General features: G+C 35.9%; 4 protein-coding genes across 6 annotated transcripts; 2 read left to right on the forward strand and 2 right to left on the reverse strand.

Moving 5' to 3' along the window:
* Window positions 1–24,441: 24,441 nt before the first annotated feature.
* On the reverse strand, window positions 24,442–28,913 carry LOC114182064 (uncharacterized). The gene is made up of 4 exons (XM_085672645.1): window positions 28,845–28,913; window positions 28,037–28,288; window positions 24,767–27,042; window positions 24,442–24,715 (listed from the first exon to the last, which is right to left on the reverse strand). Exons 1-4 carry the CDS (start codon window positions 28,911–28,913, stop codon window positions 24,442–24,444), a joined length of 2,871 nt encoding a protein of 956 aa, XP_085528771.1.
* A 4,927-nt stretch (window positions 28,914–33,840) lies between these two features.
* Window positions 33,841–37,749, reverse strand: LOC146886682 (uncharacterized). The gene is made up of 9 exons (XM_085672646.1): window positions 37,566–37,749; window positions 36,910–37,187; window positions 36,517–36,857; window positions 35,422–35,536; window positions 35,008–35,301; window positions 34,839–34,917; window positions 34,514–34,739; window positions 34,305–34,354; window positions 33,841–33,980 (listed from the first exon to the last, which is right to left on the reverse strand). Exons 1-9 carry the CDS (start codon window positions 37,747–37,749, stop codon window positions 33,841–33,843), a joined length of 1,707 nt encoding a protein of 568 aa, XP_085528772.1.
* A 1,823-nt stretch (window positions 37,750–39,572) lies between these two features.
* LOC146886683 (heat shock protein 90-1-like) lies at window positions 39,573–41,680 on the forward strand. Of its 3 annotated transcripts, none has more exons than XM_085671790.1 (4): window positions 39,573–39,714; window positions 39,795–39,930; window positions 40,007–40,206; window positions 40,275–41,680. In XM_085671790.1, exon 4 carries the CDS (start codon window positions 40,410–40,412, stop codon window positions 41,580–41,582), a length of 1,173 nt encoding a protein of 390 aa, XP_085527916.1. In that variant the 5' UTR covers window positions 39,573–39,714; window positions 39,795–39,930; window positions 40,007–40,206; window positions 40,275–40,409; the 3' UTR covers window positions 41,583–41,680. The 3 variants fall into 3 exon arrangements, with proteins under 3 accessions (XP_085527916.1, XP_085527917.1, XP_085527918.1); XM_085671791.1 differs by having other exon boundaries at window positions 41,405–41,538; XM_085671792.1 differs by having other exon boundaries at window positions 40,275–40,411.
* Window positions 41,681–44,638: 2,958 nt separating this feature from the next.
* On the forward strand, window positions 44,639–46,723 carry LOC146886684 (uncharacterized). The gene is made up of 4 exons (XM_085671835.1): window positions 44,639–44,782; window positions 44,863–44,998; window positions 45,075–45,274; window positions 45,341–46,723. The coding sequence occupies exons 1-4, from the start codon at window positions 44,660–44,662 to the stop codon at window positions 46,655–46,657; spliced, it is 1,776 nt and encodes a 591-aa protein (XP_085527961.1). The 5' UTR covers window positions 44,639–44,659; the 3' UTR covers window positions 46,658–46,723.
* The last annotated feature ends 25,366 nt before the right edge of the window (window positions 46,724–72,089 follow it).

Here is a 72,089-nt window from a genome sequence, read left to right on the forward strand (position 1 = left end):
GGCCTCTTGGTCTCCCATTCTCCTTCTTCGTTTTTGCTTTTTGAGAACCTCTCTTCCTCCATTTTTGTCCAATCTCTTCCCACTCGAAACCATGTTCCCTTTCGTCATTGTTTTCATCTCTCATTGTCACCCTCACAAACCTCGCTATCGTTGACGTTTGCATGCCTCTTCGTCACCGTTTAGAAGTTATACTCTTCCCTTTTGTCGCAATCAAAATCGCGATAAGATAGTGAACTGAACAAAAAAGTTTGAAAATAGAGTTTTGGAGTCGCCACCATAGTTTATTCCAGGAAACTATGAAAATCCATAAATATAAATACAAGGTATGTGAAACTGGATTTTGGATCCGCAAGTGAATTACACGTATGGAAGGTGATAGTACCTACAACACCTGTACTAAGATGGTACCTTTAATTAAATGTGCAAAGAGAGATATGGTTTTCAAAATATTTATTTTTCCCACAAATGAAATGAAAATAGTGTACAAAAAAGAGACAATTTTTTTTATATAATTTAGGCTCGACAATGATTAAACCTCGCTCTCACTTTTACATATCTCCTCCATTCACAACGGTGAATCAAAATTACATAGTTCTTTGAAAAAAAAAACTATTTGAAAAAGGATTTTGGAAAACTTTTCAAAAGTGAAATTGGGCCAACGGGAGTTGGACTTGAGTGAAAAGGGAGTGCCAATGAGAATGTGACTTAAGTGAATCCAACAATGACTTGTCTTGCTCTTACATATTTTCATTCATAATGAAAAATCAAAGATCACCTAATAGTTCTTAGTGAATTATTGGAACGTTGATTTTTTTTTTCTTTTCAATTTCTGAAAGTTTTCTACTTTTAATATTTTTGAAATTAGTAGAAGATGAGTATCATGCGACACGAACGACTGGACATAAAAAAAATATATAAAAGAAAACTATTTTCCTTTTCTTTACACTTTTATTATATTTAGAAAAATGGGGTTATGAAAAAGTTTTAATTACGAAAAAAAGTAAAACTGGAAAGAAAAGGATATAAAGTTTATTATTATCACTATTATTAAGAATAATAATTATAATTATTATCATTAATAAAAATTATAATTAAAAACTATAATTATTATATTATTACTATTATAATTACTATCATATTTAATTTAAAAAATTAATATTCTAAAAATATTATTTATTAATCACTATAATAATAATTATTAATACTATTATTTTTATTATCCATAGTTTATTATTATTATTATAAATATAATTTTTAATTTTATTATCATAATTATTATATGATATAATTATTTTATTTTTATATTATTATTATTATTATCATCAATTATAACTATAATTATTTTTATTATTTTCAACTCTATCTATAATTATAATAATAATTATTAACTATAATTATTATTATCGTTATTATTATCAACTATAATTAGTATCATTATCATTATTATCTATAAATATTATTATCATTATTATTAACTATAATTATTTTTATTTTTATATTATTATTATTATTATTAAGAATAATAATTATTATAATAGTTATTATTATTATTATTATTATTAGATACACGTATTTTGTTTTTACTTACTATGTAGGAATCATGTTTAATTTACTTGTCTTTTTTATTTGTTTTGTTGTTCATTTATCTTTACATTTGAAAAATTATTTTAATTCAAAAAATAGTTACTAAAATTAGTAAAATAATAAAACTGAAAAATAAAATTTCTATTATAAATAAATACTTAAATTTAAAATATAATAATTAAGAAGATAAAATGGAAAAAACAAGAAAAGACACTAAAGATGTTTATCTCTTTATATATGTAGTTGCATTATTATTATTATTATTATTATTATTATTTTTATCTCTACGCGATGTTATTATAGTTTTTTGTTAGAAAATTTGCACTAGGAAGGGTATGTAGTTTTGGTCCACAAAAAATTGCATTATAAAGAGTTTGCAGTTTTGACCCATAAAAATTGTAAGAAGGTTTGCAATTTTTGCCTGAAAAATTGCACTTGAGTATTTTTTTTGAGTATTTGTGGATGAGGGTACTTTTTTAAGAATGTTTCTAATAATATATATATATATATATATATATATATATATATATATATATATATATATATATATGAGGGTACTTTTGTGAATAAAAGTTTAGCGGGTATGGGTATCCATTTTTAATATCCGTTTTCACAGGTACGGATACTATGATACCCGTACCTGCGGGTAGCGGGTATCCATTTTTAATATCCATTTTCTACCTGTTACGGGTTTTATCTGCGGATACCCGCGAATATGGGTTTTTTTGACATCCCTAGTGGATGTAGACCTTGAGGTACCAAGAAATTATTTTCTTAGTGCATGATTTCCCAACACGCGGGTACGAGTATGTTGTATATCATACCCGCTATACTATAATTTAAATTGAAAAAAACATGATTAAAATATTAGTACATTGATTTTGAATGAATTATTTTTCATCAATTGATTTTAAAAAAATCTCCATTTATTTATAAACTATCATTCAACATTATTTATTTAGACTTTGAATGTTATGTATTGTAATTTATTTCAATTTATGGTTAAAATATGTTGTTAAATATTTTATTTTATTTTTTAGTAATATTTGTGGATACCCGTGGTTATTTGTGGATATTAAAAAAATATGCAGATACCCCGCATAACAGATACCCGCATGGATATGGGTATGGGTACGGAGTGAATATTTATCTAACAGGTAGGCTATGGGGAACTACCATTCGTACCCTACCCATCCCATTGACATTGGTAACTTGCTAACTCTTTACATTAGAATGGAATATGCAGGGGCGATACTTGCATATGACAGAGGGGAGCCATGGCTCCCCCAAAAGTTTTAAACTTTTTTTTTATATTTAATATTTTAAAATTATATTTATATATTATTAAATTATTTATATTGTTATATATATATATATATATATATATTATTTAGGTTAAATTACACTTTTGGTCCCTCTATTTGTCATGAAATTTCATTTTGGTCCTCAAGTTTTTTGTTGTCTCAATTTGGTTCTCATTTTCTTAAAAATAACTCAATTTGGTCCTCACTGTTAACTTTGACTAGACGGTGTTAAGTCAATGCCACATGTCAATTTCTAGTTTTTTTTTTGAATTTTTTTTGAATTTTTTTTAAATTTTTTTTATTTGTGACACGTGTCACTTCACAGTTGTGCCACGTGTCAAAGTGATTCAATTTGGTCCCTATATTTGTTTTTAATTTCAATTTAGTCCCAAAGTTTGTAAAAATGAAGCAATATTGTCCTACTTAGATTGAGACTCAATTTAATATTTGTATACAATTTATGATGATATTCTTAATAAAATTGACGTTTTTATTAAATATTTGTAGAAAATTAGGGCAAATCTTCCTTCAATGTAAATACCACGTCAACACACTGTACAATTATAATTTGAAACACCCATCTATTATCATTTGACACGTATTCCTTATCCACTGCCACCTCACCACATTCTAAATGCTGTTTGGGAACATTTAACGGTATGGATTCAATTGATGCACTTAAACTAATTTGGGTACGCAATTGACACTTTTTTTAAACCAGGTACCAATTTGACACACTAGTCCCAAACTGGGTACTATACGAGTAATTATATCTATTTTATTTGACTAACTCTTTTTGCATAGATTTTATAAGAACTAATTTGTTAAAAATCAATTCCGTGTTCGTTGAGAGACGACTTTGGGTTACTTTAACCTTTCTATTTTGTTGACTACTTTCTTAATAATACTGAAATTGTTATAGATAAGTAGTATTAATTTGATCGCGTCAACGACAATGTTATCAAATTTGGCGCCGTTGCCGGGGAATACGGTTAGAATTTTTATCATTTTAGTTCTTATTTTATTTTATTGTTTTTATTTTTGTTTATCACTAATATTTTTTTGCTTTATTTTTGTTTCTAACATTTATCTTCTTTCTTTAAGCAAAGTTTTTGTTTGAGGAATTTTGTTGGAAAATTTGTGAAACTAGTTGGGGAACACTTTGGCTAAGGAAAGATAAGGTACTTAAGTTATCCATTGAGACACACCTCTCTTTCCTGGAAGTCTACTCAATAAGCTTTCAATTATTATCCATAACAACCATATGATCCCATACGATTATCAATAGCAAATTGTTACACCTACTTCTACATCTGATTTAAGGAGGTTAACTATATGTCAACTGAATGATCTATATCCTAGATAATATTTTTTGGGATATGAGCAACAACCACCATACCATGAGCAACAACCATATTCTGAGTGTCCACCTCAGCCATCATATGTTCCATTTGGTTCTCAATAACAACAACATACACCATCAAAACAAGTTGCAGCAATCAATGGACCATCCTATAACGAAGTTGTGTTATTAATGGATGGATTGAGAGAGAAATTAGACACCATAGATGAAAGGTTGCGATCTGATCAACGATGCAAAGATATTGAGCAAAAATGGTATGGAAATGATAAAGTATTGTACGACATGATGGAGGATGCAAGTAACAACTTTGTAGAATTACTTTGTACTGTTAATACCACCCTCCAATGCCATCCGAGATTTCCTGAAACCCTGGAATTTAGAGCACTTCGTCATGAAATAGAAGATATGCTTCTAAAGTTGGCCATTAGAGCTGAAAAAATGTTAGAAGATTTAAGTCAATTAATGAATGACAAAGCTATGGAGGCCACCTTAGAAAAACTTATGAAGACGATAGTTGAGCAAATGGATGAAATGATAATGTTAAGGAGTGTAAATCAAAGGATGGAACAATTAAGCACTGATGTGAACGGGTACACGATTCAAATGTTAGATCAACCTACACCAGAATCACATCACACTGATATATCTACTGATAGATATGATGATGCTCATAGTAATATGTCTACTGATGGACATATCAATTTTGCTAAAGATGTTGTTGATGAAGAAATTGAAGATTCTCACACATACATATCTACTGATGGATATGTTGATGCTCAATGTGAATATAAAGTTTTATCTATTGATGGTGATGTGAGTATAGATGATCTTTTTGAGGAGCAAAGTTGTGAGAACAATACAATGGAGGAACCAAGTACAGTTGAAGGGCCAACGATATTTGAAGATTTAGCTGAAGCATCAACTATTGCAACTGACTTGGTTAATGAAGCAGCGGATCCAACTACTTCAAGTGCATATTTTTGCTCACAAGATGAGATTACATGGATTACTGATGATCTGATTAACGACCCGAATGCACCTAATGATGTTCAAATTGAGTTAAAGCCACACACTCCACACATCAAGTTTGTTGATGTGAATGATCAAAATAGATTTTTAGTGGTGATTTTTGTTGACTTAGCTACAGAGCAAGAGGAAAGGTTGCTTCAAAAGGAAAAAAGGTTAGACTTATATTCTTTTGAAAACATTGTTCATCAAAAATTAAAAATGCATGCATATTTGTTTTTGTTTTTAATTTTAAAAATATTAAAAAAGATTCAAAAATATGTGTTTTTGTTTTCTTTAATAAAATTGTACAAGCTGACTTGTACTTTATAAAATTAAAGAAAATAAATTTTGACTTATGGCCAGATTGAGCCAGAAGTCATAGAGTTTTCGTCTTCTCCCCAAAATAAGTCCATCAAAGACATTTTTTTGATATAAGTGTGGGGGAGACAAACTGTAGATAAGATTTTTTTTATTTTTTTTATTTTCTTCTTTCTTTTCTGTTTTTGTTTTTATTAAAAAAAAATAAAAAAATGTGATTTCTTTTTGAGAAAATTATGAAAGTATTAACTTTTTACTTAGTGAAACTTTTAAACAATATGTCTCTTAAGAAATCCACCAAAAATATTTCACAGCTTTTAATAAAACATATTGACATTGGATTCTGGGGTTTGATTCAGAAACTGGGATGATCATAATTCTAGGAAAATAAAAGTCATGTTGATATGAATGGATTGTTTCTGTGATTTGCTAATTGAGTTGATTTGAGAATTTCTTGATTAGATCTTTTGTGAAAGAGTTTTGACCTTGTGAGTCTTGAGCCTTAATGTAAAGGATGGACCACCATGTGCCATTCTTATTTTTCTTTAGTGACATACTCATCCTTTGTTTATACTCAAACATTTAACTTGATTCTTTTGTTGTGCAACTTAGGGGAATATGTATGATTTGATATGACTAAGGCATTTCTTGTTTTTAGCTACTTGGCCAAATAAGCCCACCTTGATATTAATCCATTGGTAACCCTTTTGAGCTTTAAACCTCATTTTTCTTGTTTTAAGCCCATTGTAAATCCTTAAAAAGAAAAAGACCATGTTATTCCTTATCTTAGGAAGAAAGAAAGGAGTTAGTGGATTATGATAGGATTGGTTGAGGAATAAAGTGTGTGGGTGAGTACCTCATCCACAAATTAATAAAAATGGCAAAAGGAAAAATTGTTGATGAAAAAATGTTGAAATGAAAAAAAATAATTGCTTTCTAAAAAAAGAAAAGAGAGAGCAACAAGCAATAAACGAAAAGAGTGTTGTTTTTGAAATTATGCTCCATTATTCTTCCTACATTACTATTTCAAAAACCCAAAAATCCTAAATTTTTTTCTACCTTTGCCTTGGCCCTATTGTAACCTATAAAAAGTCCTCATGATATTTGAATGCATGTTTTTTGAAAGTTTGTGAATATTAGAGTCTTGTTAAGTATTATGAGTGTTTACTTGTATGAGTATTTTGAGTGAAAACACAAGCTAAAACACTTGAGCAAATTTTGGTGAGAAAATACACATTTAACTTGAGTGCTTTCTTTCATAATTGATTGTCTTGTGAAGTCAAAAGATTAACTCATGTGTGAAAAATATAATCTTTCCGTTTGTTTATGCATGGTAACTTGATTTCTAGAATATTGATTTGTCTCAAGTACGGTTCATTCCTTTGATCCAATGTTGATGTGAAATAAAAAACCTCAGAACAAGTTTTGAAATTGCTCAATTTTGCCCAAGAGTGCAAAAGGATAAGTGTGTGGTTATGATGAATGCGTATTTTTGCTCCCATTTAATGTTTAATTCTGGGTATTTAATTGAATTTGTGTGCTTAAAGATTGATTTAATTGGGATTTCCTATAATTGCGTTTATTGAGCATGAGATACAAAAACATGTTAAAAATAGCTTTTTAGTTGCATAAATGTTCTTTGGATATTTTGAGGTGTGTTAGTGCAGCTGCATCTAAATTGAGCTCATGTAGGTGTGGAAATAAATTGCTTAAAGCTTCATGACACCTTAAAGATAAATCCAAGAATAAGAAATTAGCAAAATCACAAAAATCCAAGTCAAACAATGCATGAAGACGACAAGAAAAGCTTAAAAAAGTGAAGAAGTTTGGCTAAGCCAAGAAGAGGGAATGGGCAACAAAAGTTAGACCTTGCGATTTTCTTTATCTTTATGATAGAAGATAATTTGGGAAAAATATATCTTTAGATATTTTATTTGATATTTTTAAATAATTATCTTATTTAATTATATCATAAAATATTAAAAGATAATAACTACCAAATCTTTTTAAATATGATAAGATCTTCTTGAATCTTTTTAGATCCATAGCAAACAAATATATCTTGAAGATATTGGATTCTTTAGAAGATAATTTGAGGAGATTGCAAAGGGTTGATTTGGAAAATTAATACTAATATTAATTGGTGATGATTTATCATATATCTTTAATTAATTAATTAATTTAAATTAGATATTGATATTATCAACCAACTATATTTGTTAAATAGTCTATATCTCTCCAAATATTTTAAAATATATTTGAGAGGTTTTAGCAACCGAAAAGCCGAGTCCAAGTCCTATATAAAGAGACCAAGCGAGAAGCAGAAAAAGAAAAGCTCGGCACTTCGGAATTTAGGAACCCTTAGGGGGGCCTAATTTCTTTCTCTCTCCTTTCTTCTTCTATTTTTATTTTATTTTTGTGTTTCATGGAGTGCCAAACTTCTTGGGTTGATTCTATTGTAATTTCATTATGGATTCTGAGGTTAGAATGAAATAATTTCTTTGTTCTTTTTATTATTATTGAGGTTTTCATTCATCTATGTCTTTTATCTTTGAATCACGTAAAAAGCAATGATTTTAAATCTATATGCATGTTGATCATATGAGTTCAATAGTTTTTAAATTTAATTGAGACTTTACTTTGATTTTATTTAGAAACTTTCATGTGATTAAATGAGTTTTTACCAATAATTGAGACTTTACTTTGGTTAAAGGTATTTACTCTAATGAAAATTAATCGAGACTTTACTTTGATTAATTAAGCTTTTTATTTGGTGAGGAGATAAAAGAATAGACATGATTAGGCATAGTAAAATTTGATTGAGACTGTACTTTAGTTGAATTTACTGTGGATAATCTAAAAGTTCTCACTTTTAATTGAGACTGTACTTTGGTTAAAAGTGAGAATGTCAACAAATTAATTGAGACTTTACATTGATTAATTTGCAAATCTACAACAATAATTAATTGAGCAAAAATCTTTAGATAATTGATGATGAATCTATTTTGAAAATGCAATGAAGTCAATCTATTTTCTTTAATATCGTTTTTATTTCTTTTTATCTTTTCTATTTCTTTCTTGTTTATCTTAATCCTCCTATGTTTTTATTATTTTATTTGACTAACTCTTTTGTATAATTTTATAAGAACTAATTTGTTAGAAATCAATTTCGTGTTCGTTGGGAGACGACTTTGGGTTATTTTACCCCTTTTATTTTGTTGACTACTTAACAATATTGAAATTGTTATAACTTTGTAGTATTAATTTGATTTCCAGGGCCCTATATTCTGATTTTGAAGAAGGTCTAGATACAATGCTTTGCTTCTTTGATTTCCAGGAAATCAAAGATGTGCCTAGGAAGATACAATAGCCTGTTACACTGCGTGTTGTGTCTAGACAGGCAGCCTAGTCAGAGTCGTTGAAGGCCTTAATCTGGAATTTATTGGAGGCACCAAAGAAAAGTCCATTAGCAAGACTTGTCTTGATATATCTCAGGATGTGTTGAGCTGTTTGATGATGATGAACAGTGGGGGCCCGCACAAATTGGCTAAGTAAGTGAACAAAATAACAAATGTCAGGTCTAGAATTGGTTAGTATAACAACTTCTCAATTAGTCTTCTGTATGAGTTGGGATTTTTGATAGGTTCAGCCTTCTCAAAGAGAATTTTTGTGTTGTTCATGAGGGGACTTTTGCTAGGCTTACAATCCAGCATCCCTATTTCGGACAAAATGTCTAGAGCATATTTTCGTTGGCATCAATGTATTCCTTTGCTGGATCTAGCCACTTCAAAACCCAAGAAGTATTTCAAAGATCCCAAGTCTTTACTTCTAAAGGCTTTGTGTAAAGAAGTCTTTATTTTCTCAATCTCTATTATAAAGTTTCCTGCCAAAATTACATCATCCACATAGACAAGAAGGGCTATAAAAGAACTTAGGCTATTTTTAGTAAAAAGGGAGTGGTCAGATTGGGATTGTATAAAACCAATAGAAGTAAGAAAAGAGGACAATTTAGCAAACCATTGGCGACTGGCCTGCTTTAGACCATAAAGGGATTTGGTTAACCTGCATACTTGACCTGGTTTGGGGATTTTGAGTCCTGGAGGAGGATCCATGTATACCTCTTCATTAAGATTTCCATGTAGAAATGCATTATCAATATCATGTTGGTGTAAATACAATTCTTTGTGGCTGCAATGGTTAACAAAAGTCTAACAATTGTGAGTTTAGCAACAGGAGAAAGTGTCAATAAAATCGATTCCTTCCAGCTAAGTGTAGCCTTTGGATACATGTCTAACTTTATGTCTTTCAATAGTGCCATCATAATTGTATTTTATCTTAAAAATCCATTTACACCCTATTGGTTTCTTTCCTTTAGGAAGATCTGAAAACTGCCAAGTTTCATTACTTTCTAGAGCTTTTATTTCTTTGTTAATAACATCAACCCATTTGCTATCTTTACAAGCTTCTATATAAGATTGAGGTTCATGATGAGTGGAAACAACAAGAGTGTATATTAGGTGTTCTTTAGATAGAGAATTATATGAAAGAACAAAACTAATGGGATAATTGGATTATAAACAGATTTGTTATTCACAAAATGTTTAGGGTCATGGAATGGTTCACCTGGTGTATATATTCCTTGAGATATGAAGGAGTCTTTCTTTGCCTTGTTGATCTTCGTATGCCTGTATCTCTTGGGTCTTGATCATTGTCAATAGACTGGGTATTATCTTCACTTTCGGTGGAAATGCCGCTAATAGTGTCAAGAATGGACTCTGTCTCAATGTTATCATTAGCAGCTTCTTTAGGAGTGACCTGGTTGGAATTATTATTACTATAAGGAGAATGACCTCCTTCCTTTAGTAAGAAATCTGAGTCATGATGATCACCACTGGTTTGAATACATTGTTCCACATCCTTATAAGGAAAGACATTTTCATAAAAAACCACATTCCTATTAATAAAGATTTCTCTACTAAAGGTGTTAAGGAGGACATATCCTTTAATTCAAATTTTAAAACCTAAAAACACATATTTTCTAGCCCTTGGGTCAAGCTTGGTTCAGTTATTATCTAGATTACTAGCAAAGCATCAGGCTCCAAAAACTCTAAGATTCACTACAAGAAAATTGTGTATTACCGATGTCGTTATCCGTCGGTAACTGCTAATTTCTGACGGATTTTCAACGGCCAAAAATCCATGGATAACAAGCTTGTTTGTAATCATTACCAACAGATCCTTCATCTGTTGGTAATTATCGACAAATGCCGTATCCGTCATTATGAGGACTACGACTACTACCTACGGATACATCCATCGGTAGTGCTGTCGATAAATATTCATCAGACTATAAAGTCTGTTCTGCATGTTTGCTAAAACCACACATAATTAACCAGACCTGCAAATCACAAACATTTAGAAACAGACTTGGCAATTATAACATCTGATCCATTCTAAACAAATACATATCTAGTTCAACTCCAACATTAAACGTAAACATATATCACAACATTAATTAAACATAGTGAAAGTATCAAATGTTTACTACTCAATCAAACTAAAAACTAGAACTCAGTAATACTACAAGAAGTCATCTGAATCACATAAGTGAAAGTATTAAATGTTTATTATCAATCAAACTAAGAAACTCAATCAAACTAAAAACTATAGTCCTCAGTAACTCTGACATCTGGTCCTAATAGACTAAATAGTCATCCAAATTAGAGTCCTCAAGAATTGGATTGGGCTGCACTGGTGCGGGTTGGACTGATGCAGGCTGGACTGTTGCAGGTTGGACTGTGCTGGGCTGGACTACTGCGGGCTGCTGCTGGGATGGTGTTAGGTTAAATTGAGGTTGTTGAAGGGCACGATGGTCAGCAGGCAACAATGTTAAAACCAAATTGTGTAAGTTTTGAAACTAGCCTTTCAATTCCTCATAAGCCTCATCACAAGCTGCTAGTCTTTGTTTGAGGTACATAACGTCCTCAACACTAGAAGAGGAAGAAGATGGTTGGTTCCTGAGGCTACCGCTTGCACCTGAGTTGCAGCAAGTTTGCATGCCCCATATACTCTTCATTTATTCTTTTCACCAACAACCTCAACCCAACACCTTGTCCTAATTGTGTCTTTCGTTGTAGGATCAGCATTAGGATTTGATGGACCACCACAAGAGCCTTGCTCAGATCTGACCTGTGAAAGTCTATTTTCAAATTCTTCCTGTTAAGTAAACAAGAAGGTATTAGTGAAATAGAGCCAACCTTATACTTTTATGGGAAAGAAATGAAAGTGTTGCTTACATGGGTCCTCTAAGATCTTTCATCAACATACTCGCTGGATCCTTTACGAATATGGGTTTCTTGAAATACCTCATCAATGTGCACATGTCGTCCAAGCTCCTATGCCTGTAAAATAAAATATGGTGTTACTTTTTAAGCAGAAATTATTAAAATTCTAAGTGATGAATTACTTAAGAGAGAAGTTTCTTACCATACGAATGGCATGCTCATAAGTAGTAATGGAACCTCCTGTGTGTAGGATCTCACCCTTGGGGGAAGCTCTGTTCCTTTAGGCTGTAACACATTTATTACGATAGGCTGGAGAATTCCAATGTGTTAGTAATTGATTCCACACATCATCCCCAAGCCAATAAGGGCGCTGTCTTGCATTCCTAGCCTCTCTAAACATCTCAAAGAGCCTATGTGAAGCTCTATAGTTAAAATTTGTGTGAATTTGAACTTCATGCTCAGGTTTCCATTGAACCTTCCTCTTCGACAATGAATCAAGTACAAATCATCAATTGCATTGCACTATTAACATACACAGTTATTAAATCTTTAAAAAGATTGATGATATGTTTACCTTAAAACATTGCGAAAATACATCTCTATCTGCTGGAGGTATTGCTCCCCATGTCGGCCAAGCAGTTAAATATTGTTTCTTAATAGACCTTATGATGGCCTGAGAAGCAACTCTAGAAGGATAAACCATGCACACGATTTAAGAAAATTAATGCACAAAAGGGCAAGGTAAAATAAGTCATGTAAAAGAAAATAGTTTTTAAGATGGGAGGAGTTATTATTACCCTTTCCCATAAGGTTCAATCATGGGTCGTTCATGGGGAGGAGGGTCAACAACAATAGGATCTGCATTAGTGGGACCAGAAGAGGTAGGAGTACTAGGTGAAGGGACTGATGATGGAGAAGGTATAGCAGCAACAGGGGGTATGGGCATCATCACAGGAGGTGGTGTGGGTACCAAAGGAGGGTGTGGTGTGGGTACCACAATAGGAGGTGGTGTGGGTACCAAAGGAGGGCGTGGTGTGGGTACCATAACAGGAGGTGGTGTAACGTCCTAGCCAGAAATTACATATTTAAAAAAAAATCAAGAATATTATATATATATATATATATATATATATATATATATATATATATATATATATATATATATATATATATATATATATAACCTCATTTATTAATAACTTCTTTCCCTAAACGCGGGAAAATTTAATTCCAAAAAATCAACGCGCCAATAATAAATAAAACTGCTATGTTTAATTATTACAAAATCAAACCGTCCATAAAAGTACTAAAACTCCCATAGTTGTTCCCCACTCCATCACTAACCATCCACATACTCACCTACATCAACATCTGCTCCCATGTAACAAGTTACATGATCATCGTCAAACACACACAGATAGGGTGAGCTCATTTAAATAAATAACTAAAATATGACAATCATTAAAACCTCTCAAAATTATAACACGTGTTAGCATTTTCCCTTTCCTTAGTTCCTCAACTTTCAACCATTAATTTAGACGCCTATTATTTATATACCCTTTGGGTGAGATCAATGATCGATCTTTGCTGCACGAGTGTCTACTCGCCCCTCCGACTATAGGCCACCATCTGATAGTCCACATGTGGGAATAACTTTGCCACGACCTCTCACCGCGATACTAAGTGGAGTTCCCCAAAACGAACATAAGTTCGTAGTTATTTCCAGACAACCAAAAATCTATCAAATGCACTAAAGAAGGCACTCATCCGAAACCTCGCTGTACGAGCCACGATCTCGAACACTCCACTGGATTTCCTAAGCCACCAGGCTACAACCTAGAGTGGTCACACGTTACCCCAATACAAGATACACTCGTAACTGGCCCCCCAACCAAAGCATCGCATCATGAACATCACCTAAAGTTGTGTATAAATCCTTCCTCGCGCACCAAATCTGCACCAAAACCACCTGGCGCGCCTCTCGCGTCGCTAGGCGGAACCTGGTGCCCGCCAGGCGCCAAGCGCCAAGCGCCAAACAGAAGTCTCGCTGTTCTGTCATCGCCTGGCGGATTCCACCCTACCGCCAGGCGCCTCGCGTAGACAGTGGCCACTGCCACTGTTTTGGAACTCTGTCGCCTAACGGCTCGCCCCGCGCTGCCAGGCGCCATATTAGTAGCACAATTCTACTGGTTTTGGCATTTTCTTCAGGTCCTAAAGGACCCCCAATCATTCAATACACACAATTATAGCACCAGTAGAGCACTCCAGTCATAGTTCTATCACTAGATCACAATGCATACAATGGATCATGCCAATAAATCAATCCTTATCATGCCCACCTACTCTCTTTCATTTACCACTTTACAGGCCATACTTCAATCAACAGGTTCCAAATCATATAATCATACAGTTCAATATTTATGTACCTAATGCCATCACAATTTGACCAATGTTACACATATACTGGAATCACAAAACCACATGCTTGTCTTCTATGTAATATGCAATTTCCACCATATTATTATCATACCAAGTAAAACATAATTCATTCATTCCAAAACCAATATTCACAGTGGCTCCTCATGGCAGCAAATATCAGACAATAAACCTTATCACAGGAAAACAACACAACATGGCTTTTACATGCGCACAATCCCTACTTATAATTCTTCACACCTTAAATTAGATATGTTACATTACGATAATTCTTTTCCATGTATTATACTCAATTACCCTATATCAAGCACCACAATTTCAAGTAACTACCCCTAAAACCCAACTCAACACAAAATCGATATGTTTGCCTACCCTAATGTGTCGCTTGGCGATATCCCTGTGGCGCTAGGCGGTGCATAGAAATTCTGGGTTCTGCCCAGATTTTTCTTGCACCATTGCGAAGCCCAAAACCCAATTATCACATTTTGGCATACCTTTCTACACCCTGATAGGTTCCTTAAACTCGTATGGTTCCCGCTTGCTCAATTTAATTATTATGTTCGTAAAACAGAACCCAGATCATGTGCAAAATTCGTAGTTTTCCATCCCCAATCCCAACATGAACCCTAATTCCCCAATCACGCAAGGATTCATATGTTTATCATCATTCATAATATCTCAAACATTTACACATACCACAATTTCATAATTTTGAAAGAAATACTCCATCCACGCATCATCGACATCGCAAAACACACTAATCCAAAATCAACTGGGCAAGCCAGTCTGCATCGCCTGGCAGACAACATACAACCACCAGGAAGTTTAAGGAAGAAGCCCAGAAAATGGGTTCTGGAGCACGTGTCGCCTGACGGGTTACACATAACCGCCAAGCGGTTTCTGGAATTTCCAGAAACATGAACAGATTTCAGGATTTTAACCCGATGCAAGGATCACAGTCATGATGTTCAATCGAGAAACATGCAGTTCAAATAAAAACACATAAGATAGCTCCCCTAACCTGGATTCTCAGCTCAATTTGCCAAAAACTTGAATCCTCCCTTGATCCACACTAACCCCTTTGTTCTTCCACCTTGCAACACTTCTTTCTCCCTTTTTACAACCTCGTTAGGCCATGCGGGTTCTCCATAATAATTATGACCCATTCCCTTAGCCAATTTAGCTCTTAATACAGGATCATTCAAGTGAGGTTTTTTTGTTATTGTGATAGGTGAATTCTTATAGATCCATCCTCCAAAAGAACCAGATATGATAATTTTTCATCATCCGGCTCGAGCACTAATCAAATTTTTCTTCAACTGTATCTATAGAATAAACTAGAAAAAAATGTATGTATTATCCACACATATATGAAGATTCTAAATAATAAAAGAAACTTGATTCTATTCTCTTTTTCCAAAGTTACCATTTTTTATTGAAAAAAAAATTAAGTTTTTTTTAAGTAAATTTTAGTAAAGAGTAAACTTTTCAAGTTGATAATGCTTTATTTTAATGAAAACTCATTTGAAAAGGGATTTAAGGCTGCTAATGATTCACCTATCTGTCTCCTAATTAGCTAGGTTTTTAGGCTCTTCACATTCACACCCTAACTTAATTTTAGCAAGAAAAGAAAATTATTTTGCTTAAGCCAAGGTTTGAACCCACTACCACACAATTGTAATTCAAGTGCACTACCAACTCAACCAAATGATATTTCATGATAACATTTATAAATCTAGCAATTTATCCTCTCTTATCACATCCAAACATATCAAAAGAAAATACTAAATTTAGTAACACACAAATGGCATACTTAGGACTCGAACCCAAGTCCTCTCACACAATAAAGTACTCTCAACCATTTGAGCTAGTACTTTTCCACGTCATAAAGGTTAGGATTTAATGTCATAAAGACTTTCACTACTCGCATTTATTAAATAATTATTTATTTAATTATTTAAATTCCTCAGGTCTTACAAGTGGTGTGGGTATGATAACAATAGGTGGTGTGGGTACCATAACAGGAGGTGGTGTGGCCTCTACAATAGGAGTGAATGGGGATGATAATGGTGTGGATGCAACACCTACGGAGGTTGACTGTAACGATGCACTATGTGTGTCAACAACAATGGATGGAGTGGATATGGATGGTCTTGCAGGAGGAACTTTTATCAAGTAGCATGGCATTTTTGGTGCCCTTTTTGCTTTAGGTTTTGCTACCTCTTTCCCCTTACCAGGATTAGGTGGACCCCCGAATGACATTGTAAACTATTTTCAATTAATAGTATTAGAATAAATAAATGATGAATATTAATGTCAAATTATACGTACAAATATTACAAAGAAAAATGTCATATTACAACTACACAACAACAATGACACATAATACAAATTATAAATATTAAAAATTAATCATCATCATTGTCATCATTCATGACTTCATAATTCTCATCATCATCATCATCATCGTTGTCTTCTTCTTCTTCTTCTTCTTCTTCTTCTTCTTCACCACCAAGGTCATGCAATGTAGAGACACCTTCAACTTCAATTATCTCATGGGCATGTGACATTTCATCAACTTGATAGGGAATATCCTCTTCCACCTCATTTGACTCAACACGACCCCTAGGCTTAATTTGTATTGCAACACACCAACCACGTTTGTTGATATTCCGAAATGCTGGATATGAGACATAATAAACTTGTCTAACATTATTTGCTAGAATGAACAGATCAAATGGTTGGTATCTTAAATTGATTTGAAGTTTGACAGTATTATACCTAGGATGTACTCTTGTACCATTTGTAGAAGGATCAAACCATTCACAATAAAAAAGAACTACTTTCTTTGGAGAAGTAGAAGTGTTAAAATACTCTGTTGGTCCTCGTTTTTATACCAAAATCTCAATTTGGTCCTACTATTTTTATTAGTCTCAATTAGGTCCACATTTTTGTAAATCAGTAACAATTAGGTCCTTTCTGTTAGTTTGGAACTAACACCGTTAAGTAGGTTCCACTTGTCAACTCCTTATTTTTTGATTTTTTTTAAATTTAGACCAAATTATACTTTTACATAATGTTATGATTATTTTTATTAAAATTGATATGTTTATTAAATATTTTATGTTAAAATACTCCATTGGTCCATATTTTTGTTCAAAAATCTCAATTAGGTCCATATTTTTGAAAATGTGTAACAATTAGGTTCATTCCGTTAGTATGGTAGTAACGGTGTTAAGGATGTGCCACATGCCAGCTCCTCATTTTCTTGATTTTTTTTTAAATTTTCCTTTTGAAAATTATTCATGCCAGGTGTCAAGTCAGTCAAGGTGACACGTGTCAAGTATATAAACCAAATTGAGATTTAGACAATGACTTGACACGTGTCACCTTACTGATTTGACACGTGGCACAATATTGATGTGATATGTGACATGAATAATTTAAAAAAAACAAAAATTAAAAAAATTAAAAAAAACAGGTGGCACATCCTTAACACCATTACCACCATACTAACGGAATGGACCTAATTGTTACGCATTTTCAAAAATACAGACCTAATTGAAACTAAGAAAAATCTTAGGACCTAATTGAGATTTTTGAACAAAAACATGGACCAATGGAGTATTTTAACCAATATTTTAATAATATTAAGTGTATTTAATATTAAAATTTTAAATATATTTATTTTAATTTGTTATAAAATTGTTTTAAATTTTACATTATTTTTAAGCCAACTCTAAAAAATTGTTGATGTTTAATGTTATATAAATATTTCGAATATAAATTTATAAATCTATATATTTATAATTTTAAAATAAAGTTTAAATAAAGTTTAATGTAAAATATAAATTTAATATTGTTTAAAATATGTAATAGAAATATAACTTGTAATAAAAGTATCATCATAACATCTATATAAAAATTAAATTTGGTCGAAATTTGTAGCACAAGAAATTAAAATTTTTTAAACTGAAATAAAATCAAATTAACAAATATGAGGACCAAATTGAGATTCATACAATAATTTGACACGTGTCACCATATCAGATTGACATGTGGAACACTATAGACGTAACATGGCATAACTATTTTTTTTAAAATAAATAAAAAAGAATAAATTTTTTAAAAAATAAAATAAAAAAGTTCAAAAAAACGAAGAGCTGACATGTGACACTTACTTAACGGTGTTAGTTTCATACTAACGGAAATGACCTAATTGTTACTGATTTACACAAATGTGGACCTAATTGAGACCAATAAAAATATGAGGACCAAATTGAGATTTTGGTACAAAAACGAGGACCAACGGAGCATTTTAACCTATATTTTATGAATTATCTCAGAAAAATCATCATAACCTCCCTCTATGAGGCCCTTCACGTACACAACACAATTAATTGTCTTCTTCCCGTTCGACCAGGCATTAGCGTGGAACTTGTACCCATTGACAAAGTATGTGTGCCACTCCTTCACGCATCTCATGGGTGGGTTTGCCAAATCCCTTAAGTCTTGATTTCTAACACATAATGGCTCATTGTAAACCTAAAAATTGTGTAAAAATTGAAAGTTTAATCAACTTTAGGAACAAAGGTTTCTTGAACTAAGAAAACTTACAATGAGGAAAATTTGAGTATATGTTGGGAGAAAACGTTGGTTGAGGATTTTGCTCAACTACAAGGAATGAGTTGTTAAGAGAAGATTAACAATACGGTGAATACAAGTTGCTTAAAAGGAATTTACCGTTTAGGTTGTAGACAATGGGATTATAACTTACTCAAGATACGATTTAACTTCAGTGCAATTGATTAACACATGCATATGAGCAAAGTTGAATTCAACATCAGTTAACCAAGGAGTGCACTCCTTGCTTGCGTGATGACCGACTTGTTTAAACACATATAATGTTGACTCAGATGTTTGACTTTGCCATTGTGTTTCATTCCTATGATTTCTCGGTTACAACGTGAAGTTTTGGAAATAGAGAGCAAAAGTATATGGTCTCACGATGCAAGTAAGTTGCACAAATGGATCCTTCTACTCTGGCTTTGTTTTTGATATAACGCTTTGATTCCCCCATATATCTTTAGAAATAAAAAAAGTGCATATTAGGATTGAACATGAGAATAAGAGTTCAAAGTTCAAAAATTTAGTAATATTATCACCTTTCAAATGGATACATCCACCTATATTGTACTGGTCCACCAAGCCATGCTTCATGTGGAAGATGAATAAGGAGATGCTCCATTGAATCAAAGAATCCTGGAGGAAATATTCTTTCCAATTTGCAAGTCTTTGAAGAAGTGACTAATTTATATAATGAATCCTCCTTCAGTGTCGTTGAGCACAAGTCTTTGAAGAAGTGACTAATTTCTATTAGAGGATTTAACACATGCATTGGCAACGAGTTGAAAGCAATAGAGAGTAATGTCTCCATGAATACATGACAATCATGACTCTTCATACCATGAATACTATCCTTTTCAATATCAGCACATCTTGCCAAGTTTGAAGAATAACCATCTGGCATCCTAAGCTCCTTTACCCAACGACAAACTATATTTTAACTTCATCTTTTGTCATGGTATAATTTGGTTTTGGCTTGAGCCACTTCCCATTGCCATGTGACTTCAACTGCAAGTCTTTGTGCCGACAATATAAATCAACATCTCTTCTTGCTTTGTCATTATCTTTTGTCTTCCCACTAACATTCATCATTGTGTTGAAGATGTTGTCAAAAAAATTCTTTTCTATATGCATGACATCAAGATTATGTCTCATCAAGTTATCTTTCCAATATGGAAGATCCCAAAAGATACTTTTTTTAGTCCAAGTATGCCACTCTCCATACCCATCGATCCTTGTGACACCACTTTCAGTCACTTTTGGAAAATGTTTGACTCTTCTCCAAAGTTGTGATGGAGTCAACCTTAGAGGTGGCCCATCCGTTTCAACTTCCCCTTTGCGAAATGCCCTAGTGTTTCTCCTAAATGGATGGTCACTTGGCAAGAATCGATGATGACAATCAAACCAATAACTTTTTCCACAATAATTCAATGTGAATGACTTAGTATACTCCATACAATGCGGACAGGCTAATCTACCATGTATGCTCCAACCAGATAATATCCCATATGCAGGGAAGTCATGAATAGTCCACATCAAAGCTACCCTCATTAAGAAATTTTGCTTCCTTGAAACATCATACGTTCAAATACCACTCCATAGCTTATTCTAATCATCAATCAAAGGCTTTAGATAAACATCTATCGATGCCTTTGGATTAGATGGACCTGATATTATACACATAAAAAACATATAAGGCTTAGTCATACACATCTCAGGTGGAAGATTGTAAGGAGTAACAATCACATGCCAACGAGAATAAGGTGATGACGATGCTTGGATGTACGGATTAAATCCATCTGAACATAGACCAAGTTGAATGTTACGGGGATCACTGGCGAAGGAAGGATGCTTTCGATCAAAGTGCTTTCAAGCTTGTTCATCGGATGAATGACGTAGCATGCCTTGTATTTTATTCTCATCATGCCATGTCATATGTTGTGCTGTTTGCATTGAAGCAAACATTCTTTGTAGTCTTGGAATTATAGGCAAGTAGTACATGAACTTCAATGGAATTGGTTTTTTTTTTTGCCTTTGGCCTGCATGGAGTGTGATATCGAGGGTGCCCACAAAATTTGCATTGGAGCAAGGATGCATCATTTTTTCCATTATCATTGTCATAGAAAAGCATACAACCGTTCATACAACAATCAATCTTCTTAACTCCAATCCCAACTTTGAAACTAATCTCTTTGCTTCATAGTAATTGTTGGGCAAAGAATTATTTGGTAGTTTTAGACTTTTGTTCTTCAAATCCAACTAGATCTAAAATGAGTTTTGCAATGTTGTCCAATGCTTGGTTGGGAATGTTCCAGTTGGATTTGAAGGACAAAAGTCTAATGCATACTGACAATTTTGACTCAGTTACCCCTTCAAAGACAGGTTCATTGGCCTCTGCTAATAAATTGTAAAATCTCTGAGTGAACTCATTTGGAGACTCTTTTAAACGAATATCGTCTGCTTCGTCAAATGAAGCATGTTGGCCAAGTCTAATGCATACTGACAATTTTGACTCAGTTACCCCTTCAAATACAGGTTCATTGGCCTCTGCTAATAAATTGTAAAATCTCCGAGTGAACTCATTTGGAGACTCTTCTAAACGACTATCGTCTGCTTCGTCAAATGAAGCATGTTGGCCAAGAGCATTATTCAACATCTCTTCAATATACATAGCTTGATTCATCTCAAAGGTATGATCAACCATGCTTGAACTAGGAAAACGTCCATCATGTTCACCCGAATAAACATAGGGCACTTCTTCACTGTGAAATGTCCAAATCCGATAATCTGGCATGAATCCTTTTTTGATAGATGAACTTTAACTTCCTCATCTTTCAAAATGTGAGTACATTCGCACTTAACGCAGGGACATCTAATCCCTCCCTCAAGAGCACTTAATATTTATATTGTTGAGCAGTTGGGATAGACTGTTCAACTCCTATCACAAAAGTTTCCTTCAAGCCTCTCCTACCACTGTAACAACGGTCATACACCCAACGACGGTAGTTGGGAACTTCGACCATGTTTTGTGAAAGGCAAACAATGACAGTGTTACTTTTGTGGTAGTTGTAAGACCATGAAAATTAATTAATTAATAAATGCGGGTAATGGGAGCCTTTATGACATTTAATTCTGACAAGTATGACGTGAAATAGTACTAGCTCAAATGGTTGAAAGTACTCAGTTATGTTGAGAGGACTTGGGTTCAAGTCCTATGTATGCCATGTATGTGTTATTTAATTGTTTATTATTTTAACAATATGCTTGATCATGTTGAGTGATAATAAAATCATATAATTATATGAATTATCAAGAAGAACACCTGCCAAGCGATGCGAGTCAGCTTGACTCGATTCTTGATGTTTTGGGGTTCTCGGAGAATTCTAATCAGGGAGAAATGACGTTCTAATTGTTATGAATGATTATACATTGTATTTCCTTGGAAATTCGTGGAATTAGGGGTTAAATTGATATGAAAATCGCATGAAGCTCATCTTAGGGTTGATGAATTGGGGATTTTTATAGTGGCACTAAATTAAGGGGAAAAGGTTAATGGAATTTCACTTATTGGAAGTTTTAGGAATGGATCATGAACCTAAATATATGAGTAGAACCTTTTGAGTCGTAAATTGAATGAAAACAGGGTAGTGGAGAGTGGTAGAGGTTCGTAGGTGTGAGGGGGATTTTTGGGTTCCTAGAACAGCAAGAACCGCTCGACGACACCCAATTGGTCGCCAGGCGCCATACCAGAGATTCGAGTGGTGTTCTGATTCACAAAAAATGCTCTTTTTCGTATTTTTGCAGATTAGGAACCGCCTAGCGCTGGTTTTTTACCGCCAGGCGCCAGGATCCTGATTTTTAGGCGCTAGGCACCACAGTTTTTCTAGTTTGTGCAGTTTTCGTAAAATTGCATTTTCCGATTCGTTAACCGTCTGATTTAGGTGAAATTTTGACAGGTGATCCATAACATGTAGTTATTCACTTTGAACGGTGGCGATTTGATTTGGAGCTTAGTAGCTAGAGATATATGTTACTCATTATTGCTAGTTTTGAAGTCTTTAAAATGCATGAATAAGCTCTTGATAATTTCAAGTAACTTCTAATGAAGCATGATTGGTTTATGTTGTAAGTCTCTATGAATTTGAATGTTCCTTCGGGTTATTTAAATGTTGAAAATTGGTTTATTGGTGAATGCATGTGTCTCAATATAAATTTGCATTGGTGCGTAGGATCATGTGCTTAAGTTCTTAGAGTGCTACTGATTTATATTTGTTTGAGCATGCATTATTCATAAGTTAGAATTGAATATTAACGTAGATTTAAAGGATGGAATATATACACATACACACATATATATATATATATATATATATATATATATATATATATATATATATATATATGTATGTATGTATATATGTATGTATATATATGTATGTATATATGTATATATATATATGTATGTATATATATGTATGTATTTATATATATATATATACATACATACATACATACATATATATATATATATATATATATATATATATATATATATATATATAAATAAATAGGGGGATTGATGCATATGATATATGGTGATACTTGTGTACGCGTATGATGAAGTCATCTAAGTTTAGATTATGCATGGGAGCCATGTTGATTTCTGGAAGCCTATATTCACTATTGTGTATATGCATAATTATAAGAGTAGGATTGATTTTACTTTGTTCTAGGTGCTTAAAAGCAATACTGCACAAGTACTGGTGTAACGCCTGGCGGTGGTGTATGACCGCCAAGCGATAGCTACAAAACCAGTAGAGTATTGAAGCGTGTGGCACTTGGCAGTAAGGGTTGTCCTGCCAAGTGATACTTGCTAAAATAATAGCATTAGTGGCGCTTGGCGCCTGGCGGCACGTGTCCTCCGCCAGGCGGTCTGGAAGCGTGGTGCGCCTGGCGACTGGTGAGTAGCGCCAGAATATGTTGCTGAGGCAAAGATGTTTGGCTTGCTTTGGATGTGCGTGGTCTACAAGGCTTTCATGATGTCTCGAAGGTTGGCTTCATTGTGTTCCTTGAGTTGTGGCTCGGAACATATCCTTTGAGTTAATGGACGCAAAGCTAATGTGGTTGCGGACGCCTTGAGTCGGAAAAGGATGCATATCTCAGCCATGATGGTGAAGGAGCTGGAGTTGATTGAGAAACTCAGGGATATGAACCTGGGTATACAACTGAGTGAGGATTCCATCAGATGCAGTGTTCTTACACTGACTAGTGATGTGTTGGGGACTATCCGTGACCAACAGAAGGATGATGCTGAGTTGCAGCAATTTGTGAGTTGGATTGGGACTAAGAAGGGGAAGGATTACAGGATCGGGACAGATGGTATCTTAAGGTTCAGAGATAGAGTCTGTGTGCCTGGAAATTGGAGGTTGAGGAAACAAATAATGGAGGAGGGGCATAAAAGCCGTCTTAGCATACACCCAGGTATGACTAAGATGTATTAAGATCTGAAACAGTCTTTTTAGTGGAATGGGATGAAAATCAACATTACCGACTTTGTGGCATCGTGCTTAGGGTAATTCTTCTCATGCACCTTTAACTGCCTAGAAGCATAGGCTACCGGCCTCTTTTCTTGCATTAGTACACAACCCAAGTCCTGGTAGGATGCATCGCAGTATACCTCAAACATTCTACTGGTATCTGGAATAATGATAATCGGAGCTGTAGTCAACCTCTTCTTCATCTCCTCGAAGCATTCTTTGCACTTATCAGTCCAGGAGAAGGGTTGATCCTTTCTAGTGAGTTAAGTTAATGGACTCACCATTTTAGAAAACCCTTCTACAAACCTCCTGTAGTACCCAGCCAACCCTAGGAAGCTTCTGACTTCTGTTACTATCTGAGGTCTTTCCCACTTCAACACCGTCTCAACCTTACTCGGGTCCACTACTATACCATGCGAAGAAATCACATGCCCCAGAAATTGCACCTCGTCCAACCAGAATTCACATTTGGACAATTTACCGTACAACTGATGTTCTCTCAACATTTCCAGCACAATTCTCAGATGGCCCGCATGCTCCTCCTTATTCCGAGAGTAGATGAGGATGTCATCTATAAATACCACCACAAATTTATCCAGGTAGGGCCTGAAAATGCGGTTCATATAATCCACGAAGACAGTTGGAGCATTGGTCACTGCAAAGGGCATCACAACATATTCGTAATGTCCATATCTCGATCTGAAGGCTGTCTTCTGGACGTCCTCTAGCTTGACTAAGATCTGATGATAGCCAGACCTTAAGTCAATTTTGGAGAATACTCCTGCCCCTCTAAGCTGATCGAGCAAATCATCAATTCTCGGCAATGGGTATTTGTTCTTTATCGTCAATTTGTTCAACTGTCGATAATCGACGCACAGCCTAGAGCTACCGTCTTTCTTCTTTACTAGTAACACCGGGGCTCCCCACGGTGAAGCACTGGGTCGGATAAATATCTTCTCTAGCAAGTCCTCTATCTGTTTCTTTAACTCTGTTACTTCGGCTGGTGTCATTCTGTACGGTGCTGCTGACACTGGGCGCGCCCCAGGGATTAGATCAATTGAGAAATCTATATCCCGGCTGGGTGGTAACTCAGGTATCTCATCCGGGAATACATCGGCGTATTCATCCACCACCGGTATTCTGCTGATCTGCTCCTCGGTACTCATCTTCTTTTCTTGGGCTACTATCACAAAGCAAGTAAATCCTTGCCTCATCTCTTTCACTGCCTCTCCTGATGTCATCAACTCTATCCCCTCAGTGTCTGGAAACACAATTCTGCACCGTCCACAATCAAGTACCACATGGTTGATAGACAACCAGTCCATTCCCAGTATGACCTCCAATCCCTCCAAGGGCAAGCAAACTAGATTCAACTTGAAGCGTCTGCCCTTTACTTCCATCAAGCATCCAATACAAACTAAATTTGTTGAAACCTGTCCAGATGCCGGTGTCAAGACTATCAACTCACATCCAAGGTCACGAGTAGACAACCCCAATCTCTCCACACAGTCATGGGATATGAAGGAGTGTGAAGCTCCTGAGTCAAATAATACCAACACACTGTTACCGAAAAGCAAACAACGGTCCAGAATCAAATTACCTGACCGGGTGGCCTCTGTGCTAGTCATGGCAAAAACCAGGTCTGCTGCTCTCGGCCTGTCAGATGAGGATGGCTGAGATCGTGATGTTGGAGCAGTCTTCCTATTAGGACATTTGTTGGCGAAGTGTCCTGGCTGATCACATGCGTAGCACTTGCGAGTGCTCATACCGCTACCTCCACTACTGGCGGGTCTAGTGCAATCCCTCCGTAAGTGTTCCCCTCCCCCACAGTTATAACATCTCAACTTTTGTGAGGACGAAGTTGGTCTACTATAGGGCTTCTTCTGTTGCCTGCCCTCAGCATTATTCTTCTGTGTGCGGTTGATCCGACTGGGTCCCATCTCCAGCTGCTCAACGCTCTTGGCTTGCTCAACCAAGATCAAGAACTCTCGCACCCTCAACGGTACGATAAAACGCCTCAGCTCATGTTTAAGGCCGCCCTCAAACTTCCTACAGCGCCACTCCTCTGTCACCGTCTGGGAATAGAACCTCAAGAGGTAGTCAAACCTCTCTACATACGCCTGCATTGATAGGTTCCCCTGCTGTAGGGTGAGAAACTCTGCCTCGCGCTTGTGTTTAGCACTGTCAGGGAAATACTTCTCCAGGAACCTCGTCCTGAAGCTGGCCCAAGCCACCTCTTCAGCTCTGTTTAGCATTTGTTGCTGCATGCTCATCCACCAATACTCTGCCTCGGTCACCAACAAGAAGGTGGCGAAATTGAGCTTCTGAGCCTCCGTGCACTCTATCACTCTGAATATCTTCTCGCATTCACGGAGCCATGCGTCAGCCTCATCTGGGGTGGCTTTCCCAGTGAATTTAGCTGGCTTGTGACGCATGAAGTCTTCCATGGTCACAGGTCTCACAGGTGGAATCATGGCTCTACGTGGTGCTGCCACAGGCTGCATCGCATCCACCATCCTGTGGATTGCGTTAGCAATCTCATCAGCGCCAGCGGTGTTTCTATGCCTCCTGTTTGCCATTACCTGTGCACGCCACATATTTCAACTGTTAAAATCAAACAGCTAAAGATTAAATTATACTCTATCAAATTTAACAATCAACACACATCAATCAATTTCACACAACAAACGTCAACTCACTTCCCAATTTTCCCAAAAGCATCAAAACGTTTGCTTTGGTACCAAATGTAACATCCCTCAGGAATATTACTAAAAAAATAAATAATAAAAGAAATAAATTATATCAAAGGACGCGTTAATAATTATCCCAACGCGGAAAAATTTAAATTTATGAAAAACACACGCCAAAACTTATAAAATAATATTTAAGTGTTGCAAGTTTCCAATATTCATGTTCATGAACAAAAACATAATGAAATACATGTGGACAAAATCCTAGCTCTAATCCCAAGCTAGCCCTCACTCCGTCGCCTGACATCCTCAGCACCACCTGTGTCAACATCTGCTCCCGTGTAACGAATCACACGATCATCGCCATACACAAACACACAAACAAGAAAGGGTGAGCTGAGAAAATAAAGTAACAGGAATATAAAACATAAGATAACTTATATTCCCATCTTATTCATTGTACATAGTTCTTGGCCAAGACCTTAACCCCAAGGCTTTATAGCCTTCAAATCACACAACTGGTTAGCCTTGAACTCGGGAATATGATGCTCACACGAACCTCCCCGCTCGTGGTCCTGCCTTTACGAACCTCCCCGCTCGTAGTCCTACTCTACGAATCTCCCCGCTCGTAGTCCTACTCTACGGACCTGCCCGCCCGTAGTCCAACACATGTGATCCACCAGCCCCGTACCTCCCCGCACGTGGCATCTCTCACCGTGAGCACGGAACATACGAACCTATCTCACTCGTATCCCCACGTGAGAGTAACTGGATATTAACCTCCCCGCTCATATCATCACATGTCAACCACCATCCATGAACCTACCCGCTCATGGCACACCATCTCCCGATCCAAGCAAAGCATCATTATCAGTTAAAACATCACACACGACTCGTAACTTGCTGCACAGCCGCCTGGCGCACCAGCCAGCACCGCCTGGCGAAACAGGCTCAGACCGCCTGGCGGTATTTGCCCGCCGCCAAGCGCCAGCGCTCTTCTAGTGCCACTATTTTTCCAACATCGCCTGGCATAGCACTCCCTTGCCGCCATGCGCCACGCAATGCAATGATCCTCCCTATTGTTCCTATCGCCTGGCGGGATCAGCGATCTGCCAGGCGCCATACCAGAAGCATTATACTGCAGGTTTTGGAACACTGTTAGGTTGACTCTATGATACAGATTACTCTATGGTACATTGTTCACTCATGAGTCAGTACCTGGTTCTGATTCCCCATCTATACAACTGGATTTGGTTTCCCTATAACCCATCACTATCATTTACCCTTTCCATTGGGGTTCACCTACACTTATGCAAATTACCTCATATCTCAGTTTAACAATAGCAGAACCAAATTCCACTCATTTCTGTTACCCCATTAAGCTTATCAGTATCAATCATATATTTACCCAATGATTCGAGCACTCGTCCATTACCCAATAACTCCTCCAAATTTCCATTTGTGCATGCCATTGAAATTCATAATTCCAACTTATCTATCATTCCTGTCTAACACTATCGATCAATACTATCAACCTTTCTAACATCAGATTAAGAATTTACCATCATTTTTATTACCTGTTAGACCACTTTGCACCCCATTTGCACGTACACCAATACCTTACCCGAGATACAGACATGATCTCCTTCTATTCCTCTATATTACCACCATTCAAGCTAACTTCTCTCCGAAACCATTTCGCCCATAATTCCTCTCACCGCCACTGTACCAAACTTCCCAGTGTGAAGCTTTCCAGTGGCCATCGCCTAGCGGCCAATAGGATGCCGCCAGGCGACACGTCAGTGTCTGGGAGAATCCCAGATTCCTTGCTCCTACGAACTCACTTCTATTCTACTGTTCAATCCATCACCACTCATTACTCTCGCGAAACCCGATCATTTTATACCACCAAACCACTTCATAATCCCATACCAATCAAATAAATACATCATTGATATCAAACTTTTGATAACTCAGAACCTTTCACACCCTTACTTGAACCCCTAGGTCTCGCAATCGCAACCTAAATTCTAACCACTCGTAGAGACATCGTAGCAGTAAAATCAATCATCAAATAAGGCAAACATATCAAATGGAACCTCAACACATGATGAAATTCCCGACATCACAGCAAAAGGTCAATAAACCTAGTACACTGCCCGACGGGATTCAACTCACCGCCAGGCAACTCGAAACAAAAACCCAGAACTGGACTATACTGATGTGCCGCCTGGCGGCACCTTCATCCCCGCCAGGCAGTTTCTGGGCGAGAACCCAGAAATGTTAAACAGATCGCATAATCAGGCAAAGAAACTCATCCAATTCGATTCATTCAATCACAATACAGTTAACACGAGACAAAACAAATAAAAACAACTCCCCTTACCTGGATTTCCCGCTCTCAAACCCGAATTGGTGAGTGTGTCTCGAAGCAAACCTCCTCTTCACTTATTTGCACTCGTCACACTATTTCTCCCTTCCAACTCCTCTCTGCAGTATGCCCACACCAGAATCCTTCTGCCAAAGTTCCTCCTCAGTTTCCAGGTATCTCTCTCTTTCCAATTACACGTACTCTCTCACTCACTCCTCTCTTAAGTGCTCTTTACACTCCACACGAAAATTACAATAAAAAGTGGCTTAAAGGGTATTCATTACCTATTTACTGAATATTTTCAGCCTTCTGGATTGGCACTCTTGACTACTAGGTTTTCCAAACCTTTTCACATTCATGCCAAAGGAAAAATTGGCAAAAAGAAAATATTTAGTTCTCAACAAGGTTCGAACCCACACCCATGCACATACCAAACCAAGTCCAAACCATTCAATCAATCCAGATTTCATGATAACTCCTACAATTCTAGGCATCTATCATCACCCCACGCATTCAGTATATATAAACACATAAAACGCATAATTTAAATAACACCCAAGTGGCACACATAGGACTCAAACCCAAGTCCTCACACACAATAAAGTACTCTCAACCACTTGAGCTAGTACTTTTCCACGTCATTGTTCCTCACATTAATTGTTTTAAATGTTTCTATTACTCGTCATAATTAAATAATTATTTAAATAACTATTTAATTTTCTCGGGTCTTACAAGTATAACCTAAAAACTGATTCCAAACCAAAATGCTAAAAATCACTACTCAAACCTTACAAAGTGCACTAGAATGACATACAATTTGTAGCCATACTAAAATAACCTAAGAAACTGGAAAGAAGCTATCCCAAACAGTTTAAAATGATAAAATCTAGCTAAGAAAAACCTCAACTTACAAAAAAAACCAAAGACTCAAAATATGGCAACCTATGCCTATAATTAGTGACTAGAATAGGCCAAAATTGTAAAATATGAAAACTGCACTATTCTACTTATTTTAATTACTTAACCACTATGTAGACAACTTTTGAATTGTACAAGAAAGATATTAATGAAGTCAAAATTCGAAATTAACAAGAAAATTATAATTTCACTACTTAGAACCTAAAACTAGCACCTAAAACTAAAATTAGTGCTAATATTATAAATTTGAGAATAAAATTGTAATACAAGTATATAAGTAGGTTTTAAATGATAGAGGACTATAAAAATAGAGACAAGATAGGTTGTAAGGGCTGGTGGAGGGCAGGGTGTTAGTGATTCACGCATCCCTCCTCCTAAAACCTTAACTAGTTTGTAGCAAAGTTGGGTTTAAGAGGTGGTTTTGTGATTTTTGAGTTTTGAATTTAGTTTTAGCATTCACTTAATCAAGTTTATCATATATAAGCAAATTTTAGGTCATTTGCATGACATAATTCTTATGTTACTTTATTCAAACATTTCATCAAACACTTAGTGAAACCATATTCTTCATTGAGTCATTTTGTCAAACAGTTTCTGATTTTGCATTTAGGCATAAAATTAGGACACCAAAGTACCTAGAAAACATTCATGGCATGCTTCAAAACAGTTCTGCATATTGTGTAGGACATTATCAAGCTGACACAACGAATTCTTTGAAAATCGTCAAATTTAACCTTTAAAAAGTTTAGTTGATGATTCATAACTATGATGCAAAATCAGTGTTGTAAACACCTAACTTGATTATTTTTTTCATTCAATTAGTGTGCACAAGTTGTGTGGCCTATTTTTATGCAGAAAAAGTTAACCAAGGACTGATAGAGGTCGTACCCCACCAAATTAAAATAGATAAATGCAACATGTGGTAACCAACCAGAGTCATCTCCCAACGATCAATGTTCTTGTTCAAAGCTTCATTTTTCAGACAAACACAACACCTATAACACAGAGGGGGTTGGCATATTCAGTTTCAACACAAAATTACTAAAACATAATTGCAGTTTTGATTAAATAGTCACGAAAACAGCAAAGATTCCTTGCTTCGAATGAAATTTCACCCATCACAGATTACAAACTGAATTGGTTTCGTTATTCCTCACGAAAATTGCTATTAAACAACTAAGCAGAGCTTAACCACGAATTCAACGTGCAATTAAGCATTGCAAACGCTCATGAGTTTGTCATGGTTCATTAAGCATGAAAATCAACTAAAATGAATTTCCCATTCTGAAAATTAAGCAAAAACAGATTGGGTTCTTCAATTAAAACGCAAACGCAAATCCACTACGAAGAAATAACAAAACTCAACTCAATAAAACATTAATCTCAAGGTTTCATTTCATTCTTTGCAAGGAATCAGTGCATAAGAAAATTAGTTGCCCATGGAATTCAAATCAACAACAAAATGCAAACCGAAATACATAGTTAAGAGGAGAAAATAAGACAGAAAACACAAATTCAAAGAAATAATGTGCAGAAAACGTTACTAATTGCTCCAATTTGTGGAAGAATCATGAACCCTAAACATGGGTGCTCTCCAAATCGTCAAAATAGATTGGGGGAAGAAGAAGAATAAGTGATTGCCATGCTAGAAAACCATAAAAAAATGTGGTCACATCAAATATGTCACTCCTATTTATAAAAATGTCATTCTGCCACTCAGAATTACAAAAATTATAGGCTTAAAATGCTGGCCCAATGACGTGGACGGGCTGATTGACATGGCGCAGACGTAACAATGATGTGGAAATGACATGGCAACTCTCTTCATCTGAAGATTAATTTCCAAGCTCCAAAATTGTTTTACCCAAATACCAAAAAATAATTAAAAACGAAAATTAGGCCAAATAATTTGAAATTAACCCAAATTCGGAATAGTGGCCCAATAAAGCGCAACAAATGAAAACACACTAAAAATAAACAATTAAGCACTGAAAAACTATCAAATTGGTACACAAAGGCTAGTGGAATGGATGAAAATAATAACTCATCAAAATCGACCACACTTACCCTTTTGCACTCTGGGCAAAAATAGAAAGTAAAGCAAAGCAAGGACATCACAGACATAACAAGAGAGACAAAAAGAGACACAAGACAAACAGACTCGAAACAGACAAATGGAAACGCATCCAACATAGAAGGATTCAAAGCTGCAAGGTATCCATGAACATCATCCAAGCAATTCAAAACATGTCAAGTACTCAGTTCAGCTCAAAGAGAGAATTGAAAGCTACATAACCTCACAAAATATGCACTATATCACTCAAATCTCTAGGCTACTATTTACTCTCAAAGCACCCTTGAAAAACGAACATCAAACAGACTAGGCAAGCCTCTAGAACCAACAACCAAACCAAAACACATGCAAATCAAAATCAGAAGAACTTTTCAAGGTTGTAATGGGGTTGAGGACAAGGTGTGGAACATATGGATAAGTGGCTAAAAAGAACCAAAGGAAATAGAGGAGCAATGGGGAAATACGTCAAAATCAAACATGAGAGCAATTCCAAACTCCAACACTTTTAGATTCAATTCTCACACAATGCTCAAACCCAAACCCAAACCTTTTTTCTTTCTTTTATTTTCTTTTCAATCAATTTTTTTTCTTTTCTCATTTCTTTTCATTTTTTAGTAGAGAAACAATAGTTTTGAAGTCCGACATAAAATGTACAAATGAGAAATCCATGAACAAAACAGGTGTGCGCACAACCACACTTATTGTGCGCAACCACACTTAAAAGATAACACATATTCCTAAAACAATTCCAAAGATCCAAAATTTCCTAAGGCAGGGTGTATCATGGTTTTTCAGGCTAAGGGCTTGTAATGAGTTGTAGAACAATGAAAGAGTATGAGGCTCAAAAAGGGCTATCAACGGAAACAGTCCAAGGTAGGCTCATCTGGCTATAGGCTCATCAGAACAAAATTGCCTAAATCATATCCAAACATCCATGTGAATTAGAAAAGCATAAGAAAAAGTCAAGCCAAGGCCACTGTGCAAGCATTCAAGAGGCATATATCACACAACAAAGAATAAAGAGTGACTCAAATCCTCACACATGGTAAAACAATTCAAAAGCAACTTGACATGCAAAGAGAAAACAAGGATATCAGTCCACAGAACAACTAACAACTCATTATCCAAAAGTGAAGTTAGTGTCCCACACAAAAAACAGAAACTTAACATAAATTAACAAAAAATGAGACAAACTACTGGCTCTCCCCACACTTAAAGTACACATTGTCCCAATTTGACTCAAGCATAATATCAAACAATCAAACATCAGCAAATGTACCTAGACAAGTGCAATAAAAGTAAGGAAGGAGAAAGAAAACTCCCTGAATCATGGTGAAACAGAAGTGGGATCAAGTAAGGAAGTCTCCTCTACAACAGTATCCACCAAGGCAGGGTTGCTGAGGAATGGCTTCAGACGATGCCCATTCACTTTGAAGCTCTTATTGGTGGATTGGCTCTTGATCTCAACTGCACCATAAAGATAAACATTAGTCACCACAAAAGGACCAATCCACTTTTACCGCAACTTACCACCCATGAGACCAAGTCTGGAGTTGTACAATAACACTTGCTGATCAACAACAAACTCTTTCCTCACTATGGAGCTATCATGGAATCTCTTGGTTTTCTCTTTGTAGAACAGAGAGTTCTAATATGCTTTCAGGCGGATCTCATCTAACTCATTCTGCTGCAACTTTCTTTCCTCCCCAGCTTGATCAAGTGAGAAGTTGCATGATTTGACAGCCTAGTAGGCTCGGTGCTCTATTTCCATTGGTAGGTGGCATGGCTTACCAAAGACAACCTGATAGGGAGACATCCCAATAAGTGCCTTGTAAGCAGTCCTATGAGCCCAGATAACGTCTTCAAGTTTGTTACTCCATTCCTTTCAGTTGGGCTGGACAATCTTCTCCAAGATTCGCTTGATCTCTCTATTTGATATCTCGTCTTGCCCGTTAGTTTGGGGGTGATATGGTGTGGAAATTTTATGCATAACCCCGTACTTTCGAAGCAAAGCCTTCATGGACCTATTGCAGAAATGGGTGCCCTGGTCATTAACGATAGCTCTAGGAATTCCAAACCTGCAGAATATGTGAGACATGATAAAGTCTATAACAACTCGAGCATCGTTAGTCCTGGTGGCTTTAGCTTCCACCCACTTTGAGACATAATCAACAACAAGTAAGATGTAAGTGAAACCAAAATAAACAGGGAAAAGGCCTATGAAATCTATACCCCAAACACCGAAGACCTCATAGAACAACATGGGTTGTTAAGGCATCTGTTGTCTCCAAGAAATGGCTCATCCCACTCTCTAGCATTGCTCACATGTGCTGCAAATCCTCCACGCATCCTTGAGGATGGTGGGCCAGTAAAATCCACAATTCAGCACCTTACGAGTTATCCTCTATGTGCCAAGATGACCACCAAATGCAGATGAATGACAAAATTGAAGGACCGAGTCAATCTCGTGGTTCAAAATGCATCTCTTGGTAACCTGATCACTGCACATCTTCCACAAATAGGGGTCATTCCAAATATAATACTTAGCGTCGCTCTTCAATTTATCACATTGAGCTTTGGACGCTAATGGAGGAAAAACTGAAGCAACTAAGTAATTCACAATATTAACAAACCAAGGTGAGGGAAAAGAAGAAAGTGTCAATAAACTCTCATCCGGAAAATCATCCTGGATCGGTGAAGCATCATCAACAGACCTTTCAATCCTGCTCAGGTGGTCTGCAGCCAAGTTTTGTGCTCCGTTCCTATCCAGGATCTCCAAATCAAATTCCTAGAGCCAGAGCATCCATCTAATCAGTCGAGGCTTGGATTCTGCCTTCTTCAATAGGTACTTCAGAGTTGCATGGTCAGTAAACACAACAACAGGAGAACCAAGCATATAAGATCTAACCTTTTCAAGTGCAAAAACAACCGCAAGAAGCTCCTTCTCTGTTGTGGTGTAGTTTTCTTGGGAAACATCCAATGTCCTGGGGGCGTAGTAGATTACCCTCATCTGCTTGTCAATCCTTTGAGCCAGAACGACCCCCAATGCATAATTGGATGCATCTCACATCAGCTCGAACGGGGTTGTCCAATCGGGCGCCTAAATGATCAGAGTGGTGGTTCGGGCCTTCTTGAGGCAATCGAAAGCCTTTTTGCATTCGTCACTAAAGATGAACTCAAAATCTTTTTGCAGCAAGTTGGATAGCAGAAGGGCCTTCTTGTTGAAATCCTGAATAAAGCGCCTGTAAAACCTTGCGTGACTAAGAAAAAAACGAACCTCTCACACAGAAGAGGGGTAATGCAAATTTGAAATAACTGAAATCTTAGCATGGTCAACTTCAATGCCCTTACTCGAAATTATGTGCCCCAAAATTATGCCCTGTTCTACAATGAAATGGCATTTCTCAAAATTGAGAATAAGGTTAAATTGGATGCACTTATTCAAAACTTTGTCCAGACTATCTAAACATGCATCAAAAGAGGATCCATAAACAATAAAATCATCCATAAACACCTCTATGCAGTTTTCAAGAAAATCACCAAAATGCTAAACATGCATCGTTGGAATGTATCAGGGTCATTGCATAGGCCAAAAGACATCTTCCTATAGGCAAAAGTGTCAAAGGGGCAAGTGAATGTGGTTTTCTCTTGGTCCTCAGGAGCAATATGGATTTGAAAATAGCCAAAAAAACCATCAAGAAAATAGTAATGAGATTTACCTACCAAGCGCTCAAGCATTCGGTCAATAAAAGGCAGGGGAAAGTGGTCTTTCCTGGTTTCTTGATTTATCCTTTTGTAGTTGATGCAAACTCTCCAACTGTTTTGCACTCTGGTTGGAATCAGCTCCTCTTTTTCATTCTTGACTATAGTGAGGCTTGCCTTTTTAGGAACAACATGGATAGGGCTGACCCACTGACTATCTGAAATAGGATAGATGATCCTAGCTTGTAGAAGCTTGGTCACCTCCTTCTTGACAACATCTAAGATCACAGGGTTGAGTCACCTTTGTGACTGTCTCATTAGCTTTGCTCCATCTTCCAATAATATCCTCTGCATGCATGTTGATGGGCTAATACGAGGAATGTCAGTCAATGTCCATCCAATCGCCTTCTTGTGCTTTTTAAGAACATGCAATAACCTCTGCTCTTGTTCAGAAGTGAGGGAGGTAGAGATGATCACATGCAGTCTTTGCTCATCCTCCAAATATACATACTTGAGGTTGTTTGGTATGGGTTTTAACTCCGGATTGCTGGATGCTGGCTGAATATCAGGAAGTAGAGGGGGGGGGAGAAATGGGTTCCACAGCTTGTACCTCGACATAACAATTAGATGCACATGTACTTCCTGCAATTTGGTTAGTGAATTCTGACCGTGTAACATCAAAATCATATGGTACAACACCTAGAGAGTCAAACTCAAAATCAACATCAAAATCATAATCATAATTAGAATATGAATATGAATCAGAGTCAACACCAATGCATGCAAATTCAGACAATTCAAACACAGATGAATATTTCATGCAATGCAAAGGGTGGAAATTAGAAATATGTCCATCAACAATATCATCAATGATATCAACGTGAAAAATAGAGTGATCCTTAAAAGGATGTTTCATGGCATACAGAATATTAAATCGCACCACAATATCATCAAACTCCATGGACAAAGTACCTGCATGGACATCAATCTTGGTTCGTGCAGTTTTCAAAAAAGGTCAGCCTAAAATGAGTGGTGCAGAACCATGTGAAAATTCTTTTTCCATATCAAGAATGTAAAAATTAGCAGGGAAAATCAATTCACCAACACGAACCAAGACATCATCAACTAAACCTTCGGGGTGGGCAACACTTCTATTTGCCAACTGAATCACCACACTTGTAGGTTGTAGGGGTCCAAGAGAAAGAGATTTAAAAATAGACAGAGGCATTACATTTATTGAAGCATCAAGATCAAATATTGCATTTTCAAATTTATTGTTAGCTATTATGCAAGGTACACAAAATGTACTTGGGTCCTTGCACTTCTTAGGAATCTGTGGAATAAATTTACCTATCAATGCTGACACATTTTCCCCCATGTTGATCTTCTCATTTCCCTTTAGCCTCTTTTTGTGCGTGCACAGCTCCTTCAAGAACTTTGCATATCTGGGGATCTGTTTAATGGCATTCAATAGAGAAATGTTCACCTCCACCTTCCTGAATGTTTCTAAGATCTCCCTGTCAACCTCTTCCATCTTTTTGCATGGAATGACTCTTGGAGGGAAAGGAAGAGGGATGGAAGGTGCAACAATAGAGGTGGAAGGCGTAGGAGTCACACTAGATGTGGAAGGACCGACTACATGAGCATCACGCTTTCTCTGAAGTGTGGCAGGGTCAACTTCCTTTTCAGGTGTGGACTAAGTAGTGGGAACTTCAATCTTCTTCCCAGATCTCAATGTGATAGCACTCACATTTCTCGAATTTTCAACTGTTTGTGATGTTAGCTTGTCAGAATTCTAAGCTTATGCTTGGTTTAGCTGAGTGGCCATCTGCCCCATTTGGTTTGTCAGACTCTGAATTGAAGCTCTAGTCTCCTGCTAGAATTGCATATTTTGAAGGGTCATCATCCTGACTAACTCCTCCGATGAAGTAGAAGATTAAGGTGCAGTAGGAGCTGGGGTAGCAGCAGGGACAAGTGGAACTTGGGCAGCTTGTGGTGTAGGTGCAACTCTTTGTTGTGGGTAAGGAGGTGGCTACATATTTTAAACCTGTTGGTTTTTTTGTTGTTGCTGGTTGCCCTAGTTTCCCCATCTCAGATTAGGATGATTCCTTCATCCTGGATTGTATCTATTTGTTGACAAATCATGGTTTTGTTGCTGGTGTTGGGGCCTATTGTTGAAAATGTTAGCAGCATAGGCTTGAGGAGTATCAGAAGATGCAGAAGTCGTGACCTATTGCAAGGCAGATCAAGAATCTGTGAAATGCTCAATTGACGTGCAAATGCCACAAAGTCTTGCAGTAGAAGGTGCAGCTCTTTGATCCGCAGCAAGTTGGTTGACTAAGGTGGTAAGAGCATCAATCTTGGTCTCCAACTTGTTAGTGTATTCGGAAGCTCCTACATCATGAACTTCCCTAACAACAATGGCATCATTTCTTGTGCCAAATTGCTGAGAGTTAGAGACCATGTTCTCAATCAATTTCCTCGCTACTGCTGGGGTTGAATTACCAAGAGCACCACCACTTGCAGCATCAATCATGCTTTTATCCATATGGTGAAAGCCTTCATAAAAATACTGAAGAAGCAGATGCTCAGATATATGGTGGTGTGGGCAACTAGAACACAAATTCTTGTATCTCTCCCAATATTCGTAGAGACTCTCCTCAGACTGTTGCTTGATGCCAGAGATCTCCTTTCTTATGGCTGTGGTCCTAGATGCAGGGAAGAATTTGGCCAAGAACAATCTCTTCAAGTCATCCCAGCTCGTGATGGACCTGGGTGCAAGGTAGTACAACCAATCTTTTGCATTGCCCTCAAAGGAATGAGGAAAAGCCTTCAAGTACATACGATCTTCTTGGACATGTGCAAGCTTCATGGTGGAGCACACAACATGGAACTACTTCAGATGCTTACACAGGTGGTGGGCCAGGTTGACTTGCGAGTTCCAACCCATTTTGATAAATCTAATATTTGTTTCAATTTTTATTTTATTTTTATTACTATATTTATAATATATTTCCAATAATATTATTTGTAATAATGAAATTAAATTCTACGATTTCTGCTGTATTAAAATAATGACTTAATTACTAATTTAAATTAAAAAAATTATTTCATGTTCGAAAACTTAAAAAAAAATAAAAAATACTAAATATCAAGATAATAATGATTAAAAAATAATTTTAAAATTTAATTCATTAAACTTAAAAATTGATAATTATTTTAAAATTTAATTATTAAAAGTAAATATTAAGGATGATACCGCATTAAGTGGTTATACCTAGTGGATGTGTTAATGAATATAAAAGATGGTCATCAGTAAATTTGTTTCATTATATTGATCCAATCTAGTTTGTTATTATTAAAAAGCAATTGCACTGGTGAATGTTGAGACATTAGTTTTGGAAGGTGAGAGATGAATGAGATGTTGAGTCTCATGAAGAAGACTTTTTATTCCAACAAAGAAATCTTCCTTCGCGAACTTATTAACAATGCTTTTAATGTAAGTTATCATTTAAATTTGATTTTATATTTGTACATTTCTTTTCTGGAACAATTATTAATCAATATGTACCTTCATAGGCTTTAGATAAAAGTCGATTTGAGAGGCTTGCCGACATGAGAATTTTAGATGATGAATTATCTATTAGATTGGTCCCTCACAAGGAAAACAAAACACTTTTTGTCATCGATAATGGTATTGGAATGACCAACGATGGTATGTTTGTGACCGTGTTCCATTTTCATTCACTTTGCATGTTGATTAATTGTAATGTTGTGTGTGTCTATTTTAGATTTGATCGATAATTTGGGTGTTGGCTTCTACTCTACCTTTTTGGTTGCTCAAAAGGTTATCATCACCTCTCAGTATAATGACCTTGGACAATATATTTGGGAATCCCAACCCGATGCCTCTTTTATTGTTACCATTGATATTAATGCCCAACACCTCTCAAGAGGAACCAAAATCACTCTCTTCCTGAAGGATGATCAGGTACATAAATTAACTTTTCCCCCTTTTTCATGTTACTTTCTTTGTTAACTCATTTTTTTCTTCATTAGTTGGAGTACTTGTAAGAGACCACCATCAAGAATCTCGTTAACAAACATTGCCAACTCATTATCCATCCCATTTACCTTTGGAGTGAGAACACCAAAGATCATTGGCAACTAATTAACTTTTGGCATAGACAAGAGATGGAGAACAAGTTTTTGGCCCAAAAGCTTCATAACCACTTACCTGATGATCTTGCATTCTCGATTCTTTTCAAACTTCCTTTGAAATCTCTCAAGAGATTTGGAATCCTATGTATATCATGGGCCCTCTTGTTTGAAAATTCACTTTTCGTAGATCTCTTTCAAATTAATTTCATATCTAATCATCATTGTTTTTACAATGATACATCTGTCATTCTATGTCTCAATGACAAGATTAATTATAAGCCCTCGTTATTTTTACTTTCTGGTGACATGTTTCAAAATGACGACAAATTAAATTGGACAAATCCACTAGAGGGTCGTTGTTTTGAAAATAAGATTGTGGGTTCTTCTAGTGTTAATGGAATTCTTTGTTTTTCCCTATTTAAAAATAAATCTGTGTATTTATGGAATCCAGCTACTGGTGAACTAAAGGTCATTCCTCGCAGTCCAACTGAGTATGTGCCATTTCATGTCTTTCATTCAATGAGATATTTGGGCTTTGGTTATGATTGCATTAGAGATGATTATAAGGTGATTAGAAGTGTGGAACCTCGCACCAGGGAGGACGAAGATTATACTGAATGGGATTACACACCCTTATTTGAGATTTATAGTTTAACAAGTAACACTTGGCGGAAAGTTAAAATTGATATCACTTTTTCAATGTCATATGGACTTGATGGTAATTTCTACTTTGATGGAATGTGCCATTGGTTATCTCGAACCGAAAATGATGTGTACTTGGTATCATTTGACATGAGCAATGAGGCATATTACACAACCCTCACACCTTTAGACATACCTTTAGACATATGTGATGATTTTAATATGAATTATGTGCAACGATACTTGTTTCTCTTAAATGGATCAATTGCTTTGATGTCATATTATGAATGTACAAGTACCTTTTACATATCAATTTTGACTGAGCTTGGTAAGAAAGAAACATGGAATAAACTCTTCAGTCTTGGACCCTTACCTTGTAATGCAAGACCTATTGGAGCAAGGAGTATGGGCAATATTCTCTTCGAAACACATGATGGTGAACTAGTTTGGTTTGACTTAAGTACTCACAAAATTACAAAGGTAGGTGTCAAAGCACATGGTGGTATGTTCTCCATGGTAATTTATAAGGAAAGTCTTCTAAAAATTAAAGGAATAAACAATTAATTTTATTTTAGGTGACTTATGACTTGTTATTAGAATTTTCTCTTGTATATGTTCAAAGTGACTTGACAATTTTGAGTTATAATTAAGTGTATCATATGAAGAGGAGGGATTTGCTCCTAGCTAATTGCATCAAGATTGGTTGAACGTGTCTCTACTCAAATAATTGTCCCGAACATCCGGAATAAATTGCATCTCATACAAAGCTCCAAAAAATATTTGATAATACTCAAATCGAAGATTTTTGCAAATAGAATCCAACACAACCCTAATCATCTCATTTAGAGATTTGTAAAAGAAGCTATAACCGAAACAATTAACAAACATCTTTGAGTTATGCTGGTCCTGTCTTTGCAAACTGCGTTCATCTAAAAATAATTTGATCTATAAGGTCTTTTCAAGTTTAAGCAAATTTTTTTTTAAGCAGCATCAAACTATAAAAAAATTAAATAATTATAATTTATACTAAATATCAATATAAAAATGATCGTATGTTAATTTAATCTAATTAAACATTTTTTAAATAAAAAAGAAATCAGCAAAATATCGTAAGATTAAATAATTCAATTAATTATAATTTATATTAAACATTAATCTAAAAATTATTATTGTTAACTTTAAATAATTAAATATTAATTCTTATTTTTTATATGAAACTGAAAATTTATTAAGTTTTTCACAAACCAATAACATTTAATGTATGAGTCAAATAATAAATTTTAAAATATGAATTAATTTTGGCCAATTTATTATCTGAATTTATTAGTCAGATAATAAAATTTAATGTTGAACAATGGATTATGGAAAACCCAAGTTGGGTTGGCCTCTAACTTTTATGTTAAATTTTAAATGGTAAAAATTAAGAACCAATTTATACATAGTGTCAATAAAAGAAGAGGTTATTTAGGTGTGAGTTAAAACTTAGTTATGGTTAATGGATAAATTAACATTTGTAAGAGTGAAACTTTAGAAAAAACTCATCTAGCTCTTAAAAAAATAAGAGGAAATTGAATGATTAATGTAGTGGTGAATCCAAAAGATTTTAATTTACTCTTATTTGCTTCATTTGTTTATTTTTCTTTAAAATTGAAATTAGGGTTAAAAAAATTAAAGTTAGGTTATAACAAGCTAAAACTAAAAATAATCGCGAGGAGAAACAAACAGTTAAATTAAAGAAGAAACACACTTACTATTTCGAAGAAGAAAAAAATGGCTTCCGAGAGAAGGAGAAGAGATTTGAAACTGTTTCAAATAGTGGAATCTGCAGATGAGAAAGAAACTTGAAATGTTTGTCTAGGTAGATTTGTCGAATAGTGAAAGCAGTGGAATTACAGAAACGAGTTCTTGTAGTGTCGAAAGAGAAAGAAACTCGTGGGAAGAAAATAACAGCAAATGAAAATAAAAAAGCTATAAGTTAAAGGTTCATTTAGCGTTAGTTTTAAATTGATTTTATGTTAATGTAAATTTAAATTTTTAATAAGACGGTGCCAGTTTTAGATAACCACTAGGAAATATCTCTCATTATAAAATACAATTTCCACTTGTTTAATATTATTTCGCTTTAAAAATATAAAAATCGATCATGTGAATTTCTATTATCTAGGTCAGACATTAAATATACTAAGACAACTTATTGAATCAATAATGAATTTTTAAACAAATTGCTTAAGATACACAAAGTCATTATTAGATACTAATCCGGTATAAAGAAACAACAAACTCAAGATAATGAAATGTTATACGAAATCATCCACCTTATGAAAGGACAAGAAGAAATTTAAGAAGGAGGGAACAATTTACCACTACCAAATTTAAGGAGAATGAATCAATCTTCAAGTAGTATGAATTTAAAGAGAAATCCACTTTAAGAAAAAAGGTATCATAGAGGATTATCTCATACTCCAATACAACAATCCGTGAAGTTTGGCATTCAAAAGGAGAATCCAATGGAAACACACTTATAAAGTAGTTTAGAAAATTAAAAATATTTTGTAATTTTTTTTAATTTTAAAACATTTTGTAGTTGTTGATGGAGTTGCTGGACGGAGTTAGTGGACGATCTATACTCGCTAGACCAAATGTTTAAGTCTATTTTAAATTTTCAAATTATTTTAATGTTTTAAAACTTTCTTTTAATGTTTTATTTAAAATTTTAAATATTATTTTACTTTAAAATTATGAAATCTCCACTTGTCAAACATTATTTTACCTTTAAAACAATGAAAATCGATAATCCCAAGGTAACCTCTGCATTTGGAATGAAATACTCTGAACTTTTTGTGTGCATTTTTTTTGTCTTTTGTAATATTATTTTGTTTCTGTAAACTAGATTATAAAATGTCTAATGTTTTATTCATCTCCTTCTATAGCTTGGTTACAGTATCAATTTATTTTATATAAACAGGTAGAGAAGGATAAACAAAGAAAGAAGAGAAAAGTATTTAAAAGTAAGATAATATTTTCAATAATTGTTAATATCTTTGGTATATTTTTTTTCATACTTCATTATGTTAAGTAATAATTATATTAACATAAATATTATTAAAAGATATTAATATATTAAGATAAATTATAAGATACTTCAACGAATTACTAATTAATAGAATTTAATAAAGTTTTAATTAGTATAATTATATAATTAAACAAAATATACTATGAAACTGTACAATATTTGTTTCAATTTTTATTTTATTTTTATTACTATATTTATAATATATTTCCAACAATATTATTTGTAATAATGAAATTAAATTCAACGATTTTATGCTGTATTAAAATAATGACTTAATTACAAATTTAAAGTAAAAAATTATTTGATGTTCGAAAAAAAAAAAGAAAAAAAAAAGAATACTACAATTGAAGGTAATAATGATTAAAAATAATTTTAAAAATTAATTCATTAAATTTAAAAAATTGATAATTATTTTAAAATTAAATTATTAAAAGTAAATATTAAGGATGATACCGCATTAAATGGTTATACTTAGTGGATGTGTTAATGAATATAAAAGATGATCATTAGTAACTTTGTTTCATTATATTGATCCAATCTAGTTTGTTATCATTACAAAGCAATTGCAATGGTGAATGTTGAGACATTGGTTTTGGAAGGTGAGATGAGTGAGATGTTGAGTCTCATGAAGAAGACTTTCTATTCCAACAAAGAAATCTTCCTTCGCGAACTTATTAACAATGCTTCTAATGTAAGTTATCATTTAAATTTGATTTTATATTTGTACATTTCTTTTTTGGAACAATTATTAATCAATATGTACCTTCATAGGCTTTAAATAAAAGTCGATTTGAGAGGCTTGCCGACATGAAAATTTTAGATGACGAATTGTCTATTAGATTGGTCCCTCCCAAGGAAAATAAAACACTTTTTGTCATCGATAATGGTATTGGAATGACTAGCGATGGTATGTTTGTGACAATGTTCCATTTTCATTCACTTTGCATGTTGATTAATTGTAATGTTGTGTGTATCTATTTTAGATTTGATCGATAATTTGGGTGTTGGCTTCTACTCTGCCTTTTTGGTTGCTCAAAAGGTTATCATCACCTCTCAGTATAATGACCTTGGACAATATATTTGGGAATCTCAACACGATGGCTCGTTTATTGTTACCAAGGATATTAATGCCCAACACCTCTCAAGAGGAACCAAAATCACTCTCTTCCTGAAGGATGATCAGGTACATAAATTAACTTAACCCATTTTTCATGTTATTTTCTTTGTTAACTCATTTTTTCTTCATTAGTTGAAGTACTTGGAAGAGACCACCATCAAGAATCTCATTAACAAACATTGCAAACTCATTATCCATCCCATTTACCTTTGGAGTGAGAATACCAAAGATCATTGGCAACTCATTCACTTTTGGCATAGACAAGAGATGGAGAACAAGTTTCTGACCCAAAAGCTTCATAACCATTTACATGATGATCTTGCATTCTCAATTCTTTTCAAACTTCCTTTGAAATCTCTTAAGAGATTTGGAAGCCTATGTAAATCATGGGACCTCTTGTTTGAAAATTCACTTTTCGTAGATCTCTTTTATATTAATTTCATATCTAATCATCATTGCTTCTATGATGATACATCTGTCATTCTATGTCTTAGATACATTGATGACGAGTTTATTTATAAGCCCTCTTTTTTTTTACTTTATGGTGAGAGCTTTCAAAATGTGGACAAATTATATTGGACAAATCCACTAGAGGGTCACCATTCTAAAAATAATTTTGTGGGTTCTTCTAGTGTTAATGGGATTCTTTGTTTTTTCCTATATCAAATCAAATCTGTGTATTTATGGAATCCAGCTACCGGTGAACTAAAGGTCATTCCTCGCAGTCCAACTGAGTTTGTGCCGTTTCATGTCTTTCATTCAATGAGATATTTGGGCTTTGGTTATGATTTCATTAGAGATGATTATAAGGTGATTAGATGTATGGAACCTCGCACCAGGGAGGATGAAGATTTTACTGAATGGGATTACACACCCTTATATGAGATTTATAGCCTAAGAAGTAACACTTGGCGAAAAGTTAAAATTGATATCACTTTTTCAATGGAATGTGGTCTTGATGGTAATTTCTACTTTGATGGAATGTGCCATTGGTTATGTGAAACCAAAAATGATGTGTACTTGGTATCATTTGACATGAGCAATGAGGCATACTACACAACCCTCACACCTTTAGACATACCTTTAGACATATGTGATGATTTTGATATGTGGTGTGTGAACCGATACTTGTTTCTCTTAAATGGGTCAATTGCTTTGATGTCCAATTATGAATGTACAAAGATCTTTTACATATCAATTTTGACTGAGCTTGGTAAGAAAGAAACATGGAATAAACTCTTTACTCTTGGACCCTTACCTTGCAATGCAAGACCTATTGGAGCAAGGAGTATGGGCAATATACTCTTTGAAACACATGATGGTGAACTAGTTTGGTTTGACTTAAGTACTCACAAAATTACAAAGGTTGGTTTCAAAGCACATGGTGGTATGTTCTCTTTGGTAATTTATAAGGAAAGTCTTCTACAAATTGAAGGAATAAACAATTAATTTTATTTTAAGTGACTTATGTCCAAAGTGGCTTGACAATTTTGATTTATCATTAAGCATATAAGATGAATAGGAGGGGTTTGCTCCCAGCTTTGCTAATTGAACCAAGAATGGTTGAACCTGTCTTTGCCCCAAGTAACTGCTTTGAACTTCCAGATTAAATAGCATCTCGTACAAAGGTTCAGAAAGTATTTTATAATACTCAAATTGAAGCCTTTTGCATCTAGAATCCAACACAACGCTAATCATGTCATTTAGAGATTTGTAAAAGAAGCTCTAACTGAATATGTTAACAAACGTCTTTAAGTTATGATGGTCCTGCCTTTGCAAACTACGTTCATCTAGAAATAATTTGATCTATATGGTCTTTTCAAGTTTAAGCATAAACCTTTTTTTTAAGCAACATCGAACTATAAAAAAATTAAATAATTATAATTTATACTAAATATCAATATAAACATGATCATATGTTAATTTAATCAAATTAAATATTTTTTGAATAAAACTAAAATCAGCAAAAAATTGTAAGATTAAATAATTTAATTAATTATAATTTATATTAAACATTAATCTAAAAATTATTATTGTTAACTTAATCTAATTAAATATTAATTCTTACTTTTTATATGAAACTGAAAATTTATTAAGTTTTTCACAAATCAATAACATTTAATGTTATGAGTCAAATACTAAAATTTTAAATATAAATTAATGTTAGCCAATTTATTATCTGAATTTATTAGTCAGATAATAAAATTTAATGTTGAACAATGGATTCTATCAAACTCAAGTTGAGTAAGACTCTAACTTTTATGTTAAATTTTAAATGGTAAAAATTAAGAACCAATTTATACATAGTGTCAATAAAAGAAGAGCTTATTTAGGTGAGTTAGGACTTAGTTATGGTTAATGGATAAATTACAACTCCAATACTTAAAATGTGTTTCAATGGTAATAATATATTTTCTTATTTATATTTAATGTATGAGCTAAAATAAATTAATTGAAGCATTTAATGTATTAGCATCCTCAATGTTTCACTCTCCCCATGCACTTTCCTTCCCTATGTGTTCTTATTCCCTCAATTACATGGTTTTGGTAGTATATTATTCACCAGCTGAACCAAAATTTAATACACAAATCAAAACCAATCAAACATCACTAGATATAATAATAACAACCATGCACTAACCTTGGGCTTGCTTTCCTCACCTCGAGACAAATGTTACTTTTTTTATGTGAACTTACCAATGTTACTTGGTTGTTTAGGATGCGGAAGGGAGCATTGTATCATTTTTTTGTTACCCCATGCCTGAACCACGTCTAATTATTGTTCTATAATAAAGGATGCAGGGTTTAATGGTGTGTCGAAATTGAGACATCTAAGGGTTGATCATGGTTTAGTAACTGCCTTGCTAGAAAGGTGGAGGCCTGAAACACACACTTTTCATTTGCCGACTAGAGAATGCACCATAACCTTACAAGATGTGTCACTTCATGTAGGCCTTCGTGTCGATGGACCCCCTATCATTAATCCAAGTATGTTGGATTGGGACGAGATGTGTGATACCTTATTAGGTATAACACTAGTTAAAGGGGAATCTATTGTAGGTTTTATGATCAAACTAAAATGGTTAAGGGAAAATTTATTGCCTATAGATGAAAATTCCAATATTGAGGTCATTCATGCACATGTCAGAGCTTATATATTAGGATTGATTAGAGGGATTTTAATGCCCGATAAGACTGGGAATAAAGTACAGTTAATGTACTTGAACTATTTGAGTAATCTTCGAAGAACCAAGAGATATAGTTGGGGTTCAGGTCTTGTATAGAGAAATGTGCAGAGTAACATATCGATGTGCCAAGACTATGGGTGGATGTGCTTCATTGTTACAATCATGGGCATGGTTTCAGATGCCCTTTATTGTACCCATTTCAAGAGTACGACCAACTTTCCCGCTTATTTGCTAATGGAACGAAGGTTGAGTACTATACTACAAAAATGTTCCCCACAATGATTTAGCCGAATACTGTACAAGGATAGACCACATACAACAGAAAAAGGTAACATTTTACATTTGTATAGCAATCAAAAAAACCTAAATAACTTACTACCTTTAAAATTACTTTTGTAATTTAATTGGGTTCCTTATGAGGGTTTGGACTCTATAATTCACTTTGAAGCATATCGGGATCAAGCAATATGGACGTCATGCACAACTTTAATTTGTTTTGACATTGTTGAATGGCACTAGTCGGATAGGTGAAGTTACAATTTAGGCTATCACAAGACATCCTTAAAGAACCCAACAACCTCGATCATATAAATAAATTAGACATGAGGGGGAGACAAGATGAGAACTGGGTTACTAGACATGCGTAATGGATAGAGGTTTGGAAGAACCGACATGAGTTAACGTTAAATGGATTACCGATGCTTAGGCCACTTGTGCACACATTGGAGTACATGTCCTGGTATATAGCAAACTCATGTTTATTTTTGTCAGTTCCACAAATGTTAAATGATCCTAGAATGCATCGTGCATCCATATCAATAAATGTCCCTCGCATTGAACCATATGCGACTACGCATTACTTAAACACTCCACCTCCACAACGAGGTATGGAGGGATGAATGAATTTTATTTCTTCATTCTCAAAACTAGGCATGTCATGTATGTTTACTGTAACATCCTTAATGAATATTACTTATTTAAATATTCAAAGATATAAAAAGAAGTTTAAACGTCGCAATATTATTAATCCCAAACGCGGGAAAATAAAATTTAATATTTAATGCGACAATACTCAAATGAAATTAAATCAAAAGTCATTATAAGTTTCAAATAAAACCATGAAAGCAGTAATAAAATCCCTAGCTCTATCCTAGCTAGCCTCACTCCGTAGCCTGAGCACCCTCAGGATCACCTGTAGTATCATCTGCTCCCGTGTAACACGTTACACGATCATCGCCAAACACAAACAGAAAGGGTGAGCTCAACAGATTATAAGAGACATATCAATTCGTATCAGTTTAATAATACAAATATACCCAATGATATTCTCATAGTTAGACCATAATTACATCCATAATACCCCCAAGGCTCTTACACCTCCAATTTAATCAACAAAGTTAGCCATGGACTCAGGATTCATGATGCTCATACGAACCTGTCCGCTCGTGGTCCTGCCTCTACGAACCTCCCCACTCGTAGTCCTACTCTACGGACATGCCCGCCCGTAGTCCAACACATGTGATCCACCAGCTACGTACCTCCCCGCACGCAACATCTCTCAACTGTGAGCACGAAACATACGAACCTACCTCACTTTTGTATCCCCACAGGAGAGTAATTGGGTATGAGCCTCCCTGCTCATACCATCACATGCCAACCACCATCCATGAACCTACCTGCTCATGGTACAACATCTTCTGATCCATGTTCGCATCCATGCGCACAACAATACACATAAACTGCACTAAATTCGCTTGGGCTAGAAGCATTAGCTTCAGCGACCAGGCTTGTCTCACTCAAGCTAGCTTCCTTGCTTGAGTGAGCGTGCTACCATGGTTTACGTGCGAAGAATCGCTTAGGCGAGCTCCTCTCGCTTGGGCGAGATCTCACTTCGCTCAACATAACATCTCTCGCCTAGGCGGCGAGACATTAGAACACACACTCATTAGTTGCGATTTCTCGCTTAGGCGAGTACCTCTCGCCTGAGCGAGGTACTTTGTCGCTCAAACCATGGGCTCCTCACCTGAGCCAGACCCTCGAGCACAAACTCACCACTACGCGATTTCTCGCCTAGGCGAGCTGCTCTCGCTTGAGCGAGATGTGCAGACACAACCTAGAATTTCGTTTCTGCTATTCTCTCCTAGGCGAGCCTAGTTAGCTTGAGCGAGAATAGCACCTATCCTCCTTGTCATGCATGCAGAAACCTATCCCAAAATGCCCAAAATCCCATCCCACTATGCCAAACAATTCATCACAGGATACAACATTATGTGTATGATTTGGACACCAAATTAGTCACCCAAAAATGCGAAATCAGACCTTATATACTAACAGTATATAAAATAACATAATTTCCATACAAACTCATAAGGTTTTATCACATTACAACAAAACAATCCCATACCCCAATTCATAGCATGTTGTCAAGCAAATTATATGGCAAAGTTACTTAATTACTGCATATTACATTACACACGAAATTTGCCTCAACAATCATATAATTGCATGGAAAGGAGCATCCCTAACCTAGAATTCCTTGCTCAATTGGGTCTTTTAACCTTAGCTTTGCAGTACCACCAATAACCCCCCATTTTGCTCTTCAAAACTCAGATTTCTTGATTCTCTCTGACTCCCCTTGGCACCCCAAACTCGTGCTCCCATTTCACTCTAGATTTGAGACTTTACAAAACCCTTCTAATTACCCAAATTTCCCTTTTTATATGGTTCTTAATTATAGTTAATGAAAAAAAACGAAATTACCCTTTTTAATGTCTATAATTACCTTTTATAGACCATTATGGGTTGTTTCCCAACTCCCTTGACTGCCCATTGTCTCTCTAGGTTTTCCCACCCTTTCACATTCAGACCATAAGTATTTTAACAAAAATAAAGAGATCAATTTGTTCTCAGCAAGGGGTTGAACCCACAACCACTCAATCACAAGACAATTACACAACCGATTCAACCAAGTCATGTTTGTGTTAATTCCTTTAATTCTATAGTTATGTTATTACCCAACATAATCATGCATATGATTAAAATTAATAATAAATCAAAAAACACATACATGACATACATAAGACTCGAACCCAAGTACTCTCACACAATCAAGTACTCTCAACTACTTGAGCTAGTACTTTTCCACGTCACAACAACTAACATTAAATACCATAAAGGCTTCTACTACCCGCATTTATTAAATAATTATTTATTTAATTATTTAATTTTTCCGGGTCTAACATTCCCCCCACCTAAATATAGAAAAAATTCCTAATAATCTACATAATCATCTAAATGATTTTCTTTTGCAGGGTCTTCTTGTGGCTCAGTTTGTGGCTGGACTACGGTGGACTAGACTGGGCAAGACTAGAGTGGGTTGGACTGGAGTGGGTTGGACTGGAGTGGAGTGGGTTGGAGTGGAGTGGATTGGACTGCAGTGGGTTGGACTGCAGTGGGTTGTTGCTGGGGCGGTGTTGGGCTGGAATGCTGTTGTTGAAGACGGGTGTGGGCATCAGGAGGTAGAAAGGCCATGACTAGATTTTGGAAGCTTTGAAACTGACTTCTCAAATTTTCATAAGCCTGATCATGTTCTTCTAGTCATTGCGTGAGTCGGTTCACAACCTCCTCAACACTGCTGGAAGAAGATGCTTGTTGTTTATGGATACCTCTTCCAACAGTGTAACCTTTGTCAAGTTCTCTAGTGCCATAAAGTCTTCCTTTATTTTTTCTGCCAACAACATCAACCTAGGACTGTGTCCTAATGACGTCTTCCTTATCAACATCATGATTATGCTCTGACGCATCAACACAAGACCCTTGCTAAGATTTGACCTATGAGAGTCTAGTTGAAAATTCTTCCTGTTAAAGAAAATAATGACAAATTAGTTAAATAAGGTACAACATTTAAGTTTAAAGGAAATAATAAATAGTAAAAGGATTTCCTTACATGTGTTTTCGAGACCTTTCATCAACAAACTGGCCAGATCCCTTACGAAGATGAGTTTGGTTAATACCTCATCAATATATGCCTCTCGCCCCAACTCTTTTGCCTTTAACAAAATAAAGGGTTATATATATACATTGATTTTAAAAGACGTAAATTATACCATAATATGAAAATAAAAAGAATTAAGGTTTATACCATACGAAGGGCATGCTCATGTGTGATAATGAAACCACTTGTATGTAGGGTCCCACCCTTTTCTAAAGCTCTATTCCTCTGGGCTATAATACATTTATTGCGATAAGAAAGAGAATTCCAATGTTCTAGCAATCGATTCTAGATATGGTCCCCAATCCAATAAGGGCGCTCTCTTGCAATCCGGGCATCTCTAAACATCTCAGATAGCCTATGAGATGCTCTCAAGTGGAATTTTTTTTTGAATTTGACCTTCGTGCTCAAGTCTCCACTGAACCAACATCTGTAAAAATAAATCAAGTACATATGATCTCGACAACACAATATGCATGGTATTTAAAGTCTAATAGTAGTGAACATCTATTTTTGATTTGAAATACATACATAAATACGTAATGAAAATAAGTTTCATGACATTTTACCTTAAATCGTTGCCATAAAGGTTCTTTCTCTTCTGGAAGTATGGCCCCCTGTAACATCCCGACCGGATATTACTAATTTAAATAATTAAAATAGGGATACAAGTATAAAATCACATTTATGATAATTCATTTCCCAAAATGAGGGAAAAGTTAAATCTTTATTTCAACATGCCAATTATAAAATCCAAACGACATTCAATTATTCCAAAGATTAATTGTGCATAATATTCATTACAAAATAGTTCATGAAGAAAACTAGTAAAAACTCCCACAGCTGGTCCCCACTCCGACTCTAGGCATCCACACGCTCACCTACATCAACATCTGCTCCCATGTAACAAGTTACATGATTATCGCCAAACACACACAGATAGGGTGAGCTCAAATACAAGAAGGACAATTAAAACATGACATAATTAAAGCATTTCATAACCCTAACTTGTGTTAGCCCCAAATCCCTGGTTCTTTAACTTCCAAACCTTATGTTGGATGCCTCTTGATTCTACACCCTTTGATGAGTCCACTGATCGATCTTTGTTGCACGAGTGTCTACTCGCCCCTCCGACTATAGGCCACCACCTAATAGTCCACACGCGGGAATAAATTGTCATGGCCACAATCTGCGACACCAAGTGGAGTTCCCCAAAACGAACTGTAGTCTGTAGTTACCCCAAGACTACCAAACTCATTCAGTTGCACTAAAGAGGGCAATCTTCCAAAACCTCGTCATATGAGTCACGATCTCGCACACTCCACTGGACTTCCTAAACCACCAGGCTACAACCTCGAGTGGCCACGTCTTAACCCAATACAAGTTACACTCGTAACTGGACCCCCAGCCAAAGCATCGCATCATGACCTTCATCCAAAGTTGTGTAGAATTCCTCCTCGCGATCCAACTCTGCACCCAAAACCGCCTGGCGCACCTCTTGCGTCGCTAGGCGGAACTTGGTTCCAGACCGCCTGCCGGACACGTCACGCCGCTAGGCACCATACGCTTTTTAGAGCCTCTACCAGATCATTTCTACCTGGCAAGATCACATTTTCTGCCAGGCGCCATGCGTTCCAAGCTTCTCTGGTTTTCCCTTATCACCTGGCAGCACACCCCAAGTAGTCAGACAACACACCCAAGCCGCTAGGTGCCACATCAGTAGCGTCACTGCTACTGGTTTTTGGCACTTTGAAGCAAGTTCCAAAGAACCCCAAACACTATACATACAATCCATAACATGAAATATGCTTATCTAGTCATAATCACATGATTGGATAATAGTCCATCACAATACTGGTTTTTGGCACTTTGAAGCAAGTTCCAAAGAACCCCAAAAACTATACATACAATCCATAACATGAAATATGCTTATCCAGTCATAATCACATGACTGGATAATAGTCCAACATAATCCTGGACAACCAAACAATATACAAAAGCAGGAAAAATACATAACCATTGCCCCAAAATATTGCACGGACAATAAAAAAATAATAATGATAATAATAAAACTAACAACAACAAAAATAATAATAATAAAAATAAAAATAAAACAAAACAATAAAAATAAAAATAACGAAAACAATAATCAAATGAAATAAAATGAAACAATAATAATAAAACAATAATACTAACAAGTTAAAACAATAATAGAAAAATAATAATAATAATAATAACAAAATAAAGAATAATAATAAAACTATAATAATGATAATAAAATCATAAATAAACAAAATGGTAATAATAACAATAATAGTAAAATAATAGTAAAATAAAATAATAATAATAATAATAGGAATAATAATAATAATAATAAAATATTAATAATTGTGTCGCATTTAGGTGAAAAATTCTAAACATCTCGGCATGTCAAAAAAACAAGAACCATAATAATCATAATAGTGATGGAGTCATATAGAGTACTCAATACAATAGAAACCACAAGCATACACATACTCTCTCTAAAATCGCATACAACAAACATCAAGAGGTTAAACGATAAAAGAATTTGATTCAGGAGGTTTTCATGCAGCAATACGTAATGTAATTGCATATAATATCATTAAAACAAGAAATGACAGCTCCCCTAACCTGGATTTCCCGCATCAAAGCTCTTCTAGAGTTCTTTTTGCTCCAAAGAGTCATACCTTTGCCTCCACACTAAAACGGGCATTACCATCAATTGTCATTTACTTGACAGTTTCCAGCCCTTCTAGTTTCCTTCTATGACGGCTAGGGTTTTCTGAACGTCTATCCTCATCGCCAAAATAATATGAGCGCAAAAGAACTATTTTATGTTCACCAAGGTTCGAACACACAACCAATCGATCCTAAAGTAATTGTACAACTAATTCAACCAACTCATGTTTCATGATATTTTATGCACACATGTGCTTATACATTAAGTCACGAGATCTTATCCCCACGCAAAACAAATTTAATAATTAACATCACAATGTCATACACAAGACTTGAACCCAAGTCCTTCATATAATCAAGTACTCTTAACCACTTGAACTAGTACTATTCCTTGTCTTCTCTCTTCACATTAATTAACTTAGAGATTCTCGCCCTTGCATTTATTAAATAAATAAATATTTATTTATTTATTTTTCCTGGGTCTTACACTCCCCATGATGGCCAAGGCGAAAGGAACTATTGCTTAATAAATCTTGTGATGGCCTGAGAAGCAACTCTAGAAGGAACAAACCTAAATATAAATGCATAAAAGTCATAAAAAAAAGGCAAGGCAAATAACAAGTCATGGCATACAAATTAGTATTTAAGATAATCAGATATTACCTTCAATTAAAAGGCTCAATCATCGGTCGCTTATGGAGAGGAGGGACAACATCATCAACAGCTGAATTAGGAGCATCTGCTACAGGAGCAACATCAGGAGAGGGATTAGAGGATGAGGAAGGTCTACAAGAAGTGTGAACCATGACAGGGGATGGTCCTTGATGGGAAGGTTGTGATGTGGAGGTAGGTGGTGCGGGAACCACAATAGGGTGTGGTGTGGGTACCATGGTAGGGTCTAGTGTGGGTACTGTAAGACCCGTGGAATTTAATTAATTAATTAATTAATTAATAAATGTGAGTAGGGAGAGCATTTATGGTAATTAATTCTAACTTGTATGATGTGGAAAAGTACTAGCTCAAATGGTTGAGAGTAATTAATTATGTGAGAGGACTTGGGTTCAAGTCCTATGTATGCCATTTATGTGTTATTTATGTGATTTTATATTTTTATGTATACAATCATGTTGTGGAATGATATAGTAATTGAATTATATTAGTTAGCAAGAAACACGAATTTGGAGGTTGTGCGTTCAAACCTTGGAGAACCCAAATTAAACCTTATTTTTGGTATTTTTGGTTTTGGACTGAATATGAAAAGTTAAGGGGAAACCTTAGTTGAATGACAGCCTAGAGGTGGCTGAAAAACAATCCATAATGCAACCATGAATGGCAATAAACACCCAAATTAAACCATTTTCGTTTTGCTACATTAAACCCACATTAAGACCCATTTAAAAGGTCATTTTGAGGAAAGAGAGAAGGTTTTGCAAGGCTGGAATTTTACTCAGAAAAGAGAGCACGAATTATTGAGATTGGTGAGGTTTGAGTGAGGCTTTGGAGCTGAATTGAGAGGAGACAAAGGAGGTCCTTGGTGAAGGGAGAATTTTCAAGTGTAGCAAAGGAAACCAGGTTAGAGGAGTAATTCACGTTAAGTTTTATGTTAAGCATGAATTGTATGATTTACGCATGTGTTTGATTTCCATGAACCTCTATTGTATGTTAAATTTCGTAATTCTGAAAAATTTCCAGAAACCTCTTGGCGGGCTATTCATAGCCGTTAGGCGACTCATAATACTGGTGTGTTTCCCGGGTTCCCTTGTACCGCCAGGTGACGCTAGGCGACGCAAAACCTGTAGCTCATTTTTGGGTTCTCTAATGAAGGGCCTGGCGGTGATGATTGAACCACTAGGCAATGCGAGCCATATTGGCTCGATTTTAGGGTTTTCTGGGTTCTGGGTGGATTCTGATCAGAGGGAAAGTTAATGGTAATTATTAAAGGGTGGTTTTGATGTCAAACGATGGGTATAGTAACTTAATTAAGGTCGTAATCGAATGAAACAATGGATAGAGGGTTTAGAGTTAGAAATTGGAATCTCGTTATCCTAAGGAAGAATTTGTATTTTAACTGCATTAGAAAGAGTGAATAAATGCGGTGGGAATGTGTATCATGTGCTATAGAACTGTAACATTTAGTGAATCAAAATTGGGTGCATAAGTCGGGGTTCGCAGGACTTGGAGGAATTTAGGAGTTTCTGGGAAAACTACAGGAACCGACTGGCGGCATTATGGTTGCCGCCAGGCGCCATGTCAGAGTTTGCTGAACATGTATGTGTGGGAGGCATTGGCAAGATTTGGAAACTGGAGTAAGTCTTGTAAGTTGATATTGAGATATGTAATTGCCTTAGGAGAACTAAACATATAGGGAAGGATGGGGAGAGTATCATGTATGTTCATTAAAACATGATGGCGTTGGCTAGTTTTTATTTCTAAATAAACAGAAGTCACATTAAGAAGAATCAGAGAATTATTGATTAGGAAGATAAACTGAATGGTCAATGAGTAAGAGTAAGGAAATGGGTCCTAATTGGAATGGTAGGATATGCATTATTAAAGCATGATGGTTATGCTATTGGAAGGTAAGGAAACTAAGGTAATATATGGAGTGAGTGATATAGTAAACGAGGTATAATGCTTAACAGTGGAATGAGTGAATATAGCAAGGTTGAACTGGAGCAACATCACTTATTAATAACATTGGGTAAAGAACTTAAATGATAGTGTAGGAATTTATGATAAGGTTAAGTCACCTGGAAGCTGGTTTGACCAGGATTGGGGGAAGGTTTGCTGCGAGTGTTTGCTACTTATATAGAGTGGGCCAACAGTTTGGAAGATTCAAAACCAATATCACTCGAGATACTGGTATAGTGCCTGGCGCTAGGTGCTGGACCGCCAGGCGACTACGAGGATCACAGAGGGCTCCTGGAACTTATGCGCCTGGAAGTGAGAGACGTCCTATAACATCCCTGGCTACCCCTCCTCGGGCCCCAGAGGCTGTCAGGTTACTACAGCCCAATGCACCCCAACTCATTACCCTTCTTCGTCCATTCATACTGGGTGGGTTGTTGCTAGGGGTGGCAAACGGGCCAGCCTGGCCCGTTTTGGCCCGGCCCGTATGTGGCCCGTCAAAAAACGGGCCGGGACGGGCTGGCCCGTCAAACAGAAACGGGCCAATATTCACAACCCGTCCCGTATAGGACGGGCTAACGGGCCGGGCCGGGCTGGCCCGTCTAGTTTTTTATTTAATTTTTTTAATTAGTTTTCAAATTTTTTAATTTGTTTTATTTTTTAAATTTGTTTATATATACATATAAATTATTATTAAAGTCATATTTAATCAAATAAAATATTATTTTAACTTTTAATTGATTAGTTAATGTTTTTAATTAGATAAGTTAAAATAATTATTAAATTTACATATTAAATTATTCAATTATAACTAATAATTCAAACTTAATTTGTAGGTGTTAATGATTTAAATTACAATACTATTATATATTTCTACATTTAAAATATATAATCTAAAAAATTAATTTTTTTAATTATTTTTATTGTATTTTATTTTTTTAAAACGGGCCAACGGGCCAGAACGGGCCAGCCCGTACTTTGGCCCGTCAAGTTGACAGGCTGGACGGGACGGGCCAGAACGGGCTGACGGGTTGAAATCTTCAACCCAGCCCGTTCCTTTTAGCACGGGCTGACGGGCTGGCCCGTTGGGCCCAGCTCGTTTTGCCACCCCTAGTTGTTGCCAGTGGGAATCGAACCCCCAACCTGACCTTTAACACCTCTGACTGACGAGTTTGGTAGTCTTAGGACGTTGCGAACTATGTTCGTATTTGGGAACTCCACCTGGCGTGACGGTGTATGATCCGTAACATGGTTTCTCGCACGTGCTCTATCGGTTGTGGCCGATAGGTATGACAGAAAGTCATCTTGAAGTAATCACTAGAAGATGTAGAACACGAATAACCTGGTTGTGGCCAGGCGGTATGATTTAAAAGGATGGAAATTTAATTGGGGATGATTGTGTTGTTTATATTGATGTGTTATATATGTGTATACAATTGTTATATGTTTTATCTGTTAAGCTCACCCTATCTACTTGTGTTTGGCGATGATCGTGTGTGCGGTACACGTGAGCAGATGATGTTGATGCAGGTGGTGCTGGTGAGACTTAGTCATGGAGCCGGGATAGCATGAGGAGTTTTTTTTATGTTTTATGTTTTTGGAAATAAGTTGTAATCTCTCATAAGACGTTTTGTTTATTACTTCAATCTTATAAACTATGGTTTTTGGAATTATGTTTGGAAGTAATAAAATTTTAAAATTCCTACGCTTTTGGGAAATGATGTATTATTATTAAATGTGATGTCTTTATTAATTTATATATTTTATTAAAAATTAGTAATATCTATACGGGATGTTACAGGTACCACAATAGGGTGTGGTGTAGGAATCACAAAAGGGGATTGTGACGAAATGGATGTAGATGGTGTGGTAGCCACAACAGTGTGTGGTGTGGGTACCCCCAACAAGTGATGGTGCCTGAATGGGCGCACTATGTGGTATTTGTCCAGGAACCATTATGATATACCATGGTGGCTGTCTTCTTAGCTTTGTTATCTTCTTCCCTTTATCGAGACTAGATGGACGTCTAGGTGACATTGCAACAATCAAACTATATAAAACCACAAAATTGAACATCAAATATCAACAAGATAGTTATTTTACAGTTTAAAATGACAAATGTTATTTCACATTACCAACCACAAAATAATACTTTTATAAGTGATATATATAAAGTTTGCCAAAACATAATTAATGATTCTTTTACATAAATTTAACAATTACAACAACCACAACAACATCTCACAACAACTAAATAATTCAATCATTGTCGTCATCCTCCTCCTCATCATTTTTGTCATGATCGTCATACTCGTCGTATCATCATCATCTTCTTCTTCTTCTTCTTGGTGATCTTCATCTTCTTCTTCTTCATCTTCTTCTTGTATTTTTCCTTCCAATGCTTCAGGAGCACCATCAAAGTCATACAATGTAGATACACCTTCTACTTCAATTATTTCACGGATATGTGACATTTCATCAACTTGATAGGGAATATCCTCTTCCACCTCATTTGACTTAATGTAACCCATAGGCTTAGTTTGTATCGCAACACACAACCCACTGTTGCCAATGCTCCGAAATGTTGGATATAGGACATAGTAAACTTCTCTAACATTATTTGCTAGAATGAATGGATCAAAAGGCCGATATCTTTTATTCATTTCAAGTTCAACAATATTATACCTAGGATTCAACTTTGTACCATCTCTAGATTGATCAAACAATTCACAATAAAAAATAACCACTTTCTTTGGAGAAAAACAACTATTGTACTCTAGCTCAAATATTTTATGAATTATTCCATAAAAATCATCATAACCACCCTCTGTAATGCCCTTGACGTACACACCACAATTATTTGTCTTCTTTCCTTTGGACCATTCATTAGTGTGAAACTTGTACCCATTAACAAAGTATGTGTGCCATTTTTTACGCATCTCATGGGCCAATTTGCCAAATCCCTTAAATCTTGATTTTTGGGACTTAATGGCGCATTATAAACCTACAAATATGCAACAATAAATTGTTACATGAATTTCGATAACAACAATTTGTTTAAGAAACAGGAGCATACATACTTGATGTTTGAACTAGTAAGGAAACTCTGAGTATATTCGAGCAAAAGCAGTTCCTTCATGTACTTGGTTAACCACAACGAATGAGCTATTAGATAAGAATACAATTAGTAAGTATATAAATTTCCTGATTAAGGTGCAGAGATTGAGATTAAAACATACTCAAGGTACGATTTATCTTCAGCGCAATTGATTAACACATGGACATGAGCAGAGTTGAATTCAACATTAGTTAACCAATAAGTCAACTCCTTACCTGCGTGACGACCAACTTGTCGAAACATTGATAATGTTGAGTCACATGTTTCATTTTGCCAGTATGTTTCATTCCTAATATTGCTAGGCGACAATATGAAGTTCTTGAAATAATGAGAAAAAAAAATATGTTGTTTCACGATGCAAGTAGGCTGCACAAATTTATCTTTCCACTCTGGCTTTGTTTTGTACAACACGTTTTGATTCCCCCATAAATCTAATTGGAACATTCCCAACCAAGCATTAGACAACATGGGAAAAATCTATTTAGATCTAACACCACCAAATAATTCTTCGCCAAAGATTTATTATGAAGCCAAAAGATTAGTTTCAAAGTTGGGATTAGAGTCTAAGAAGATTGATTGTTATGTTAATGGGTGTATGCTTTTTTATGACAACGATAATGGCAAAAATGATGCATCCTTGCTTGAATGCAAATTTTGTTGACAAGCTCGGTATCACACAATCCATGCAGGAAGAAGGCAAAAAAAACCAATTCCATTGAAGTTTATGTTCTACTTGCCTATAATTCCAAGATTACAAAGAATGTTTGCTTCAATGAAAACAGCACAACAAATGACATGGCACTTTGATCGAAAGCATGAATCCTTCACATGTTGTCTAATGTTGTCTAATGCTTGGTTGGGAATGTTCCAATTAGATTTGCAAGCCAAAAGTTTAACACATACTGACAGTTTCGACTTTGTTACCCCTTCAAATACAGGTTGATTCGCATTTAATAATAAATTGTAAAACCTCTAAGTGGCTTCATTTGGAGACTCTTCTAAACGAATAAATTGTAAAACCTCTAAGTCACTTGCCTATAATTTTTCCCATGTTGTCTAATGCTTGGTTGGGAATGTTCGAATTAGATTTGCAAGCCAAAAGTTTAACACATACTGACAGTTTCGACTTTGTTACCCCTTCAAATACAGGTTGATTCGCATTTACCAATAAATTGTAAAACCTCTAAGTGGCTTCATTTGGAGACTCTTCTAAACGAATATTGTCTTGTTGTTCAAATGAAGCATGTCGATTAAGAGCATCATTCACCATTTCTTGCATATACTTAAATTGATCCATCTTAAAGGTGTGTGCAATAGTGCTTGAACTATGAAGGCAATTTTCTTGTGCAATCAAATCAACAGAGGGAATTTCTTCACCATGAAATGTCCAAATCTTGTAATTTGGTATGAATCCTTTTTGGTGTAGATGAACTTTAACCACATCGTCTTTCAAAATTTTAGTGCATTGGCACTTTAATCATGGACATCTAATCCCTTCATCAAGAGCATAATATTTATATTGTCGAGCTGTCCGAACAAAGTCTTCAACTCCTATGAGAAAATTTTCCTTCAAACCTCTTCTTCCAGGAAAACAACGGTCATACATCCAACCACGATGGATGCTTCGGCCATGTCCTAGGGCAAGCCAAAGGAGGAAAATGTTATGTTACAGTATGCTAGTGCAACAAAGTACAATTATCAAACATGGGACTTAAGTAATAAACCAATTACTACTTAAGCCCATGCATGTAGAAGGCAAAGATAGAGGGTGGACAAATAATTTCTTCATTCTAGCACACCTCTAGTTTACTTGATTTCAATTTTTGCACCAATTTATAGTATTATGTTAGTCCAATAGCAATTTACATATACAAATCATGATCAAGGTACCAATTATATAAAACAATTGGATAGGAAATTCGACCATGTTCTAGGACAAACCTGTAAGACCCGTGAAAATTAAATAATTAAATAAATAATTAATTAATAAATGCGGGTAGGAAGAACATTTATGGTATTTAATTCTAGTTTGTATAACGTGGAAAAGTACTAGTTTAAATGGTTGAGAGTACTTTATCGTGTGAGAGGACTTGTTTTCAATTCCTATGTATGCTATTTATGTATTAATTAATTATTATTGTTTTAATAATATGTGTAATTATGGCGTGGAATAATATAATATGTGAATTATATTAGTTAGTAAGAAACATGAATTGGCTTGGTGGTTTAGCATGGATTTGGCATTGGCATGGTTGTGGGTTCAAACCTTGGAGAATCCAAATTAAACTTTAATTTTTGCTATTTTTGGTTTTGAATTGAATATGAAAGGGTAGAGGAAAACCCTAGCAGCCAAGGAGGGTTGGAAAACCATCATGAGACAACAAATTAAATGACATTAACCATGGTTTAATTGCATTTTCGTTTTAGACCATTAAACCACATTAAGAGCACTTTTAAAAGGCTAATTAGAGGGAAGAAAGAGGGTTTTAGTGGGCTGTTATTGTGGTTGCAGAAGGGAGAACGAAAATTGAGTGTTTGTGAGGATTGAGAGTGTTGAGAAGAACCAAAGAGGGCCATTGGTGATCAAGGGAGAATTTTCAAAGTTCTAAGCAAAGGAGACCAGGTTAGGGGAGCTTTACGCGTTAAGTTTATGTTTAATTCTGATTCATATGATAATTAGAGTACCTTATACGTTAATCTTATTTTAAATGTGATTGGCATTCTAAATAGGATAATGTCATGTGTTGATTATTTTAAGTCTGATTGGCATGCTAAGTATGGTATGATTAGGTATGAATTGTAAATTCCATTTTAAAGTTGGTGGTTTTGGGAAATTTCCAGAATTAGTCTGGTTGGTGGTGAACTGCCGCCAGATGGTCTTTTCCTTGCTAGGCCATTTAGGGTTCCTGCAGATGAACCACCTACCAAAAATAGTGTAAAAATAGCCTGTTTGACCAACTTGACCGCCCTTACCCAGAGTTGACTGGTTGACCAATGTTGACTCTTTGACTGTCTAGTAAGAGACTGCCACGTGTCATAGCAGTCTCTCTCAAGTTAGAATTTCTCTTTCTGCAATTAGGATTTGTGTGTCGCAAGATGCGTTTTGCAAATTTTGATTGTGGCCGCTGCTTCTCCGATGGAGGACGTGTTCAGCGGTGCAATTGTTGCAGTTGCGGTGTGAACGACACAAGCTCATGGGGACTTTGTGATAGTTGCTGCCAGGAGAGCCACCGCGATGGAGAAGATGCAGCTATAGTTGTTGGTCCGTGGTTGCTCCGTGTCCGCGCAGAGCTGAAGCAACGACACATGAAGATGGGTTCGCGCATGGTGCAGCGGTGGCGGCATCGAGATGCGTCATAGAGGATGGTGGCGGACGAGTTACAAGCGTGAAACAGTTGCGGATGAGTGCAGGCCTTCCGACGAGCTCGACGAGGTGCGAAGATGGTGCAACCATGGAGTTTTCGACAATGTGACGATGGACGAAGAGGACGTGCGGAGAAGACGTAGTTGTCGCGGACCTTGGTGCAGCAACGGTGGCGAGGTTTCCGACGAGGGCGCGACGGGCAGCGACTTTCCAGTGTGGGCAGTGGTGGCCGAACGTGGTCGTGGCGGCTGCGGAATGGGTTGGTGCGGAAGAGAGAAAAAGGAGATTAGGGTTAGGATTTTGGTTGTGTGAAGGAGAGAGAGAATGATGAGGTGGCATGTTTTGATTGGGGATTTGAGTTAGTGGAGGATTGATGATGTGGCAAACTGTGAGTGGTTAATTTAGTAAGTGGAGGATTGCCACGTGGCGAAATTTGGTGGTCTAGAGTTTAAGTGACCTTAGGGGTGCAGCTTAGTAAAAAGGAGGGGTGCAGAACAGAAATTGAAGTCCAATTACAAAAGGGGGTGCAGCTAGCTCCAGGAATGTTTTTTTAGAAATAGATAATCCAATTGGAAAAAAAGGGGGTGTAAACCTGAAAACAGGGGGTGCAGCTAGCTCCAAAAATGTTTTTTTTTTAGAAATAGATAATCCAATTGGAAAAAGGGGGTGTAAACATGAGAATTTGGGGGTGCATTTAATACTTGAACTATTTCTCTCCTAAATTCCTATTTTGGGACTTAATTTATGAATTAAAATATTCATTATTTACACTCTTAAGGACCTAAATTAAATTACAGTTGCATTATTAAACTCAATAATATCCAATAATATAGTATGCAACTAAATATAATTTTTAAGCGCAAATAATATTAAATTCCCAAAATTTAAGTATTGAATGTGAGCCAAGGTTCGCCTCATCATAACTTCCAAGCAATTTGGAAGCGGGCAACGCTTGGCGGTACGTGTCCCCCGCCAGGCGATTTTACTGCAGCAGTATTGGTGTGATTGTGTGATATATATAACTATGCAATATTTATATATATGTGTAATATGTTAGCTCACCCTATTTCCTTGTGTTTGGCGATGATCGTGTACGCGGTACACGGAAGCAGATGTTATTGCAGGTGGATCTGGTGAGGCCTAGAGACGGAGCGAGGCTAGTTTTGGGAGAAGATTTTATCAGAACTTTTATGAAGTTTTTTTATGCTTTCAAATAAATTGTAATTATAAATATTCTGGACTTTTGAACAATTACAATCTTATTTATACTTATGAATTTTGGTTTATTATGAAAGTAATAAAAGTTTTTTTTTTAATTTTCCCGCGTTTTGGGAATATCAGTTATAATAAATGAAGTTTTATTATTTACTTCTTTATTTGATTATTTAAATTCGTAATATCCGGTCGGGATGTTACATTTGGTATCAGAGCAATGGTTTTCAAAATATTTTTAGGGTCTATGGGGAGTGAGCTTATCGTGTTCCGCTTACGAGTTAGTGTGTTAATTCTTTTGTGTTAAACCTTTTGTTTGCATAAGGCATGACTTAAGTTGTGTGGTTTAAACCAGCTAAAATGTGGCATGCACAAGCTTTGGCAAACAGGAAAAGAAGGGATAATACTAGGTCTGAAGAGATTGCACATGCGATTCATCGAATGGTGGACGCGATGCAACCTAATGCAGCGCAATCCAGAGCCAGAGTCGCACCTACTCGTGCCGTGACTATAGAAGACTTCATGAGGCACATGCCAACTAAGTTCACTGATAAGGTCACTCCGGACGAAGCGGATGCATGGTTGAGGGAGTGTGAGAAGATTTGACCTTCGTCACATTCCTTCTTGTGGCAAACGCTAAGTAATGGTGAGTGGGGATGCAACAACTAATGCACACCCGTGAAGAGCAGGTGACTTGGGCTAACTTCAGGACACGATTCTTGGAGAAATACTTTCCTGACAATGCCAGATATGAGAGGGAAGCAGAGTTCCTTACCTTGCAGCAGGGGACTATGACGATACAAGCATATACTGACTGGTTCGAGTACTTGGCGAGGTTCTACTCGCAGGCTGTCACCGAAGAATGGCGCTGTAGAAAATTTGAGGGCGGTCTGAACCATGAGTTGCGACGATTCCTCGTACCTCTGAGGATTCGAGAGTTTCCTGTATTGGTGGAATAGGCCAAGATGGTGCAATGATTGGAGAGGGACCCAAGTAGGGTCATGAGGGCACATCCTAACAACATCAGTATCAACGAGAAACGACAAGAGAAACCCTACATCAGACCTCAATGTGAAGGACGAGGGACAATGAAGTGTTTCGAGTGTGGGGGTGACCATTTTCGGCGAGTTTGTCCGAAACTTTCGGGAGCGAAGCTGGAACAGAAGAAGTGCTACAATTGTCGTAAGCCAGTTCATTACGCGAAATCTTGCCCTGAACGGGGGGGGGGGGATCTGAAGTGCCACGACAACAATAAGGTAAAGTCTGAATTGATTGTTTTTGGAGTAGTAAAGCATGTTATGTTAGTTTGTGTGATGTATGCTTGAAATTCGCTCATACCATTGAAACCAGGTTGTACTTTTACTCAGAAGACTAGGAAGAGTCGAGTAAAAGGAGTTGTTATTTTACCCTGAGGACTTTAGAGAGTCGGGTAAAATAGAGTTTTGGGTTACTGTAAGACTTTGATCTAAGCTTAGTAACAATGTCCTTGCTAGGTTTTGTTGAGCAGGCAAGGAATGTTGCTTGTGAGTCTTAGGGAAAGTTATGCTCTTACCGGGTTTTGGTGAACAGGTAAGGGTGGGACTCTTATCGGGTTTTGTTGAACAGACAAGAGTTATGTTGGTGAGACTCAGGGAAAGAAACACTCTTACTGGGTTTTGGTGAACAGGTAAGTGATGGGCTCTTGTCGGGTTTTGATGAACAAGCAAGGGTGGTTGTTGTGAGTCTCAGGGTAAGCAACGTCCTTACAGGTTTTGGTGAGCAGGTAAGGGTGATACTCTTGCTAGGTTTTGGTGAGCAGGCAAGAGTTGTTGCTTATGGGTCTTAGTGGAAGAAACACTCTTACCGGGTTTTGGTGAACAGGTAAGGGTGGTACTCTTGCTGGGTTTTAGTGAACATGCAAGGGTGGTTGCACGTAAGACCTAAGGAAAAGTAGTACTCTTACCGAGTTTTGTTGAACAAGTAAGGGTTGAGACTCTTGTCCGGTTTTGTTGAGCAGACAAGAGTTGTTGTTTGTAAGTCTTAGGGAAGCAATGCTCTTACCGGGTTTTGATGAACAGGTAAGGGTGGGACTCTTGTCGGGTTTTGTCGAACATACAAGAGTTGTGATTGTGAGACTCAGGAAAAATAACACTCTTACCGGGTTTTGGTGAACAGGTAAATGGTGGGCTCTTGCTGGGTTTTGATGAGCAGGCAAGGGTTGTTGTTTGTGAGTCTCAGGGTAGGCAACGCTCTTACCGGGTTTTGGTGAGCAAGTAAGGGTGATACTCTTGCTGGGTTTTGATGAGTAGGCAAGAGTTGTTGCTTACAGGTCTTAGTAGAAGCAGCGCTCTTACTGGGTTTTGGTGAGCAGGTAAGAGTGGTACTCTTGTTGGGTTTTGGTGAGCAGGCAAGGATAGTTTCTTATAAGACCTAAGAAAAGTAATGCTCTTACTGGGTTTTGGCGAGCAGGTAAGAGGTATTACTTGTTCTTTCCGATGTGTTGGTGCGCAAAGGGAGAGGTTCTTTCCAAGAAGCATTGGTGCGCATGGAATGGAACTTGTGAACTGGAAGTATTAAGAACAGAAAATTTCTTGGTAGAGTGATGAGGGTGCACACTTATGACTATATCTGAGATAATTTCCTTTCTTAATTTTAAAGGTTTTGGTAAAAGAGAGAAAATTGATAGGGTGAGTTGTCTCCTATACCTTTCTTGTTAGGTTTGCGTTTGTTTTGTGATATGTGTGTATTATCTGTAGTGGCTGACTACAGAATCAAGGTCAAACATGATCTGTTGTTTTGCAAGGTCAAACATCATTCACCATTTCTTGCATATACATAAATTGATCCATCTTAAAGGTGTGTGCAATAGTGCTTGAACTATGAAGGCAATTTTATTGTGCAATCAAATCAACAGAGGGAATTTCTTCACCATGAAATGTCCAAATCTTGTAATTTGGTATGAATCCTTTTTGGTGTAGATAAACTTTAACCACATCGTCTTTCAAAATTTTAGTGCATTGGCACTTTAATCATGGACATCTAATCCCTTCATCAAGAGCATAATATTTATATTGTCGAGCTGTCCGAACAAAGTCTTCAACTCCTATGAGAAAAGTTTCCTTCAAACCTCTTCTTCCAGGAAAACAACGGTCATACATCCAACCACGGTGGATGGGAACTTCGGCCATGTCCTGGGACAAGCCAAAGGAGGAAAATGTTATGTTACAGTATGCTAGTGCAACAAAGTACAATTATCAAACATGGGACTTAAGTAAAAAAACCTATTACTACTTAAGCCTATGCATGTAGAAAGCAAAGATAGAGGGTGGACAAATAATTTCTTCATTCTAGCACACCTCTAGTTTACTTGATTTCAATTTTTGCACCAATTTTATAATATTATGTTAGCCCAATAGCAATTTACATATACAAATCATGATCAAGGTACTAATTATATAAAACAATTGGATGGGAAATTCGACCATGTTCTAGGACAAACCAAAGGAGGAAAATGTTATGTTACACTACATAAGTGCAACAAAGGAAAATTATCAAACATTGGACTTAAGTAATAAACTTATTACTACTTAAGCCCATGCATGTAGAAGGCATTTGATTTCAAGGTAGTTTACCTGATTTCAAGGTAGCAATTATATAAAGCAATTGGTATTTGCTATAATCATACTTCAATCATATATATTCAAACAACAAAAACAAATAACAATGAAAGCTACATACCAAAAATACTAGAGAAGGGTTGAGGTTGAGTCAAAGAAGAAGGAACTACAAAAGAAGATAGTCAATGTACCTGCAAATGTAGAAGTTGAACACCCTTAAAATAGTAAAAATGGAGTTGTAGGAAGTTGATTCAACATGAACTAAGCACCAAATCAAGCAAATGTAGAATATGAACCAATGAAGCCAAATGCACATGCTCAAACTTGACTAAACTTTGACTTTTTTATGTGAACCTTAAATGCAAGTGCAAACTAATCGAGAATGTTTAGGGTGCTTTAATACACATATTCTAATTAACAAAAGAAAGGTGGAGAAAAGATCACAACTCAGAATTAACAAGGTAATTCGAGTTTACCTAGTCAAAACCCAAAAAATGAACTAGAAATTGGCCAAAATGAGCTAAGACTACCAAATTAGCAAAGGAATTGTTAAGCAATGATGCAAACACAATCTAATTAGTATAAGAATGATGAAAACTAAGGCCAAAGTGAGGAATAACATGGAAAACGAAAATTCATATGTGGAGGCTAAGTTTGTGTGACTTAGTTTAGGCATAAGTAGTCTACACTCACAACTTAGTTTATGTTTTTCTCATTCAATTAGAGTGACTAACTTTGTGACTTAGTTTGATGTAGAAATAGTGAACCCAGGGCAGAAAAGGCAGTTGAAACAGTGGCAAAATAACCACTAAATTGGGTGAAAAGTTGCTAAGTTGACCATGAGTTGACTTTTTGCAATTTTGCTCTAATATGATATCTATGAAAACTGGTAAAAAAAACACCAAGAACTTACTCAACAAACTTAAAATGACAAAAGGAACCTAAGAAATAACTCAAAACTGAAATCCTACCTAAACTCAAACTTTCACTACCTAAAACCTCTAAAAACACACTAAAACTAGGCTAAAAACTATGGTTATGCTAAATCATGGGTAGAAGTGGATAGAAACTACCTAGACAAGGTTAAAATGACTTAAGAAAACTTAATCCTAACTCACAAACTGTCTCCTAAAAGATTTACACAAAATCACTACCTAAAACCAAGTCTAGTCTACTAAATTAAGTATTTTCTATGTGCAAGTACTAACCTATCCTATGCAACTTTAATCTAACTATTCAAACAAGTTTCTAATGCCAAAATATGACTACAAAACAGCTCACACGACTAAAAATAACAACTCAAAATCTAAGTCCTTAAGACCTAAACCTACCACTAAACTATGCTAAAACTGCAAAAATTTAAAAATTAAGTAGACTAGTGCATATAACTCTTATAAAACTACTTGGGCAAATTCTAATTAACAAAAGAAATGTGGAGAAAACATCACAACTCAAAATTAACAAGGAAATTCGAGTTTGCCTAGTCAAAACCCAAAAAATGAACTAGAAATTGGCCAAAATGAGCTAAGACTACCAAATTAGCAAAGGAATTGTTAAGCAATGATGCAAACACAATCTAATTAGTATAAGAATGATGAAAACTAAGGTCAAAGTGAGGAATAACATGGAAAACGAAAATTCATATGTGGAGGCTAATTTGTGTGACTTAGTTTATGCATAGCTAGTCTAGACTCAAAAGGCCACAATTATTTTCTGCCACAATAAGATGATAAAGGTTGCCACAAAATTTACACTGCACCAATTAAGCAATTAGTGGTGTTGCTGCCACCGTTCCACATCATGGCAATATTATGAAATTAGCATTGTGATTTAAGTATAAAAATGTTGCACAATTCTACAATTAGGATTCAGCCCCCATATATTGGACTTGACACAACGACCAAGTAATGTGTGTTAATTTTCTCCAAACACTATACTTTAAGAGATGCACAATTACTAACATATGAAATGGCAACATAATTTAGTTTGCAGCAGCATGCATACCACAATCACATATGGATGATACTACAATCAAAGCATGATACTTTGGAAAAAATTAAGCTTCAAATCACAACAGAAATATGCCCTATCACATTCAATTCAGATGCATTGTAGTATGGAGAAAAATTAAAGGAAAACGGGTGTTACCTCTACGACAGCCCAAAAACACTAAAGTCAGTACGTTCCCCCACGGCTAGAGCGCCTCGACGGTCGAAGCGCCTCAACGGCCGGAGCAAAACCAAACATAGCACCCTCCTTCCACAATAACCCCTTCTCCACAGAAACCCCCTACTCACATAGAAGCCCACTTCGATTCCCTCTCGCCACAAAAATGGAAGCAACTATTAGCACAACAATGATTGGTAAGGATGAATTAAAAGGTTGGATGATTGCTCGAACAACAAAACCCCTTACCCCGTGAACGGGAAGTCGAACTCAGGCCAGTGACAGCGTTACTAGAAGAAGGTCGTCATAGCGGCGATTGGGAGTGGCACAACAGCGGTAGTGGCAGCAGTAGTGGGCGACAATAGTAACGACAACTTCGGTGGTGTATTTGGAGGAGAAGAACTGACGATTGTGTTATTATCGACGAAAATATTCGTCAGTATTTTTCCTGCTTGAGATTCGTCGACAAATTATATTTACCGACGACTTATTTCGTTGATATTAGTTTGTCGTTAATTAGCAAATTTCTTGTAGTGCTTGCACCTTCTCATTATGACAAGACTTGTCAACTTTATTGCGAAGTGTCAATGCTAATTTATTAGCTGATCCTTGTAACAACTGACAGATACTACAATTGGGATAGTGTGATAAGGAAGATATTAAATTTAACCATTGTAAAAGCTTACACATATTTAAAATATATGGCCTCACTTGCACCTTTTCATTATGACAAGACTTGTCAACTTTAGGAAGTCTCAAGGTTGATTTATTAGTTGACCCCTGTAAAAGTTGACGAATACTACAATTGGGATAACGTGCCAAGGAAGATATTTACTTTCACCACTATAAAAGCTGACACATATTTCAAGTACATGGCCTCACTTGCACCTTCTCATTATGACAAGACTTATCAACTTT

This window comes from Vigna unguiculata, chromosome 4 (genome assembly GCF_037176805.1).
Source record: "Vigna unguiculata cultivar grain cowpea cultivar isolate G323 ecotype 2 chromosome 4, ASM3717680v1, whole genome shotgun sequence".
In the NCBI taxonomy this organism is placed as follows: Eukaryota; Viridiplantae; Streptophyta; class Magnoliopsida; order Fabales; family Fabaceae; genus Vigna; species Vigna unguiculata.

Bases quoted from the DNA above. Each gene is read 5' to 3' on its own strand.
- LOC146886682 (XM_085672646.1), bottom strand. From the start codon at position 37,749: ATGGAAGAGGTTGACAGGGAGATCTTAGAAACATTCAGGAAGGTGGAG. The intron at 34,355-34,513 runs GTACGGGGTTAT...CTGGGCTCATAG, and splicing joins ATGAAGGCTTTGCTTCGAAA to GACTGCTTACAAGGCACTTA. The intron at 33,981-34,304 runs GTAAGCCATGCC...TTTATGGTGCAG, and splicing joins TCCCTATCAGGTTGTCTTTG to TTGAGATCAAGAGCCAATCC.
- LOC146886684 (XM_085671835.1), top strand. From the start codon at position 44,660: ATGGTGAATGTTGAGACATTGGTTTTGGAAGGTGAGATGAGTGAGATG. The intron at 44,783-44,862 runs GTAAGTTATCAT...GTACCTTCATAG, and splicing joins TTATTAACAATGCTTCTAAT to GCTTTAAATAAAAGTCGATT. The intron at 44,999-45,074 runs GTATGTTTGTGA...TATCTATTTTAG, and splicing joins TATTGGAATGACTAGCGATG to ATTTGATCGATAATTTGGGT.
- LOC114182064 (XM_085672645.1), bottom strand. From the start codon at position 28,913: ATGGCCACTGGAAAGCTTCACACTGGGAAGTTTGGTACAGTGGCGGTG. The intron at 28,289-28,844 runs GTTTCGGAGAGA...CAAAACCTGCAG, and splicing joins GAGGAATTATGGGCGAAATG to TATAATGCTTCTGGTATGGC. The intron at 27,043-28,036 runs GTGATGTTTTAA...TGGCGTGCACAG, and splicing joins CAGCAAGTTACGAGTCGTGT to GTAATGGCAAACAGGAGGCA.
- LOC146886683 (XM_085671790.1), top strand. From the start codon at position 40,410: ATGGAGAACAAGTTTTTGGCCCAAAAGCTTCATAACCACTTACCTGAT.